The sequence below is a fragment of the Bos indicus x Bos taurus genome, chromosome 7 (assembly GCF_003369695.1).
Source record: "Bos indicus x Bos taurus breed Angus x Brahman F1 hybrid chromosome 7, Bos_hybrid_MaternalHap_v2.0, whole genome shotgun sequence".
Classification (NCBI taxonomy): domain Eukaryota; kingdom Metazoa; phylum Chordata; class Mammalia; order Artiodactyla; family Bovidae; genus Bos; species Bos indicus x Bos taurus.
Window position 1 is genome coordinate 72717592 of NC_040082.1, and position 69175 is coordinate 72786766.

The following is a 69175-nucleotide window of genomic DNA, read 5'->3' on the forward strand; positions in this document are numbered from 1 at the left end:
CAGTTCTTCGGCATCCAGCTTTCTTTATAGTCCAACTCTCACATCCATACGTGACTACTGGAAAAACCATAGCTTTGACTAGATGGGCCTTTGTCGGCAAAATAATGTCTCTGCTTTTGACTATGCTGTCTAGGTTGGTCTTAACTTTCCTTCCAAGGAATAAGCGTCTTATAATTTCATGCTACAGTCACCATCTGCAGTGATTTTGGAGCCCCTCAAAGTAAAGTCTGTCACTATTTCCATTGTTTCCCCATCTATTTGCCATGCAGTGATAGGACCAGATGCCATGATCTTAGTTTTCTGAATGTTGAGTTTTAAGCCAACTTTTTCACTCTCCTGTTTCACTTTCATCAAGAGGTTCTTTAGTTCTTCTTCACTTTCTGCCATAAGGGTGGTGTCATCTGCATATCTGAGGTTATTGATATTTCTCCCAGCAATCTTGATTCCAGCTTGTGCTTCATCCAGTAACTTGTATAAATTAAGCATGTAAGTAATTTTGCTGATGGCTACATTAGGAAGGAGCAGGAAGGAAGGAGGAACTAGTTGGGAAGAGTGCCGGCAGAGGCATTGAAGTCTCCAGGAACCAAGTAAGTACATCCACGGGTGATCACAAAGGGCACATAGTGTGTTCAGTAGTCCTTCTGTCTCTACAAAGCCTGGAGTTGACATTTAAGGCTGGTTTGTTAAAGTAGGGAACTGTACAGCTCTTTTCAGCACCTGAGGCTGCAGCTGGGGTAATGAGGAAGAGGAGTGAGATGAGTGATGGTGGAGTGCTGAGCTTGCACCAGATTGTGCAGGGCCTGAAGTTTCTCTTTTCCACACTACTGATAAATGATTATATTTTCATCATAAGAATGAAACCTACATCAAAGTATTCCTGTGCAAAACTGAGATTGCCCTTCAGTTTAACTTTGCTTCCACTCCCCACCCACTAAGGGAACCCACTGTTAGGGGCGGCTCATCTTTCCTTTCTTTTTTGACCTTCAAATTTCAAATCAGAAAGAAAAAATCCTAAAGATCCGGTGGTGGTTCTTCCCCCGCCGCACCTCCCCCCCCCACCCCCGACCCAAGCCTGTGTTTAAATGTCACAGCACCTATCACTCCGAGAAAATGTCTGACCATTTCCCATCTGTTGGGCTCCTAGATTGTAATCTCCCCATGGCCAGAGCTTGGGTTTTAATATGTTTTGAAGTCTGTTTACTTAGGGTGACTGAGTGGAGGAGTGGTAGGCTGCCTGGATAAGCTGGGTTTGCCTTTCTCAATTTGGTTCATACTTGCTGCTACTGCTAAGTCACTTCAGTCCTGTCTGACTGTTTGTGACCCTCTGGACTATAGCCCGCCAGGGTCCTCTGTCCATGGAATTCTCAAGGCAAGAATATTGAAGAGGGTTGCCATGTCCTTCTCCAGGGGATCTTCCTGACCCAGGGATGGAACCCAGTTCTCCTTAATTGCATACAGATTCTTTACCGTTTGAGCGACCAGGGAAGCAAGGGACATTGAAGGGACCCAGCCTCCAAGTAGAGACCCCGTCACGTCACACAAACTCTGGTGGCCTGAGCTGAAGCCTCCAAATGACAGGAAATGCATAAGAAATGTACGGAAACAACATGGCCTTGTGGGGAAGACCCTGGACCGGCAAGAAGGATGCAATAAAGCGGTGGGTCTTAATGTTACCTCTCCAAGGCTACTGATAACGGGGCTTCATAACACCCGCCGAGCCTTGGAGAAAAAACTTGTGCAGAATGAATCAGGAGGAGCCAGGTTGCGCTGCGACCACCCGCTCGGTGCTCCTGAAATCCGGGCTGCCAGTCTGCGGTGACCCTGTACACGCGATGGTCCCTTGGTTCCATCTGCTTCGCCTCCGGACCCGGCAGGAGCTGCGCCAGTCCTGTGTCCTGGAGACGCGCCGCTGGTGGCCGCGAGCGGGTAGCGCGGCCCCGGGCCCCTGGGGCTGCGCCGCCGTCCTGCTGCCGCCCTCCTGTGGCCGCTGAGAGGCGACCTCCGGCCGTCCTGCGGGCCTCCTCCCTCGGCCGGTGACATCACCGCATTCCCGTCCCGGCTCCTCCCGCCTGCAGCCGCAGTGACAGGCGAGCCGGGCCCGGTGGCGGAGAGGAAGTGTGGGGCCGCCGCGCTGAGCCCGTCCCCGCCGAGGCCGAGCGGCTCCCCCCGGGGTGCTCGGGTGACAGTGCCGCGGCCGCCGGGCGCAGCGCGGGGCACGCGCCGGGCAGAGCCGAGCACCAGACGGACGCTTCGGCAGAGACGCGGGGAAAATGGCTGATGACTTTGGCTTCTTCTCGTCGTCTGAGAGCGGGGCCCCCGAAGCGGCCGAGGAGGACCCGGCGGCTGCCTTCTTGGCCCAGCAGGAGAGTGAGATTGCGGGCATAGAGAATGACGAGGGTTTCGGGGCACCTGCCGGCAGCCAGGGGGGCCTCGCGCAGCCGGGACCCGCCAGTGGGGGTGAGTCAGCGCGGTGGCCTGGGTACTGGGAGTTGGAGGGGGGGATCTGGGGCTCGCACCCGGGGTCCTCGGCCTCCGGGCCCTGCGGTAGAGCGAAGAAGGCCTGCTTTGGCCAGCCAGAAGCAGGCCTGGGGCTGTATGTGTACCTGAGGGGGACCTGGAGAAGGAAATGGGAGGGCGATCTTGTTGCGTTCCCTATGTGAGGCCCCGCCTGGGGCTGAGGATCTGGTGGCTCCCGGCATAGAAATTCGTCATGACATTTCATTCCCAAGCCAGCTCCACCACTGCCTGGCTATGGAATCCAACGCAGCCCAACCTTGAGCTTCCCAGTAGGCTGGCTGCCTCCGGCTGAGCCCTGCAGGTGTGCACAGGACCTCAGACCTCCCTGACCCTTGGACTTAGCTCCCTCCTTCAGTTGGGAAAGCAGGAGGCACTGGGTGCTCTAAGAACTTACAGACTTTCCTGGAGGATCACCTGCCATCCTGCGGTCACTGTTCTAGGCACTTTACTTAACATTTCATCATTTTGTGTGCATTATACACCCATTTCAGAGATGGAAGAACCAAGGCTCAAAATGTACACTACTGAAAGAACTAGTAAGTGGTAGAGCGAGGACTAAACCATTTCTCTCAGACTGAATCCTCTTCCCCTGGCCACATTGCCTTCCATATGCCAGGCTCTGAGTCAGAGACACCAGTATGGGGGCAGGGGCACAGAGGGCTTCAGTCAGATGTGATCCTGCCCTGCTGGGTTTGGAGCTTAGTGGTTTTGCAAAGGTGGTCCAGGGCTATTGGGGTTTGGGGCCTGGTCCTTGCAACAGCGTGTTTATCAACAATGTTCCTGCTTTAGTTCTGCCTGAAAGAACAATTTCTTAAAGTTAAAAACTAGCTATCATTTTCATGGCTGCATCCGAAACAGCCCTTGTTTCCTGTTAATGTTGTCATTTTAGTGGGGGTTTATGGGCCTGTCAGAATAAGTGGTAGCTTACATATTTAAAAAAAAAATGTTTACAGGTAAAGCTCCTTATAGTTATATTTGTATTCAACATTTACTGAGCACCTACTGTGTGCCAGACACAGTGGGGATACAGATATGAATAAGACAGTTCCTGTGGCTTGAGGGGCTCGAAGCATCTCTGTATCCTCTTCGTGTGAGAAACATAACAAGCCCTTTGTCACATGTAAGAAACTGGAAGCCCAGAGAGCCTGAGTGTCTTGCCCAAAGTCACACAGCCATGAGTGACAGATCTGGGACTAGATCCCAGGCCTCTCAACTCTGGGCTCCACATTCTTTCAAATGCTGTGGCAGTCACCCTGGGAAGTGATGGGATGTGGAGGTGGGGGAATCTTTTGCTACCTAACCAAGTCAGCAGTGGATGTCTTCTGAAGGAGCAGCAGCTTCTAGCACTTTGGAACAAACCCTCACACACCCCAGGGAATTCCTAGAAAATATGGGCCTACATCTTGAGACTACCAGCTTCCCCAGTCAGGTTGGCATGGGAGAGGCCTGCTGGGAGAACCCATGTCAGAACCATCTAAGAGAGAAGCAGGGAGAAGTCAGGCAGAGGGCTGCAGATGTGGCTGGGGTTTGAACAGGCTGTGACCTCTCCTAGGACGGTGGGACTCCAGGGATTTATGGCCTGGACGGGAGGTTCACTCTCCGGCAGGGGTGATACAGGTTGGCCCCAGACCGGAGGTGGCAGGGAAAGAAGCAGGGACATGGCCCTCTGAGGTCTCCTGGACTCACAACCACTAAAGCTGCAAATGCTCAACTACCCTGCTGAGTGGAGCACAGGGATCTTAGAGGAGTTACGGGATGCGGCTCAATAGGTGGCCAGATAGGATAGAATTGATCTGACCCTCCTAGGTCTAGATGGTGATGAGTAAGTAATCCCCTGGAGACTGGTGATGAGTGCCAGAAGCCTGAATAAGTTGCAGAAAATGTGCCTTAGGCAGCTGGGAGCTGGACGGAAGCTCCTGCAGCCAGCACCGCTCATCACTTCTGAGTCTTGTCTCTTAAATGATGCCCTTGTGCTGAGTGCCCTGACTTTGGGGACAGGGGGTGCTTTCTGGATGGCTCAGTGGTAAAGAATCCTCCTGCAATGCAGGAGATTCGGGTTCAATCCCTGGGTTGGAAAGATCCCCCGGAGGAGTGCATGGTAACCCACTCCAGGATTCTTGCTTGGAGAATCCCGTGGACAGAGGAGTCTGGCGGGCTACAGTCCATGGGGTTGCACAAAGTCGGACTCGACTGAGCACGTGCATGCATGCATGTACCTCAGGGGAAACTGTTTAGAGTAGGCCTGAGCCTGAGCTTCTTTGAGCCCCTCCTCTGGGCTGGAGGTGTGGCCAGCCTGAGCAATGGATACTTTGTTTCCATTCATCAGCCTTGGGTAGGGCCCAGGAGGTTTACATTTTCACACCCAGATTTCTACCTGCCCCACCTGGCTCTGCCCTTGACTTGCCCAGTCATTTCCTGGGCAAACCCATTTCCCCCTGATGGGACTCAGTAAGCTCCCAGGAATGTTCTGGACCCCGTCTGTCCTTGTCCCAAAAGGGGATTAGCGATCTGAGGGAAGTTACACCCACGGCTTATCCCTGGGACCCATATCTGCCTCACTCCTGTTCTGCCGGCTTTGGACTGTGGGCACGCGATTATTAACGTGCCGTGGGCTGGTCAGAAAGCACTGTGAGGACAGAGACTCGTAATTTCATGTGTGGGTGTGTGTGGATTCCCAAAGAGGCTGAAGCCTCATTTCCAAAGGTCAGTACCCATAGACTGGGTTGCAGAGACCTCCTGAAGGACAGGGTGGGCCCCTGGCCACTCCTGCGGTTAAGGGGTCTGAGACTGGGACTGGTCAGGGTGGCGTGTGGGAGGGGGCACAACTTCCCCTCCAGAAATGCCAAGTGCACACACCGGCATCGTGAATGGACCCCGGTAAGTTCAGACTCTGGTAGAGGAGACGCCCCTGGAGAAGATGCTGCCACTAATTTAGGGACCAGGCCACCCGTGCAGGAGAAACCCCATCTAAATGAGCAGGGAGGACAGCTGATAACTGTTGGCTAAAATCGATCACTGTTTGAAAACAAAATTGATTATAATTTATATCTGCTGGGGATTGTTTCCATGGGGTTAAGGATCCCTCCCTTTAGTCCCCAAGCTGAAAGCACTGTCACTGTGACTCACGGCTCTATCTGGCTGGTGAAGTGTACTTGTCCATCTGGGATGGTCTTATACAGCCTCCTGTGGCTCCTGGCTAAGAGGCATTGCAGTTTCTGAGAGTCCTCAGGCCTTGCAGACAACAGCGGGCCCCCAAAGAGCAATTCAACTTCCACTTAGCCAATACTGACTGTTCACCCATAGGAGCTAGCTGAATGGGATACAGAGCCTGATAAGGGAATGCATGACCCATGGGAGGTCACAGTAATCACGTAAGAGGGTGGGGGGTGCTATACAGTATTTGGGGATACTCCATAGTAGTTGAGAGAGACCTTCCATCAGCGCTCAGGGTAGAAGAGGAAGCAGTGGAGGGCTTCCCAGAGGAGGTGAGTTGTGAACTGGGCTTTGGCAAACGACTGGATCCCCAAGAACATTCTTTGGTGAGGGAAGTAGGAAGAAAGGCATGGAATGTGGCATAGTGTGTTTGGGGAAGGCGGAAACCAGAATAGGGTTTGTGGGAAGGACTGGTGGGAAGTGAGGCAGGAAAAATGGGCAGGGCCAGATTGCAAAGATCCTCATGAGTTATGGTCCGAGGTTCAGTGTATTCATTCAACAAATATTTATTGGGCCCCTGTTATGTGTCAGGCACTGTTCTAGGTGCTGGATCCCAGTGATGGACAAAGCAAAGTCCCCGCCCTCCTGGAGGGCTTTCAAGTGGGGTAGATAAGCAATTAGCACGTACAAAAATAAATCTATCAGGCCTTGGTAGATGATACAGACAAAGTACTGTATAGGGGAGGAGAGGGGTGCAGAGGACAAATGTCAGGGATGGTCAGGGAAGGCCTCTAATAAGGAAGTGTTTGAGCAGAGGCTGAAGGGCTTGAGGGAGCAGGAGAGCCTTCCAGGGAGAGGGAGCGGCACCTGTCAAGTTCCCAAAGAAGGAGCAGACCCTATGGGCTGCCGGTTTGTGTTCATTTTATTTTTAATTAGAAGAGTTACGTAGGTAAGTTTATGCTTTTCATCAGCCATGGCAGTTGGTTTGAAAGAGGTTTGGGAGAGGGTGAAGAGGGAGGCAGAGAGGCCTGTGAGTGGACAAAAGCCATTTAGTCCATCTTTCTTTAGTGCGTTGATTAATTTGCTATTCAACAAATATTTCTGAGCGCCTCCTAAGTCGTAGGTACAGTACCCAGCTCTGGGGAAGACGGTGGGAGGGTTTGGACACAGGTGTGCCCCTCCAGGTGCTCACTGCCACTAGTGGGGCAGACAGACCAAGTAGCTGTGCAGGCGGGCCTGGCGGGGGGCAGAGGGACCCCCAACCTTGAGGGTCCCTGCTGCAGCAGAAGTCACGGGAATTTGTGAAAAATCAGGTGTCAGGGCAAGGGACCAGGAGGAGTCATTGTTGAGGTGAGGGCTGCAGCAAATCCTTCTGGGAGGGGCAGGAGGAGGAAAATCAGGCCAAGTGCTGCCTGGTAGGGGCTGATTCCTGCTCTCCCAGGTGAAGCCGTTGCTCAAGGCACCTCAGGGACAAGCGGAGACGTGCAGTCCCTTCTTCCTGAGTCCTCGAAGACCCGCCCTGAGCCTCCAGCTCCTCTGCTGGCTCACTGGGCATAGGCTCCATAGGAAATCAGGCCATTCCTAACTGCAGCTGAGGGGAAATTAATTTCAGGTAGGTGAGGAGCTATTACTGGCTGGCGACCTTGGGCAATCACATAGCCTCTCTGGGCCTCAGTTTGAGAATCTGTAAAATGGGTTGATAACACACCTTGTGCCTTACAGCACAAGGCTATGGTGAAAACTAGATGTGATAACAGCTATGAGAAGGCTTTGTGAACAGTCAAGGACTGAACCCAGGTTATTTATGTGTACATGATGTCTGTATATGTGGAAGTCAGTACACACACACGGATATATGCAGAGGTTGGCTCAGTCACTAATGTAGGACCCTGCTTATTATAAGCTGAGCAATGAGTAATGCTGTCTTCTTGTTCTCTTTCTATCAGCTTCTGAGGACATGGGGGCCACGGTCAATGGAGATGTGTTTCAGGTAAGCAAGATTCTGTCCTTGCAGCGGGAGGGACTGACAGCCTGGGTCTCAGTAACTTTTTGGCCCCCATCATGGGTAGGAAGAGGGCTTCAAGTTCTGTTCATTGGGATGGGAACATTAAGAAAGTTTTTGACACTTTTTTTTTTTTTTTGGTTGTGTAGGAGAAGGGGATGAAGAATAAGGACCACACAGATAGGGATCGATGGCGTATGGCCTCAGGTTGCCCATGGTAATGTCTAGCTTGCAGAGGGAGAAAGAAAATGGCTTGCAGTGGCATGGACTAAAGGAAACACAGGGCCCTGCATGTGTTTGCCACTGGTGGGAGGCTGAACCCAGTGGTCGTCTCCATGTCTGAGCGTTTTCACTGGGTGGGACCCAGTTAAAAGAGATTTCACTTCTCAGAATTTTCCTAAAGAAATAGCTGGACAGAGACACTCAGATTCTTTATATGATTATAGTAGCAGAAAAACTGGAAATAACCCAAGTGCCCACTCTTGAGGACCTGGGTAGGTAAATTGGAAAACCATGCCGTTGTTACAAAGAGCAGTCAGAGCTTTCTGTATGGACATGAAAAGATGCCCATAATATAATAAATGCAAAAGCAGCTTGCAGAGTAATATGCACAGTATGGTCCTGTTTTGTATTTTAGAAATATGTTTGCATGAAGATCTGAAAGGATGTGTACCAACTGTTAGCAGTGGTTAACCCCAAGGTTGTGGGAGAAGGGAGGGAAAGGAAAAGCTTTCACTTTCACTGAGTTGTTTTAAAATTCTTTGTAATGATCCTATAACACACACACTCTCTCTCTCTCACATTCCCCACCCCCAGCCCCGCCACCGAAAAACACAGCTAGTAAATACCCACTCCAGTATTCTTGGGTTTCCCTAGTGTCTCACACCATAAAGAATCTGCCTGCAATTCGGGAGACCTGGATTCGATCCCTGGGTTGGGAAGATCCCCTGGAGGAGGGCATGGCTACCCACTCCAGTATTCTTTCCTGGAGAATCCCCATGGACAGAGGAGCCTGGTGGGCTATGGGGTCGTAAAGAGTAGGACATGACTGAGCGGCTAAGCACATCAAAGATATTTCTAGTTAAAAATGTCTCTCCACACTCATCTAAGCCCCCTCCATTCCTACATATACAGATCATATTAAAAGTACTTAAAGAATTTGGAACACAAATAGTATCCTCAGGACCCCACAGATGCAACAGTCTTCACCAGATGAACTTTAATTCCCACTGGACTGGGTCAAAGACCCTTAACTGCTGCAGGATCTCCTGAACTCTGCCTTGTGGAGGAGCTGGCCTCCTAAATCCTCAGGGAGAACAAACAATAGTTTCTTATGTAAGAGGGATGGGCTGGTACCTTACACAGGGCAACTGGCCAAGTCTCATTTCTGGAAAATTATTCAACTACCGGCAAGCTAGAAAAGTTAGTCTCTAGGACTTTAAGAGCTTCGTGTCTCCTTGGGCCTGCCTGAGAGCTCCAAATAAGCAGCACTGATGCCTGTCCAGTTCGGCAGAGCATGGAGACTCAGACTGCCCCTGCCCTGCACATACTCCAAAGGACTTGGCTTGACCCGAAAGGTCTGTGCCCTAAAGTGGCCCTGGAGCTGGAGATATACTTGGGACCATAGTACCTAGAACACCAGGAGCAAGATAATTTTCCCTTTCTACATATTAGCACCTGGAGGCCTTCTCCTGTCCTGCCCCCTGGCCTCACTTTGTATTGAACGAATCTGAGAAACCCTAGGCCTCCTCACCAATCTCAGTGGGAATTTTTTTTCTCACTGCTACCAAGAATAACCCCAGGTATGTTTATTTGTGAATCATTTGCGGTAGACCTGGGTTTGATCCCTGGGTTGGGAATATCCCCTGGAGAAGGGAGTGGCTACCCACTCCAGCATTCTGGCCTGGAGAATTCCATGGTCTGTATAGTCCTTGGGGTCACAAAGAGTCGAACACGACTGAGCAACTTTCACTTCACATGTGCGAGCTAGCATCCTTACAGGCAGGGAAGGGGGTCACAGATGAGGCAAGTCACTCAGAAGCTTAGTGGCCAATTTCAGGTTCATCTGTATGTATGCAGTGTATGCTAAGTTGCTTCAGTCGTGTCCGACTCTTTGCGACCCCATGGACTGTAGCCCACCAGTCTCCTCTGTCCATGAAGTTCTCCAGGCAAGAGTACTTGAGTGGGTTGCCACGTCCTTCTCCAGGGGATCTTCCCGACCCAGGATTGAACCCGCATCTCTTCAGTCAGTTCAGTTCAGTCGCTCAGTCATGTCCGACTCTTTGCGACCCCATGAATCACAGCATGCCGGGCCTCCCTGTCCATCACCAACTCCTGGAGTTCACTCAGACTCACGTCCATCGAGTCTCTTACATCTCCTGCTTTGGCAGGCAGGTTCTTTACCACTAGCGCCACCTGGGAAGTCCTCAGGTTCATCTAAATCTCCTCATCTGGTGCCCTTTGCTCCACCCCCTTGTTGCAAGCTGCCCACAGGGGCCAGCTTGCAGGTGGGAAGCCCCTGCAGATTTCTCTTAGGATGGAGCACAGAGCAGGATCTGACTTTCAAGGATCCTGGACAGAACTTTCCTGCTACCTTACTTGATCTTTTCTGGAAGCCTGTGGGCCACTGGGAGCTTCCCTGGTGGCTCAACGGTAATGAATCCGCATGCAGTGCAGGAGCCACAGGAGACATGGGTTCGATCCCTGGGTCAGGAAGATCCCCTGGAGGAGGGCATGACAACTCGCTGCAGTGTTCTTGCCTGGAGTATCTATCCCTGGACAGAGGAGTATATATGGTCGAAAAGAGTCAGATACGACTGAAATGACTTGGCATGAGCCACCGCGGGGTCCAGCTATGAACCTGGACCTAAGGCCTAAGGATAAGCCTACCCAAACCTATTCTAATTCTTTCTGCTGCTGCCAGGGGCAGGAAGGCCCCAGCAGGACTCCCTCCTCCTACACAAGCTCTCTTCCTTCCCCATCCGCGTGGCCATCATCCCCACTGAGCTACTTAGAGGAATCAACAGCTCAGCTCAGCTTAGCTTTAGCTGGTCAATCCCCAGGATCAGCTGTGCCTCATCCTCCTGGCTCCCCATGGTGTCACAGCACGTGCTGGGCCAGCCTGGCCTCCGGAAGCCCTTGTGGTGGTCTCCTGTGTCCAGTGGAGGGGTCCCTTGGGAGAGGGGTGCCACCAGAGAGCTGGGCCAAGACAAGCCTGGCCCTGATTGTAGCCTCCTGCCTTTTGGTCCCGGCCATTCCCAGGTGCCTTCCCTTTTGAGCTTGGGAGGGGCTCCAAACGTTCCTGCAGCCCCGGGTGAGCCCTCGCAGGCTACGGGCTACAGTGGTTGCAGGGCAGTTATCACATTCAGGCCCCACTTCACACCTGGAGTGGGATGTTGTCACTCCCATTTGATAGGTGACGACACCTAAGGAGAACAAGGAGGGGATTTCTTAAAGGTCACACCTCCAGTGAGTGGCAGGAGGGGACTTGAAGCCCAAGTCCCTCTGATGCTGTGTCCCAGGCTCTCCCCATGCCCTCCACATTGCTTTTCAGGCAGCCCCTCATTCCTTCATTTAGTCAGCTCACATTCTGAGTGCCATGCGCTGTGCTCAAGGCCTTGGATGTAGAGGCAAATGCAATGGCTCTTGGTTCTCAAAGAGCTCAAGTGCAGGACAGCAGGGGCTCAGGTGTGGGGCTGGTCTCAAGAGCCAGGAGTCTGAGTTCTTATTATACATCGAAATGGAAGTATCAGTCACTCAGTTGTGTCCGACCCTTTGTGACCCCATGGACTGTAGCCTGCCAGGCTCCTCTGTCCATGGGGATCCTCTAGGCAAAAATACTGGAGTGGGTTGCCATTCCCTTCCACAGGGGATCTTCCCAACCCAGGAATGAACCCAGGTCTCCTGCATTGAAGGCAGATTCTTTACCATTTGAGCCACCAGGGAAGCTATTCTGCATTGGGCACCACCCAAAAGCTTTAATGGATTAACTCATTTCATCTTCCCAACACTCCTATCATGTAGGTTCCATACATTATCCCCACTTTACCCATGAGGAGAAGGAGGACACACAGGGAGGTTTAATAGCTCTAGTTACACAGCCCGGAAGAGCTGGGACCTGAAGCAGGTTCAGCCGCTAGATGCTGCACTGAAGTCAGAGAGTGCAACAGTAACGGATGCTGGAAGTGGGTTCCAGGCTGCCCAGGGAGAGGTGGGTGGTCCTGGCTGGGAGGACAGCATGTGCAAAGGCATAGAGGATAAGATGCTCAGTCTGGGGCTGCTGCAGGGAAGGGTGTGCTGGGGGAGCCGGAAGAGACCACAGGTGCAGGGCCCTGTGCTTCCAGGTGGGAGGCATAGGGGTGTGTGGGGGGTGGGAACAGCTCCCAGCCAGAGCCTATCAGTGGGCCGCGTTGGTGGAGGAGGCAGGCTCAGCTTGACCGGGCTCTCCACTCAGAGCCTGGGGCACAGCCATCTCTGGGCACCATCTGCTAGGGCCACACTGAGTGATGTCTCTGGATGTGGAGTGCAGCTGCTCCAGGCTCCTCCCATCAATCCTCCTAACCTCCCTCCGTCCCCAGCATCTACTCCAGCTGCTTCTACACCCAGACTGAGGCGCTGTGGTGAAGTCTGGATGGAGTCAGACAATCTGGGCTTCATTTCTGTTTTTTCCCAGCTGGACGACCTTGGACTAGTCGCTGCTTTGAGCTGGATTTGTCATTTGTAAAATGGGGATGAGAAGCCCTCCCTTGCTGTCCCCACAGGTCTGTTGAGAAGAGTCCTCTATAGCCTTAGAAGCTTCTTATTCCTGAGCAAGCTACTAAGTGAGCCAAGGAGGGTATGAAGGCAAGTGTGAGAGAGACAGGGAGTGGGCCTTGGGAGTGGGAGGACAGGGCACGGTCTCTAATCTTGGGATGCTAGACATGTTAGGGAGGAAAAAATCACGTGACACAGAAGTGACTTTGGCCCCTGTTGGCTATGTGTGGCCGGGGTGTTACACCCAGGAATTCAGTTTGAATTCTGGCTCTGCCAGTTGCTGGCTAGGTGACCTTGGGACTTTGAAGCTAGACTTTTTCCTACCTGTAAAACAAAGATAATAAAACCCACCTTGAAGGTTTGTGAAGGCCAAAGAGAACCATTTAATTGAAGGTTCTTTGCCAGTTTGTAAGCACTCTAACCTGAGTCTTAATTTTAGGGCAGTCTTGAAGGAGATGGTGGGGCTTCCCAGGTGTCTCAGTGGTGAAGAACCTGCCTGCCAATGCAGGAGACACAGAAGATGCTGGTTCGACCCCTGGGTTGGGAAGATCCCCTGGAATAGGAAATGGCAACCCACTTGAGTATTCTTGCCTGGAAAATTCCATGGATAGAGGAGCCTGTCAGGCTACCGTCCATGGGGTCGCAAAGAGTCGGCCACGACTGAGCACGCACGCACTTCTAAAGGAGATGGTGAGTCCTGAAGGACACCATGGAATGACTTCTAACCCTCCAGCCCACCTCTCTCAACCCATCTCATCCACACGTGGCAGCATGTCTGTACTCACATTTTCCCAAAGGCACCAGCCTCATGTGGTCCTTACGCTGCCAACTCTTGATCTGAAATGTCCTTCCCCTGTCTCTTCCCAGCCTACTCTGCTCCTAGGCTAGAAAGGTCATACCCTCCCTTGTCCCCCCTCTTTTCATGACCCATGTTATGCACGTACCCCAAGTCATGGTCTTCATTTGTGAAGAACTCCCTCTGTCAAGCTCCTGGATGATGGGCCAACTTGGTCATCTCTGTCCCCAAGCATGAACATATGTTAATTCATTCAAGAGATGTTCTTGAGCTCCTCTTACAGCCAGGCCCTCCCTGTCCTAGGTTCTGTACAGAGATAGTCTCTGTCTGCATGGAACTCACTTTACTGGGGAGGGGTGGGGGGCAGATAGTAAAGAAAGTCAGAAAGTGTTAGTTGCTTAGTCATGTCCGACTCTTTGCAACCCAAGGACTGTAGCCCACCAGGCTCCTCTGTCCATGGGATTTCCCAGGCAAGAAATACTGGAGTGGGTCACCATTCCCTTCTCAAAGGGATCTTCCTGACCCAGAGATCAAACCCAGGTCTCCCGAATTGCAGGCAGATTCTTTACTGTCTGAGCCCCTAAGGAAGCTAGTCTTTTAAGATATCATGAGTACCAAGAAGAAATAAAATGTAGCACCTGGATAAACACATAGACACCAAAGTAACTGCACTTGTCTGCAGATGGGACATTCTATAGGATTGGCTAGAGGTCCTGGTAGCCTGGCCTCACGACAGGGTTTTTCCCAGAACTGGACAGGGTGGGGCTCACCCTACATCGGTGATCAACTTGTGTTGTCGAGATTAGGGCCCTGGAAAGGCCCCTTGAGATGTCAAGAGAGACTTTCTGAATTGAAATATAATGTTGGGCAGGAAGGAGGAATAAGGGCAGCGCCCCAGATGCCCCACCCAAGGGTGGGTCTGATCCGAGGAGCCAGGCAGCACTGCCTCGCCCTCAGCCTGCCCTTCTCTCTCCCCAGGGAGATGCAGCTCTTACGTCCATCTGCTTGTTCCTTCACCTTGCTGCCCACAGCCCCTTGGACAGACACCCAGCACTTCCTCTGAACTGGCACATGCTGGTCCCAGGGGGGATCTTCATCCACACGGCCACTGCTTGTTGAGCACCAGCTGTGTGGGCACCATTGGACAGATGCTGTTGGGTGGGGAGAAGACATTAAACAACACTGGGATTAATGACAGTTTGATGAGTGCTTGAGCAACAGAGCAGTGAAAGGAGAGACAGGTTCATAGGGCTGTAAACAAGGTTCTGCCCTGCTGACAGGGATCTCGCAGTCCAGCCAGGAGACACACTTGGGAGAAGGCGAAGGAGCACAGGGAGAGGAAGGGCTGTGAGATCTACTTGGGGGTTTGGAAATACCCCAGAGCTGGTGACTTCTGAGCTAGAAACTCGTGGGATGGAATAAGATTTCATCAGCTGGAGGAAGGAGGGGAGACAATTGAAGGCCGAAAGCACGGAGGAGACAAAGGCGGGGCAGCGTGGATGTGGGATGGGTGGAGACAGGAATGCACGGGGCAGACAGAGTGCCAGAGTGGGAGTGCTGAGAGATGGGCTGGATCATAGAAAAGCTCTGGCTCTTCGAGAACAGAGGGAAGCCCCAGCCTGTCTGGGCTGAGCTCTCAGCCTGCCATGCTTGGAGTCCCCTACCCTGGCAGGCAGCCTGGAGAATTGGGCAGAGCCCTGGCCTGGAAGTCAGAGGAGGCCTGGACTCCGGCCCAGGTTCTGCCCCAGTTTCCGTCCCCTATAAGATGACAATGAATAATAATAATAATTCTAGCTATCATTTACTGAGCCATCACTTCCTGCCGGGCACTCTTGTAAGTTTCTTACAAGTACTGTTGCATCAAATCCTCACACCAGCTCTTAGAGGCAGTTTTAGTATCATCTTCATTTCAGATGAGAACACTGAGGTCAGGCAAAGTTGAGTGGCACACACGTAGTAGGCAGTAGAGATGGGATCTGAACCTGGATGGTCTGGCCCCTGAGTCTGAGTTTCCCATCACTGCACGATCTTAGCTAAGCCCACCCTGCCTATCTCAGGACTGTTCACTCAGCAAATAGTTACAGAGTACCTGCTCTGTGCCAGGCACTGTGCTGGGTGCTGGGGACACAGCAGGGAACAGGACAGGCAAATCCCTGCTGTCACAAATGTGACATTCTGATAGAGGAGACAGACAATGGACAAGTAAATATATTATAAAGTGAGGCCATCAGGGGCTGTGTGTTATTGGGTGAATAAAACTAAGTGCTCAGTCGTGTCTGACTCTGCAACACCATGGACTGTAGCCTGGCAGGCTCCTCTGTCCATGGGATTCTCCAGGCAAGAATACTGGAGTGAGTTGCCATTTCCTCCTCCAGGGGATCTTTCCCACCTAGGGATCCAACCTGACTCTCCTCTGCATTGGCAGACAGATTCTTTACAATTGAGCCATGTGGGAAGCCCACAACTAACAGAGTGGAACTTTAATGATAGAAACACAGGGCACTCTCTGTGTACCAAGAAGTATTTGAAGTTCTTCACACTTTTAAAATTCATTCCATCCTCATATTTACCCTATGGAGTGGGTGCTATTTTGTAGCCTGTTTTATGATGAGGAAAGTCAGGCACAGGGAGGTTGAGTAACTTGCCCGGGGTCACAGAGGGGGAAGGGTGACTGGTGGAGGGCACAGCAAGTGGAAAGGCAGGGTACAGTCACAGGAGACAGTGGGCATGACGTGGTTTGAGATGTGAGCGGTTTAAATAAAACCGATGTGTAGGGTTTTATTGCTTAAAGAAATGACAACACTTTGACCCAGAAGTGGCTAAAGAATAAAGAGAAATTAGTGGCCTCTGTAACTGGAAAGGAGTAGTCAAGGAGAAGAGACAGAGGGGCCGGTGGACAGGCTGGGTACACTGCTGTCTGTCTATGTCCTAGGAGGCCAACGGTCCCGCGGATGGCTATGCTGCGATCGCCCAGGCGGACAGGCTGACGCAGGAACCCGAGAGCATCCGCAAATGGAGAGAGGAGCAGCGGAAACGGCTGCAGGAGCTGGGTGAGGACAGGGCTGAGGCTGTGAGCTGGGCTGGGCCCCCTGCGTCGGGGCTTCCTGCTGGGGTGGTGGTTTGGGACCATCACCATGTCGGGTGGGCAGCCTTAGAGTACCTGGGGCTCCTTAGTGTGGGAACTGGCTGAGGACGGGCTGAGGGGAGAATCCCCCAGGGCCCCTGTGCCTCACCTTCCTCCTGGAAAGCTGCTGCTTATTCACCTGTTGGGGGTTGCAGATGCTGCCTCCAAAGTGATGGAGCAGGAGTGGCGGGAGAAGGCCAAGAAGGACCTGGAGGAATGGAACCAGCGCCAGAGTGAACAAGTTGAGAAGAACAAGATCAACAACCGGTGAGCAGGGCTATCAGGGCGTGAGGGGGTGGTGGGGACATAAGGGGGGGGTGGGGACATGAGAGGAGCCATGGTGTGGGGGACTGTCACAAGGACGGGTGATTTGGTGGCAAGAACACAGAGGAAGGAGAAGCCAGACCCCCAGGGCTGTTTCCTCAGTGGCCTGTGGAGCTCAGCACCCTGAATGCTGCAGAGCTGGTGACTGTAAGCTCTCACCTCCTCCCCATGACAGAGAAAAGCAAGTCTATCGGTCGATGGACGAGGTCCTAGGACCCACTGGAATGTAAGCCAGATGACCCTGGAGCCCAGTGGCCAAGAGCTGGACTGGGGGCCCTGTGGCCATGGTTAGCATCACAGAGAACACAGGCCTGGCTGGGAGGGAAGAACCAAGCCATATGCAGGGTTTTCCTGCCTATCGAAGTGACAACACTTTGACTCAGAAGTGGCTGAAGAGTAGAGGGAAACTCGTGGCCTATGTAACTGGAAAGGCCAGGGGGAAGCAGGCAGGCACAGTGGACTTGGGCTGAAACAAAGTCCATCAGCGCTCACTTTTACTGTCTCTCGGCCCTGCTTTCCTTCCCCGCACTTTCACTCTTGGGCACACACTCCAGGGATGGGGCCCAAGGTGGCCGCCGGCAGCTCCAGGCTCCTGCTCTATTTTCTTGGCAACTCCAGTGAAAGTAAGCCTCTCAGCCCCAGCAGCTTCAGCTGGTCTGGTATGGGGTTATGTGCTGGTCCCAGGCCCAGTGACTGTCCCAGGAGCAGAGACTCTCTGATGGATACAGACTGGGTCTCATTTCTTGGGTTGTGCGTGGGGTCCAGTCCCACACAAACCACAGGGACTGGGTGGGGGCAACTGATGCTTTACAGGACAACCAGGATGCCCATCCTGGAAGAAGAAGCACAGGTGTTGAGCAGGAAAGACAGTGGAGATCCACCAGAGAACCCCTTGCAGAAACAGTCTCTGCCCAGAGAGCGCCCTGAAGCCCCTGCCTTTGAGGCTGTGCCCTTAAAGGCACCAGACCCGCCAGGAAGGGGAAGGCTGGCTCTGGGAAGCCTCCAGCTTCCGTTCAACAAGCTGCTGCCTGCCAGTCCCTGGGCTGGGCCCTGGGGAGGTGGAGATGAGAAAGACCGCATCTATGTCCTCAAAGAGCTCAGCAGTGGGCACCCGCATGCTGGGCTGGTCTTGGGAGCAGGGCCTCTGTAGGAAGGCTGTGGAAGCAAGGGATATGGGCAGGGGAGGGGGCCTCCAGGTCTGGGGACCTTGGCTTTGGAGGACAACTAGGAGACCAGGGCACAGCAAGATGTGAAAGAAAGGCCATTGTCCTTTCTTTCTGTCCAAGAAAGGCTTGGGCAGCAGGGAGAGAGGTGGGAGGTAGGGCCGGAGTGAGGGCCCACGTGTACAGGGCCTCAAATGTGAGGGCTGGGAAGACATGGGCTATGGGAGCCACTGAAGATTTGTGAACAGGAGGAGTAACAGGATAAGGGCTGAGTGTTAGAAAGGGCCCCCTCCTCGGGTGGATGGAGGATCCCCGCTCTCCTCTCTGGGCCGTGGAGAGTTGCTGAGCCTTCCAGAACTGTGCTTCCTAACACGTCTCCAGCTGGAGGTACTAATGCTGATTTCTCTTTCTCTTTAACCCTCTGCCTGTCTGTCCATCTTGCCCTGCTGTTCTCCCCTCACCTAACCCCCTTCCCTCAAGGATCGCTGACAAAGCATTCTACCAGCAGCCAGATGCTGATATCATCGGCTACGTGTACGTGTCTCCTTTGCTCCTTTGCTGGGGTCCCTGTGTGTGGTTGGCAGTTTCTTGAGTCTCTCACTGGTGGGGTATGAATGAGTGTGGCTGGGCCCGAGGCAGTGATCAGAGAAGGAGGTGAGCCTGCAGGGTGGACACAAGCACCAGCCTTCATCTCCATCCCCCCAGCAAAGGTGTACTGAGCATCTTTGAGACAGATTTGCCAAATCCAAGCAGAGACAAGGAAAGAATGCTGTCCATCCCCAGGTGAGAGAGGCAAAGGGCCAAGCAGCCCAACTCCCCCCACCCTGAAATGGCTCTTGGGGATGGGAGGTGGGAGGTGGGGTGAGTCTTTTGTTGAACAAAACAAGCATGGAGTGCCAGATACTGGAGGTATAAAGCATGCACTGCCATCCCCCACCTCCTGCCTTAGTGCGCTGTTCCTCTCAGAGCTCCAGCCTGAATTTGGCTGCGAGCCCCTGGCGAGACCACCATTGGTCTGTCTCATGTTCCTGGTTTGGGGTCTAGCCGGTCCTGTGCCTAATCCAGATTTATTCTCATAGTTAGCTGGCTGGTGTGTTGGGAATTGTGAAGCTGAAGGAGAAAAAAAAAAAGCAGTGATGAGTGTCTGATGACTGCCTCGTGCGTATGTGCCAAATATTTGCTGTTCCTCGCTCTGGGTACGCCCTTGGCAGCCCTCTCATGCTGTCTGGGCTAAACCTCCTCTCACAGAACCTGGGACACACCAAAATAACAGCCTTCCACTCCTTCCTCTGTCCACTCTCCTATTTGTCCAGTACTTATTGGTGCTTACCCAATGCCAGTCTCCGGGTCAAACAGGAATAAGACGCACACAGTCCATCCCCTTAAGTTGCTCATGGTTGGAGGTGTGTTGTGATAAGAGCTGCTCACAAGGACACACAGGGCTTCCACAGAGCCACCCTCTGTGGGGGAAGCTTCAAAGATGCGGGACCGCCCCTGGCCCTTAAAGCATGAGATGGAGTTGGCTGTGTGGCGAGGGTAAGAAGAGAAGGGTGTCCTCGATGGGAAAAGCTGCTGGGGCAAAGGCTATGAGAGGGGAAATATCTAGTGGCCTGCAGTGGCTGGGGTGGGGGTATGGGGGGCGAGGAGAAAATCAGTTTGGAGCCAGTTGAAGAAAGCCTGAATGTGATGTTTAAAAGCTCAGACCTGATCCTGAAGGTAGCGGAGAGCCATGGGAGTTTCAAGCAGGAGAGTGGGGATGGCAGAAGGGCACTGATGCTGGAGAACACCACAGGGGGTTCGTTGCTTCTATTGTGCCTGAAGAGGTGACCCAAGGAGCACCCAAGGGAATCCTGAAGAGAGGAAGAGTCTAGACCAGCGCTTCTCAGACCTGCATGTACCTAGGAATCACCAAGGGCTCTTGTCAAAATGGAGATTCTGACTTAGAAGGACTGAAGTAAGGCCATGATTCTGCATTGCCAACAAGCTCCATGGTGATGCGGTGCTGCTGGACCATGAACCCCACAGCAAAGTTAGAGGGGAGCCTCTTGACCTGGATAGCACAGTTGGTAAAGAATCAACCTGCAATGCAGGAGACCCCCGTTCGATTTATGGGTTGGGAAGATCCCCTGGAGAAGGGAAAGGCTACCACTCCAGTATTCTGGCCTGGACAATTCCGTGGACTGTATAGTCCATGGGGTTGCAAAGAGTTGGACACAACTGAGTGACTTTCACTTCACTTCACTTTTTGAGCTGGAAGATAGAGCTTCAAAGATCGCTCCCCTCAGCCCTGCTGGTCAGCCAGCTCCACTCAGAACCTTACATTTTCCCAAGCCCACACACATGTTGTGTTGCTGGGTTCTCAGACCAGTGAAATGGATCAGCAAAGAGGAGACACTGCTTCTCACTTTATAGATTAGGAAATGAGCACCCATCGGGGAAGCAAGATCACTAGGGAGAGGCTGGGTCGCCTGATCCAGAGCCAGCTCATCCTGGATCCCTCCGGATCACCTGGAGAGTGATCACCCGCCATCAGCTAGTGCCTGGCACTTGGCAGAAATGGTCCTGCTTGCGATGCAAGGGGGACTGTTAAGGAGAGAGGGGCTTTAAGGACACTTGCTGGTCAAACAGAACACAGACCCAGCTCTCCCCACCCCAGAATCCCTTATTGTCTTTCTCTTAATGACTCCCACATTTAGTTTTGTCCACAAAACTACATTTATTATACTTTATTTCCCCATTGTTCCTTCATCAGTGGCTTCTGTAACTATCAGCCAGAACTTCTGATGAAGAAACGACCACTTTCCATCCTAATCTGATTCTAACCAAAAACAAAGACTCCAGTGGAGCATTCCCCAGGCTGATAGAACAGTCATTCTGTGCTAAAAAGAGTTCTGTAGTGAAATACGGGTGATTTGATTTGAAGATCCTCTTTAATTGATTCTTTTACGCATCTTTGACCACAGCCTTTTCTGAAGAACACTCACGAGACAATGAGTCCAGAGAACCCTGAGGCAATGCCGAATCAGAGATTTCAGTTAGGTGGTTAGTAAACGTCCTGTCCAGTTGGGGAAGTGTTGAAAATAGCTGAGGTATTACATTGATTCCTCCAAGGGTCTTTAGGTGTCAGGAGCCCCAGTTTGGGAACTCTTTTTCCTTTTTTTTCAATTGGAGTATGATTGCTCTATATTGTTGTGTTTGTTTCTGCTGTACAAGGAAGTGAATCAGCTAATGGTAGTTCTGGGAAAACTGGAAAGCTGCATGTGAAAGAATGAAATTAGAATACCACCTAATATCATACACAAAAATAAACTCAGTGGATTAAAGACCTAAAGGCAAGACCAGATACTACAAACAGAATACTCTTTGACATAAATCACGGTACTGTTTTTTTTGATCAGTCTCCTAGAGTAATCGAAATGAAAGCAAAAATAAACAAATGGGACCCAGTTTGGGAACTCTTGATGGAGAGATAATGAACAGAGAGTGCTGGGGCAGGGGTAGGCTACTTGAGCTTCGGTGGCAGGGGAAGACCTTTCTCAGGAGGTAAGGCCTGCACTCAGACCTGAAGGACAAGAAACAAGCTGTGAGCGGGTCTGAGGGAAGACTCAAAAAAGCCCTGAGGTAGGACCCAACGAGAGTTCCTCTGGGGGCTAAGCTGTTCCTGGGAGCCTGAGGTCAGAGGTCATGGAGCCGGGGAGGAGATGTCTTGGTAAAGTACCCCTTAGTAGGCTGGGTGAAACAGCCTTGCTCCGTGGGAGCAGAGCATCACTGATTCGGGGAAGAGGTAGACCGCTCTGAAACCTCTGTCCTGTCTCCACCTGCAGGGCATCTGAGGAGGCTTTTGTGAAGGAATCCAAGGAGGAGACCCCGGGCACAGAGTGGGAGAAGGTGGCCCAGCTGTGTGACTTCAACCCCAAGAGCAGCAAGCAGTGCAAAGACGTGTCCCGCCTGCGCTCGGTGCTCATGTCCCTGAAGCAGACACCGCTGTCCCGCTAGGAGTCTGCCAGCAGCATGGCCGCCAAGCAGGGGCCGGGCCGGGCAGAGGAGGAGCAGCTGCTTTGGCCAGGGGGCGGAAATGCCTCCCACAGCTGCTACACAGCCTATTCCGTTCCTCCCCATCTCCCGGGGCCGGGAAGGGGAACCCTCACCCCCTCACCCGTCATTCCCTCACGGCCCAAGGGCCCAGCCCCTCACACCTCCTCTCAGTCCACAAAATTGTGACTGTCCTTCCTGATGTATTTTTTTTTCTTGGCTTAAAGGGTGTGTTGTTAACTCTTTTTACATTTATTTATTATCATTCTCATTTCTCTGGAAGCCACAACTGGTGTCAGGGCTTGGTTTGTGCTTAGAACCTCCCCAGCTTCATGGACTAGAGAGAAGGTAAGGCTGTTTCCCTGGTAACCCAGGAGCTCCCAGCTGGAAGTGAAGGAACCCATCTATGTCTGCTGCCTCCAGCTCCAGGAGGAGACAACCAATCTCTCACAGGATGCATTTGCAACTTCAGTCCTTTCTGATTGAACAAGCCTGTGAGATAAGGATTTGGGAGAAACAGTCAGTGACTATACCTTCTCTCCCTTCAACAGAGGTTGTGCACAGGTTACATTCAAGCCACTGTGATCTGAAGTGTTTAAAAAGACTTAATTGCCAACCTTATTAGTTTCCTAGAACTGCCATAACCACATTGTCTGAGTTAAAACAACAGAATTTATCATCTCACTGTTCTGGAGGTCATTAAGTCTGAAACCATGGTGTCACCATCCCTCTAAAGGCCCTAGAGTAGAAGCTGTGTTCCTTGACTTGTACATACATTATTACAATCCTGAGTTTATCATCACATCCCTTGTTCTCTATACATGTCTGCTTTTGTGTCCAGACTTCCCCTTTGTATAAGTACACCAGTCATACTGGATTAGGGTCCACCCTACTGACCTCATTTTAAATTGATTACCTCTGAAAAGACCCTATTATCAAATAAGATCACTTTCTGAAGTGCTGGGGTTAGGACTTTGAACTAACCTTTTTTTTTTTGGTGGGGGTTGGAGGGGGAGGAACATAGTGGCCATCCTCTCTAGAAGTGCCATAGCCCTCACCACTTCATGTCTGTTCCGTGTGGAGACCAAGGGTCACCACAGTGTACTGCTTTACACTTAGAATCTCTCTTACAGCTGAAAGACCTTGATGGGGGGCAAGAAGCTTTGCTGGTCTTAGTCATACAGATGGTGTTGAAACTGAGGGAGCCATGGATGGAAGGAAACAGAATCTGAGTCAACACTTTAGGGATGATTGCAGATCAGGAACACCTGTTTGAGATTTTAGATGAATGAGAAACTCATGAGGTGCCTCTCTTCTTGAGTTTGCTCAGATCTCCAGCCTCCTTTTCTCCTTAACCATAAAACACTAGGTACTGCCACAAATCATTGGCAAGCTTTGGGATTACCCTGTGAGCTGTTTCTGTTACATCAAGCTGTGGCTCTAAGCCTCAGTTTCCTGTTCTGTAAGATGCATCAAGAACCAAGCTGAGATGGTCTAGATCAGCCTTAAGTGTTCTCAGGAGATGGTACTGGAGTCAGGATCAGAAGTGGAGGGCAGAAGCGTGGCAGGCCTCATAGGAAGGAAGGTTTTCTACTTAAAGTTTGAAAATTGTTGGAAAGATCAGTTCCCACCCCCGAGCCTGGCCCCACATATAACATTGCTGTAGAGACTGTCTTGTTGTTCAGTCGCTAAGTCATGTCAGACTCTCTGCTATCCCATGAATATAGCAAGCCAGGTTTCCCTGTCTTTCATTATCTCCTGGAGTTTGCACAAATTTGATTATTGAATCGGTGATGCTATTCAACCATCTCATCCTCTATCACCCTCTTCTCCTCCTGCCTTCAATCTTTCCCAGCATCAGGGTCTTTACCAATGAGTTGGCTCTTTGCATCAGGTGGCCAAAGTATTGGAGCTTCAGCATCAGTCCTTCCAGTGAATATTCAGGGTTGATTTCCTTTAAGATTCACTGGCTTGATCTCCCTGCTGTCCAAGGGACTCTCAAGACTGCCTACTTTTAATAAATACCTCGGGGTGACTGTTGTCAGGAAAGTTTGAGAATCAGTAGACTACTGGATTTCTAAAAGACCCTGCAGTCTTTAGTCTGTTTTCTCCTAAAACCAAAGACCAAAAACCATGGCGGCGAGACTGGGAATGAATTCACTAAACTACAAGTGAATCAGAGTTTATTAGGTAGAAGTGACCAAGGTGCAACATAAACAGAAGTAGGGAACACGCAAACTGAACCGAACCTGAGATTCCAGGGGGCGGGGCGGGGGGGGGGGGCGGGAATCTGTCGTTTACACAATTCGCCACTTCCACCCGCACTGATACAGGGCTTGTTAGGGGAAATGAAGGAGTTATTTTAGTAGTAGGACCGGTGGTTCCGAAATGCTGTATACACCATATCCGTGAAGCTTTCACGGTGAGGCCACCGGCTCAAGGTCGAGATTTCAGAGTGGATGCAGCCAGACCCACCAAGATGGCAACGATCGTGAAGCCCTGGGCGGCGATCCGGGTACGCATCATGAGCTGGGAGCGCTGGCTCTGTCCCCGGTGGAAGCAGTAGAGACCATAGGTAAGGGCGGCCGCAGTGCCCAGGCAGCCTGAAGAGGCGACAAAGCAGGTGGGAAGTGGCAGGCAGGTCCGGCTCTAGAGGGCCCCTCCCCTCTTTGGTCTTCCCTCTTCAGGGTCAAGATATTCTTAAACAGGAGCTGAGGAGAGCGCGCTGTGGGTTGGGGCCGAGGTGGGAGGGGTGGGCAGAAGGAGGGCCGGGGCAGGGGGGTGGTCCTCGGAGTTAAGAGTCCGCCGCGTCCCAGCGCCCCCAATCCAGTCTAGCTCCTTCTCCAATCACGTTCACCCCTCACCGCCCGGCCTCTTCTCATTCGGGTCACCCAGCTGGGGTCCCGATCCTCCCCTATTTCATTCCCTCTACATCACTGCCCTCTTGGTCTACAGTTCCTAAAGCTCCCACTTGCTTACCTATGGGTACCAATGGGTTCTCGCGGGTCTTGCGAATAAACTTTTCCTTGAAGCTTTCCGAAGTGCTGTATACACTGGGGCTAAAGCCTTCAATGACTGGGGGCTGCGATGGTTCAAAGGGTGCCTCCGGAGTGACACGGCCAGGAGTCTCCATGTTTCAAGCAACAGCAGAAGGCGAAAATTCGGACGCTAAGCCCCGCCTCCTGATGAGGTCCTTAAAGTGGGGCAGGGAAAAGGGCTTTGCTGAACGTTGTACGCAGGCGCGTTCGCTCATGGCATTCTGGGAGTTATAGTAACCAGCCTGTGTCGCTGAGAAGAAGACTACATTTCCCGAAAGCCTGCAAAACCACGTGCTCCACTAGCCGGAAGGAGTCGCTACACGCGGTAGTTGGAGTGAGAAGCAGAGTCTAGTACTCCGTGCTGTGGTCAGTGCAATGCCCAAAGCCAAGGGAAAGACTCGGAGGCAGAAGTTCGGTTATAATGTTAACCGGAAGCGTCTGAACCGGAATGCTCGACGGAAGGCAGCGCCGCGGATCGAATGGTGAGGAGACTGGGGTTTAGAAGGCAGGAGACCTCGGCCAGGACGGCTAGCGAGATGACAGTCCCGCGACCGCCCTCTTTTTTTCCCCGTAGCTCACACATCCGACATGCCTGGGACCAGACCAAATCGGTGCGGCAGAACCTGGCCGAGATGGGTTTGGCTATGGACCCCAACAGGGCAGTGCCCCTTCTTAAGAGAAAGGTACTGACATGGTCCCGGCCTTGCCCTCCGCCGCCACACCATCCTGAGCTGGCTTAATCCTGTCTGTTACCTCCCTCAAGCCCTTCTTGGGTTTGTGACTTCCCTACAGCCAGCTGGGCCAGCCTGACTGCGTTGAGATTACCTTTAGTATCTCCCTTATACTGCCTCCCTTAGCACACATTGGACCTGGGTTGGAGCTTCCGTTTTCCTTCGGCACTCACTTTTTCCTTCTGAAATTAAACTATTTGGATCCCTTGCCATCTCAGTTTTCCAGAATTTATCTTTTTCTGCCCTTAACTTTCCTAATAAGGAGTTTGGAATCCTTACTGTTCCTCACTCCTTTCCTAAGTTATCCAGTCGTCCTTGGCCTGAGGCTTCCCTTAGGCTAGTTTCTCCGGAATAGGTCTTTTTCTGGACCACTTTCAAAAATAGCACCCCCTTTCCCTCAGTAACTTCTTTTCTACTTTAATTCCTTGGCACTTGTAAATACTTTATGGCATGTCATGTGGTATATTTATCTGTTTATTGTCTGTGCCTCTTTCCCCCAACATAATCTGCTTGGGGACAAGAACTCTGTTCCATTCAGTACTAAGCCTCACTCGGTGGTGCTTAGGATGTGACTAGTGGTCTATAGTTAATGAATGGGCTTGCTGATTGGGTTTGTCCCGTTGCCTTCAGGCAAATTTCTTATTATCTCTTTATGCTAGAGGAACAGGGCACTACTGTTTATTGAATAAATGTGAAATTATAGCCAAGCGCTGTCAGCCTGCTCCTTGCATAAGAGAAGGCATCTGACCTCTCTCCCTCATTGAAGTCTTAAGTGCTTTCATGTGCATTGCTCCATTTGATAATCACACAGTGAAGTGAGGCAGGCAAGGAATATTCTGCCCATTTTATAGATAGACGCAGAAAGATAAATTGCTTACTTGAGCATCTTGGGAACCAAAAAGCATCCAGGGCATTAGCTGTTTTGGTCATCTATTCTTGCCTGACCTTGTGGAGGGACCCTTATGGATAAGGCAGTTGTGCTGGGATGGGCAGGAGCCTTTAGAATTTTCCCTCATCCAGGATATTTCTTCTGTCTGCTGTTCTCACGGTCTCTGTTCTCTGCAGGTAAAAGCCATGGAAGTGGATGTAGAAGAGAGGCCTAAGGAGCTTGTGCGGAAGCCTTATGTGCTTAATGGTGGGTGTGGGCCACAATTTCTCTAGGTCAGCATCCTATACAGGGCTGGAGAGGACCCTCAGATATTCTCATGGTACAGATGGAGAAACTGAAGTTCAGAGGGAGGAAGTGAGCCGGTCCAGGGCTCAGCTGGCAGAGGTAGAACTGTGTCCTGGCCGAGACATTTTCAGTCTACTGACTAAGTTCCAATGTGTGAAGGGAGGCCAGAGATGTTCGGGGAGGACGTAACCAGTGCCTGAGAGGATAAAGGAGAAAACAATAAGTCTCAGGCATGAATTCAGCTTCTCATGAGTTTAAGGATGAACAGATATTTTTTTTTTAGAGATTCCACCATATAATTTTTGCAATGAGGATGAGATAGTTGGATAGTATCACCGATTCGATGGACATGAGTTTGAGTAGGCTCCAGGAGTTGGTGATGGACAAGGAAGCCTGGTGTGTTGCAGTCCATGGGGTCTCAAAGAGCCAGACATGACTGAGTGACTAAACTGAATCTTTCCAATGATAAATCAACTTTATGTATTTTAAGGCTATAGAGACTGAATATTAAAACAAGAGGGTAAATTCTGCAAAGTTTGAAGATTTGAATGACCATTTAAAAAATATTATTTATTTATTTTTGGCTATGCCTTCATTGCTGCTCAGGCTGTTCTCTGGTCATGGCAAGCATCACAGGCTTCTTACTGTGGTGGCTTCTCTCGTGGAGCACAGGCTCTAAGAGCACAGTCTTCAGTAGTTGCAGCACGTGGGCTCAGTAGTTGTGGCTTCTGGGCTCTAGAGCACAGGCTCAAGAGTTGTGTCCACGGGCTTCGTGCTCCACTGCATGTGAGATCTTCCCAGATTAGGTATCGAACCCGTGTCTCCTACCTTGGCAGGCCAGTTCTTTACCTCTGAGCCACCAGGAAAGCCCTCTGACCAGACATTTGATATAGAATTCCATGAATTCTTGTCTGTAGTCTATTTTAGTGATTCTTGTAAGAGTTACTGCACAGGATTGTATATATAAAATCATGTGTACTTAGTGTAGTGAAAGCTAATCTTAAGTTTTACTTTTAATTCTTTAATTAAAATTTTTAAAATTACGGTTAAAAAAAATCCCACAAAATTTACCATTAAAAAAATGTAAATTGTGGCAAAAAATAAAAACCCTCAAAATTTACCGTCATAATAATTTTAAAAATATATAGCTCAGTAGTGGTGTGCATGTGTGTTCAGTCACTAAGCCATGTCCAACTCTTCTGACCCCTTGGACTGTAGCTCTCCAGGTACTCTAAGGATAGGTTTTCCCAGGCAGTAATACTGGAGTGGATTGCCATTTCCTTCTCCAGGGGATCTTCCCCATCCAGGGATTGAACCTGCATCTCCTGCACTGCAGGCAGATTCTTTACTGCTGAGCCATCAGAGAAGCCCAGCTATTTTAGGAGTGAGGCCATATTGACTCCAGAGTTTGGTTTTTCCCCTCATGTGGAACAGTGAGGTGCCTTGGGCCCTAGTTCCTACAGCTCAAGTTCTCATTTATTCACACCTTTTCATTTCACATATTAACACTTTTAAGAGGTTCTCAAAGAATTTTAGAGCTGGAATGGAGCCCTGCATTGTGGACAAGCAATGTGTCTTCATCTCTGTCCCTAGTACCTGGCACTAAGCAGGGATTTTTAGTTTGGTGCCTTCCTTTCACCCATCTGAGACCCAAAGAGAGGTGACTTATTGCCATGCTGATGGATGCTTGTGCCATAGGCAGAGCCTGGGACCTGAGGGGCTAATGAGGAAGGTTCTAGTACTGAATTTGGAGAAGAAGAGGGGAAGGTCATCACTTGGCCAGTGTATTAACTCTTGTGGCTTAGGATTGACTGCGCAGCTCAACTTATGCAGGAAGCAAAGCTTCATTCCCTGTCTCTTGGCTTCTCTCAACCCAGACCTGGAGGCAGAAGCCAGCCTTCCGGAAAAGAAAGGAAATACACTGTCACGAGATCTCATTGACTATGTTCGCTACATGGTGGAGAACCATGGGGAAAACTATAAGGTAAGTGGTTCAGGCCTGGCAGGAGGAACCACTTGGGTCCTTGGAGAGGGTACCCTGGACCATTTGGGGTCTGATCTGCTTGGCTAGTGCCTGTTTCCTGAGATTGAGTGGAAACAAAGAGGAAAGATACCCTAGGAAATGGATCCCTTTGACAGAATGCTTATAATTGGGTAGACTGAAGAGCCTGTGGTGTGTATCCCACTCATAAATATATATTGTTTGCTCACATGGTATTTTTAATGAACTGCAGGTGACCCTTGAACAACCTGAGGTTAACCTGTGTATAATTTACAATTGGTCCTCCCAGTCTGCAGTTCCTCAAATCTTGGGATTCAACTGACCATGGACCATGTAGTGCTAAAGTATTTACTCCTGAAAAATACCCATTATAAGTGGACCCATGCACTTCACATCTGTGCTGTTCAAGAGTTAACTGCTGTTCAGGGGTTAACTCCCATTTTAATTATGGGAGGTCTCAACTCCTTTTTTTTTTTTTGGCTTCTCTTAAAAATGGAAAGATCTGGCTATACTGGGACCCTGTGCCCAGGTGGGATCAGTTGGTGATGGACAAAGAATGAGCTACTCAGCGGGTCTCAGCTCCTGCCTAGTCTCTGAGGGTACTTGTACCCATTTTCCCACATACACTATGACTTTTGACACGAGGAATCTGAATCTCAGGGATGGGCAGTACCTTGTCCAATGCAGGGCTAGGGATTTGAACTTGGCCTGTCCAGCCTTCTTCATTCAAGTGGCCCTTTTCTTTCCTTAGGCTATGGCCCGGGATGAGAAGAATTACTATCAAGATACCCCAAAACAGATTCGGAATAAGATCAACGTCTACAAGCGCTTTTACCCAGCAGAGTGGCAAGCCTTCACTGATTCTTTGCAAAAGAATAAAATGGAGGTTGAGTGACTGGTTTATGCCTGCCCCAGGTTGAGGCTTCCTCTTGGACTAGAGAAGCAAGGAGTGGTATGCATCTACAGATGAGGCCAGCCAAACCCCATGGAATCAAAGGGTTACAATGCACGTGCACGCGTACACTCTCTCTCTCTCTCTCTCTCACTTTTCACTTTGGAGAAGATACTGTCTCCCAGAGGCTCCAATTTATATTCTTCTTGGGGCTCTGGGAAAAGCCAGAACCTGCTGTTTTCTGAGCGCGTGGTTTGTTTGAATATAGTCTGTGTACAATAAAATAGTTATTTTTACTTCTCTGACAGTTTTGTATTTGCCCTCCCAGCCAAGCCCTGGGGCTGCCCCCTTCAGTAACCTCCTCAACCAAAGTAAAGAGGCCATTCAGTCCTTTGCACATTCATGTACCCTCCTAGGCACAGCTGCCCTCCCTTTTCTCCCCTGTTCTGGTTCTACTGCTTGCTACCTTGGTTTCCTGAACAGCAGTTCCACTATCACTTCTACAAAAAAGTGAGTCAGTCACAGTCACGTCTGACTGTGACCCATGGACTGTAGTCTGCTAGGCTCCTCTGTCTATGGGATTCTCCAGACAAAATACTGGAGTGGGCAGTCATTCCCTTCTCCAGGTATCTTCCTGACCCAGGGATAGACCCTGGGTCTCCTGCACTGCAGGCAGATTTTTTACCATCTGAGCTGACTAATACTTTTACGGAAGCCTGGGCTGCTTGGGAGAGGCCTCCAGTGGTGGCCCCACCCCAGGCTGGGGGCTGGTGAACTGGTTTTCTGTGGCCCTGGTCTGAAGCCCGTTGTGGCTCGAGTGCCAGCGGATAAGATGCTATATAGCTGCCTCCTGATCTGCCTTCAAGTGACCTGCCTTTGCTGCTTGTCTTTTGAGTCTGAAGTCCCCAAACCTGCTTTCTGAGATGTCTGTTGGACTGAATGCAACTCTGCTGTGTACCACGTCCTGGGCTGCACACTGCATGGCATTCCTTCGGGCCTGGCCTGTGTAATTTGGTGGCATGATTGGTATGTAGCAGGATTATAGTCACAGTGAGGTGGGTGCTGGGCATTTTGATTCATTATTGTCAGGTATCAATAATATAAAAATCTTCTGTTCCTGAGGTTTCTCCTTAAGTCACATAAAACTTGTCTCCCCTCACTGCTCTAGGAAAGGAGTTAAGTGTTTTTACATAAAACATTTCACAAAAACCCCACACAGTTGTGTGGTTTTATCTTCTCACAGGTAAGGAAACAGGCTTGAGAGGCATTAACATGGGGTTTGAAGTTAGTCTGTCCAATGACTACGCCTAGACTTTGGCTTGCTGGCCTTCTCTTCGGCCACTGAAAGCAGCCCACTGTCTCACACCGTTAAGGCGGGCTGGAAACTGGACAGAAACCTGCCTTTTGGACTCGGCTTGCTAGACTCCAGCAGTGACCGTCACCGTGAGCAAAGGCTTTAGGAATGAAAGCTTTAGGAATGCAGAAGTCCTTCAGAGCATTCTGAAATCAGGCCTGTGACCGGGCCAGGCCCTTAACCTTGTTTCTTCACCCAGTTCAGCTGCCATACCACAGGGCTTTGCAGAAGCCTTCCATACCACCTTCCTCTGCTCCCAGGCTGTGTCAGTGTCCTGGAGTCCCCCCAGCCCCGACTTCTGTAGCCAATGCCAGTAACTGTCTTTTAGTCTGGTTGGACATCCCCTACCAGACTGGGCTTGAATCCAGCGACCTTGTGAGGGAACCAGAGCCCAGCCCAAGGGCAGGTGTTGCGGGGGACACTTGTGGAATGGTGCCACCTCCATTCTGACCTCTGGTATGGAGGCAGTCAAAGCTGTTCTCCAATTCGGTAAAGCAATTATTCTTCACTTAAAAAACAAAACAGCATTGCTAAAATTAAAAAAAAAGTTCTCACTTCCATTTTCATGCCTAGCTCTGGCCCTGTCAGCTAGAACTCCTACAAGGAAGGGTTTGGGTATCTCCCCAAAAGTACTGTTAGGCCAAAGCTGATGTACCCACCCACCCCAGTGTGGACTAAAGGGATTGGGATTTGCTGTGGGACGTGTTCTGGGACCACCCTCCATAGCTGTCCCTCCCTGGGACTGCTAAGCACCAAGCACGTTTGTTCCTCAAAATCAGAATTTATATGAAACCACCACCAAATTTTTGGCATTTATTGTACACAGCCACCAACACTCCATTTAATGCAGTTTGTGGGCCTGGGTTCACAGGGCATGGGCTGGGACAGCAAGGCTCCTTTACTTCAGATCTGATGGCAATCTTCCCCTTGTCCCTTTATGGGCCCATCTCCAGGAGGCAGCAGGGAAAGCTGGAGGTTTCCCTCTAAAGAGTTACTAGAGAAGACTTGGAGAAGGTGACAGCAGTCGGCAGGGGTGAGGCAGACTGCTGACTGTGCAGGTCTGAGGTCTGGGGCAGCTGTGAGAGGACGAGGATAGACGCCACAGACGAGTTTCAGCGGCTGGTTTGAGATGCTGGCAGTTGCTACTAACCTAGCCTAAGAACAAAATATTTTCCAAGGGCAAGTGGAAACATTTTTCTGGAGAATCGGCGGTCTCATTCAGACATGCTGGAGCTGTGAAATTTTTCACCAGCACTTCTGAGGAGGGTCCGGAGGCCCGGAGGGACCAACTTCACCTCCTCTCCAGTCCTCACAGCTGGATACCACTGTGTTGGCACGAGCTTACAACGGATGGTTCCAAACACCAGGAGGTGCCAGAGGAGGCTTTTTGGGATAGGCAGCTGGTCCAAGGTGGTGGTCCCAGTAGCCTCAAGAGCCCTCTTGCCTAGACCATCCACGTGTTCAAGCTCTGGGCCAGGCTGACCTCTCTTCAGAAGGACAGCAGCATGTCAGAAGCCATGATTTCATTCAAATAACCTCAAGAGCAGAAGCCCCCAGTGTCAGCGTGCATGATTCACAGGTTCAACCGGCACACAGATGCATGAGCTGCCTTCCCAAGCATGAAGTGGGCACTGTATGGTCTTCATGAGAGTGCGAGAGCTGCCCGGCTGTCCATTCGCTAGTGCCAAGCTCAGGTGGGGCGGAGGGGGAAACATGGTGTCATCCCGGTTAGTCAGGAGCTGCACTTGAGATGAACAGCTTCCCCAAAGCAGCCACCTAGGCTCTTGAGCCAAAGTCACATTCAGGAACAACTACATAAGAGCGCAAGGCAGTCAGCGGTTCTGAAAAAAGGCCCTTCCTCGACTCTGCCCAGCCTGGTCCTGGTAGGAACCAGGACACAAGCACTGTCTGGCTCCCCGCCTGGAGGACAGGCCAGCAGAGGAGTGCTGCCGTCAGCCACAGACACGCGCACACCCACAGGCCGACAGGACGTCCATACGGCCTGTACAGGCACCAACGGCCACCGCCCAGGACCTTCAGTGCTCCTCAGTGGTGTCTCCTCGTGTGCCCCAGGACCTGTTGGCTCTGAGACTGGTCTTTGAAAGCTGCTCAAGTACGTAACTCTATTCTCACCTCCTGATAGTGGGGACTTTAAAAACTGTACTACATAGTGATATGCACTAGACCAAAGGCAGAGCTTAATTAGTAGAAAAGGGCGCCCCTCTCCAAAATGTTGGCTCCAAGGCTAACTTTCAAGTATTAACGCTAGAGGACAAGGTGAAGTTCACAGAACAGAGAAGTAAAGTCTCCTTACTTTCTGCCAGCAAAATGAAGTGTCAGCAGAGTTTCAAAGGCTACTCTAAAACCCAAGTCATTCCCAAAATATTTAAAATAAAATCAGTCAAATCACTTAAGACAGAAAGTTAATCGGAATTTCAAAGAAAAGTGATTCTATTCTGAGACACCTTCCCGGCCCACCCTTCTTGCACCCGCCACAGTATGAAACTGTGGCACGCTGAGTAAATGTCAAATGAAACAAAGGCACATAATCTCTATTCTCAATTAAAAAGCAAACTGAGTTGGTTCCCTCCTCAAAAAAAAGGCCCATTTGTGGCTGTCAACTCTTCAGTGGCCTCTTGACAGACAAAAGGTTCCTTCTGCCTGCACTGAAGAGTCAGTACAGAGACAGTCTTTAAACTGGCTGATCACTGGAAACAGGAGAATCACGGAATGTGTTCTGGAGAGGACACCAGCTATTCTGTCCAGCTTTGCCTTAGCTGCACAATCAGCAGGTCCAGGAAGGCTGTGCGATATACTCAAGGCTACCCATTGGTTGGTCTGCTAATTCTAATTTCTTTGTAAGAGTAACTATGATGAAATTGCCTCTCCCAGAGTCATTTGTTACCTCTACAGAGTTTGTGTCCCTTTGACGTATTAGGCCAAGTATTGGAGTTCAAGTTCATATGGGTCATGGTGAAATTCTATGACATCAAGTACAGCCACAAAGGGTTGGGGGAGGAAGAGCTCTGTCTCCATTGACATGTGTAGCTTACCACACTGTCATTCATGATTCCAGCTATTTTCCTCAAAGATCCAAATTTTCCATGACAGTCATCTAGGGTTTGGATAACAGCACCTAGAAACAGAACCTAAAACTTGGGCCTGTTCCTTTTATAAATAAATAAATAATTAAATGCAGTCTGGAGGCCAACATCCTGCTCCCCTGACAAGTCTTCCCAGGAACACAGGCAAGCTCCTTCCTTCCCCAGACTTATGTAAACATGGGCATTGGCACAGTTAAGTGTAAGAGTAGCAGCTTCTGACTCCAGATTGGGGTGGGTGTAGGTTTCAGTCTCTCTGATTAGGGGGTGAAGACCACTTACTCTCTATTTAAGAGGTTAGCGGGCTCGACCTCAGCCTTGGGAAAGCAGGGAGGTTTCAGGAAGCTTCTTGCCAGGATCTCTAGATTCCTCCTCAAGCTTCCTATCTTTATAGGTTGGTTAGAAAGCCACCACCTAAATCACCTCTCTTTAAAAGGGATGGCCCAGAGAGGCAGGGATTGCACAAGGCCACGAGCCAGCTGGGGTTGGAGCATAAGGCAGGACAGGGAGTCTGAGCTCGTGGCTTATGGCCCAGAACCTGCCCACACGAGAGGGTGCAAAATCACCAGAAGGGATCAGTCTAGGGTTAGGGCGTACTTCGGACACCTACACCAGTCCTCACCCCTTGGGACCAGCAGGGCGGGGAGAACTGAGCCTGCTGGGCAGCTCGCTGTACAGGTCAGAGGATGAGGCTGCCTTCCTTGGTGAAAGTGGGATCCACTTGCTGCTCAGAATTAGCAAGACACTGTCCTCTCCCACCCTTGGCCTCAACTGCCTCCCTGCTTCAGCCTCATGGCTAGCTCACTGGGAGGCCTCTGTGTGGTTCTTGGCCTCACCCAGGCCCTGCTCTTGAGGGTGAGGAGGGAAGAAGGGAAGAGATGTTATGTAGACCGTGCCCCAGGCCCAGGCTGGAGATGAAGAAGCAGGAGGAGCAGAACTGAAGTCTCCAGGGCTGGCTAGTGAGCGGGTGGGCGCCAGCCTAGGAGAGAAGCTCCAGGAGCAGTTTCCAGATGTGCACGGTGCCAGGATTTTCAAAGCTGGTTCCTGCAGGGGCGATGCTGGCTGCCAAGAAGAAAAGTTCCCGCTGGCTATCGACAGCCTGCAGGCCCAGCTCCTGTTGCAGCTCCACCATACTCATGGCTTCGCTCAGGTCCTGGGATGAAACGGAGACGTCAGGCTGGATTGAGAGTGTGTCCCAACTACCCACCCTTGTCATCTGTGAAATAAACTGTTCATCGGCTCCCTGGGGGGAACACTGGAGCCTAAGTTCTCTCTTGCCCAGTTGGTCTAAACTCACTTCCTCATCTCTGACTTTCCTTGGTATCAGCTTCTTTCCACCCCCTCATTCTCACCCATAGCCACTGTGCTAAGAAACAGCACGTCCTCTAAGTCAGGCATTGTGATAGGTACTCATCTCATTTAACTCACTGTCCATACTAAACTGATGGGGAAATCAGCTCAGGGAGGTGGTATCATTTAGCAAAGGAAACAGTGACACGTGGCAGAGCCAGGTTTTAAACCCAGGTTGGTTTGATGACCAAGTTTATGACCTTTACAGAAATCTTAGCTCAGTTTCCTAAATTCAATGGTGGAGAGATCTTATGGTAAGGTCACTTTCAGACAAAGGCCTCACCTCTCCTAGACTCCTAGAAACCTGTTGAGGAAAAAACAGAGACCACTACTCAGCATGGCTGGTGATGGTGCATTTAATTTCAAGCCTGGCCCAAGATTAAAAGGTTTCTTCTTGAAGCAGTTCATAGAATGATGGGACCGTAGGTGCTGTCTTCTGTAAAGTTTAAAATCACTATAAACCATAGTTTATATATAAGATGACACGATTCATTGTCCAAACTGGGTTACTTCTGAGACTCAAAGTGGGAACTAGTATAGCTGTATCAGAGCAACAGGCATAGCTGGGGCCTGTCACAGGCAGACCAGAACATAAGGTTACCCTGTTTATAACTGTGCCAGATATTTCTTGATAGGCAGAGGAAACCTGAGGTCTAAGACAGACAGAATGTCTCCAAGCCAGGCTGGAAACATGTCCCACAGTTCTCAGGGCCATGGGCCCATGCCACCTGAAACACAACAGGACTCTGTACTGCGGCAGAGAATGGCACCGTAAGTATGTGATGCCAAGAGTTACTGGGCCAGGAGACGTATATAGCATAGAGTGAAGAGCAGGAAATCTGAGGAGGATCTGAGCTCAAGACCTGGCTTTGCCACACAGCAGCTGTAACTTTGGGCTAACGTCAAGGCCTATAGTGAGGTCATGATTACAGTGTGCTTAGCATGCTGTGAGCACACAGTAAATGCTAGTTATTAGTATTTAACTTGTTAACTTCTTACCACTTCCCAGCTATAGCTCTCTGATCTAGAGTCAGAGATCATTAGGGACATAGCAGAGTGGAAAAGGTGCAATTAGAGTAAAACTTCCCAATTTACTATTTTCAAGGTGTACAAAATCTCTCTGAGCTTCAGATTCCCTGTATGTAAAATGAAAACAGTATCCCATAGCTTACAGAGTGAATAGAAACATCATATGAAATATTATTCAAAACCACACCTCAGACACAATGGACACAGAGAAATTATTTTTCTCATTCTTCCAGGATGACAAATGACAGGGAGGCAGAGAGGGAGGCCGAGAGGATGAGGGATGAGGAATGAGGACACAGCACAGGTAGCAGAGGGGGCGACAGTATCAGCTGTGTGCTGCAGGTCATGGGTCTAGGCCCGAATCCCTCTCCAGTGCTCCCTGCCCCAGGCATCGTGGATCAAGCCCAGCTGACGGCAGCCAGCCTCCCATGGCCCTCACCTGCTTGTTGGCCACCACCACAACAGGCAGGTCAGGGTCCTTGTCCAGCAGCTTGTGCAGCTCCTGTCGGGCCCACGGCAGCCGCAGCCGGTCAGCCGAGTCCACCATGAACACCAGCACATCCACTTCATTCACAAACTCCTTCCAGTAGAAGCGCAGATTCTGGCTGCCGCCGACTGAGGAGAGGCCAGGGGCCAGCTCAGAGCCTCCCTGGGCCCGGACTCTCTACTTACAGCCCACCCCCACATCACTTCCAGCCTCCCAAGGCTCCACTGGCCAATGGAGCAAGGGAAAGTCCACGGGTTCCTGAGCCAATCGGACCTGGGTGCAGCTCTAGCTCTGACAGCTATATCTCCCTGAGCAGGTCGACACCTCTGAACATCAGTCTCTTCCTCACTCAACTTACCTAACAGGTTGTAGCAAAACCCCAAAGTACTGTACACAATGTACCTTTCACAGGACTGGGGTATAAGATGTCCTCAAAACACAGTACTCTGGTTCTTTGTCCTGGCCTGTCCTGCCTCCTCCCAATCCCTAGCTTCCTCCCAGGTCAGTGGCTGTCGTCAGCAGCCAGGACCCCCTGTGCTGCCTGAGAACAGCCATTCTCCATTCAGTTTTTCTTGTTCAGTCTGGTTGCCCCATTTTCTTTCCTTGGAAAGGCCATACTCAATCCTGCCACCGTGTGGCTGTCCAAGGAGCACCTCCCCCAACCTGGGTTGCATTCCTGTTCCTCTGTGTCCCTCTGCAAAGTCCTCAATGGTCACCCCTGCATCCTAGTGTTTCTGATTAGACTTCTGACACTTATGGACTCTCAGCTCTTTGAGAGTTAGAGCTATGTATCTCTGGATCCCCCCAAAGCCCTCAGCACAATGCCTGGCACATAGCAGGCACTCAACAACTATATACTGAGTACTTACTAGGTGCCAAGCACTGATCTGGGTGCTGGGGACACAGAGGTCAGCAAGGCAGGCAGGGGAGCCCTGCTCTCAAGGAGCTCCCTCTGTAACCAGGACCAACACAGCAGTAACACAAAAACACATTCCACAAGGGAAGGAAATAAAACAGAAAAAGTGAAAGTGGCGGGGTGGGGTGGGGGTAGTGTCTGCTGGTGGCTTTGGATTGGGTGGTCTGAGAAGGTGGCCTAAGGAGGTGGCATGTGAGCTGAATCTGGGATGATGACAAGGAGCTGGTCATGAGAAGAGGCAGAAAAAAGCGTTATAGGCACCGGACAGGGCAAGATCCATGTGTTCAAGAAACAGAAGGCATTCAAGGTGGCTGAGGCGCTGCCAGAGGGGGAGAAGGAGCCACGACCAGCAGGGCTGGCCAGGGCTGGACCACACAGGGCCTGTAAGGCCACAGAGAGGCTGTGGGGAGCCCCAAAAGCATTTTAAGCAACAATGACATGAAGTGATACGGATTTCTGAAAGATGCTGCTGGTCAACATTGAGGACAGAAGTGGAATCAGGAAGACCAGCAAGGAGACTGCTGTAGTACTGATAGGTGACCGTGGATTGGGACAAGCAGGCAAAGATGGAGGTGGGAAGAAACAGACAGATGCAAACTCTATTGGAGGATAAAGCTGACAGAACTAGTTAATAAAATGGATATAGGAGGTGGGGGTGGGGAGGGGAGGGAAAAGTCAAAGATCCACAAGGGGCTCATTCTCAGCCGGGCTCCAGGCCAAGCACTGTAGGTGACCATAGCAAACTGAGTGGTGTGGCAGGGGAAAGGCCCCGGACATGAATGGGAGATCTGGGTTTGAATCCAGGTTGAGTGACCTTATTGAGCCTGGATACTGTCTCTGCCAGACAGAGTGGGCCTCAACTGCAGAACCCCCATCTGAATTTTCTGTGTCCTGGGCACGAGAGATGGAAACACAGAAAGCATGCTAAAAGGCCTGAATCTCAGGTGAATATCAATGTTTGCTACAATCAGGGAAGAAAGATGTAGCCAGGGCAGGCTAGCAGGCAAGGCCCTGAGACCAGAGGAACTGGGCCCATTGAGGCCAACGGCCAGGCCTTGAGTCTGATCCCACCACTTTGGCACTTAACTAAACCCACTGAGTCTTTATGGTCTGAGTAATATGGCGGGCAGAAATCCACTTGTTCCTTTCCACTGAGTCTGTGACTGGACACAGGGGTAAAGTACTGCTGCCCTCTCAATACCCTCTCTCCTAGCCTCTCCTGAGATCCCAGGAAGCCTAACATTGAGGGCAGGAGGCTATTCAGATCCTCCTTTGATCACTCACTCAACAAGTGATCTTCCAGGTACCTGACTGGGGCTGGGCCCTAGGGGCCAGAGCTGGATCAGATTTATCTGTGCCCTAGATGCGCAGTCCGGGACTCAGGGAGGTATGTGGCAAACACAGTAGCAGAAGGGGAGCCCAGAGCAAGAACTCTTAAGCTAGCCTGGGGGTCAGATAAGGCTTCATGGGATATCACCTTTGACCTGAACCTTGAAGGATGAACAGCAGTTCATAAAGGGAAGAAGGGCTTTCCAGACTGGGAGAACAGTGCATACAAGGCACAGATGATAAGAAAGAAAAAAGCAAGCACCCTTCAGAGACCCTGGAGAATTCCATGGGTTGAGAAGGCTGACAGGCTACACAGTCCATGAGGTCCTAAAGAGTTGGACACGACTGAGTGACTATCACTTATTTCAGAAGCAAGCAATGTACAGGGTGCTTAATATCGAGAGCCCAAGCTAGACAGCATTAACAGACTGGCAAGCTGCCTGAGCTTGGATAAATTATTTAACTTTCTGGGCCTCACTGCCTCATGCAAGACATATATAATGAACGTAATAACTCTTTCCAGTTTTATGGAGTTGTTGGCAGGGCTTTTTAAAGTGCTGTCTGTCAAGTGCTTGGCATACAGGAAACTTTAGCTGTGAGTCTATCAGGGTTAGGCACGTGGGCTGCAGAAAGGTCGAGGGACAGGCGGCGACCAAACCAGAGAACAGAGCAGTGTTGGACTCCATCCTGTACCCCAGGGACACATGGGAAAGATTTTCCACAGGGGCGTGTCCTGCTTAGGTAACAAGCCCCAACTTGGGTCCAGCTGAGATGATGGGGGAGACGGGCGCGGGGGGGGGGGGGGGGGGGGTGTCTGCTCACTCTCCAGCAGGTCCACCTCGAAGTTCCTGGTGGGCAGTCGCACGGAGTTGAAGCCCCAGGTGGGGATGTGGCCTTCCAGCGGCGGCTTTCCGGCCAGCACGCGCAGGAATGTGCTTTTCCCGGAGCCGTCCAGCCCCAGCACCAACACCTCGCGCTGCTCCAGCTCCTCCAGCGCCGGCTCCACGTCCTCCTCGTCCTCGGGCTGCGGAGCACGGGTCAGGCTGCGATCGGCACCCTCTGGCCTCACCCTTCCCCCAGGGAAGACCGAAAGCCCAAAGCGCACATCCCCGCCCTCCCGCCATCAAGGGACTGCCAGGCCCGCTCTGGTGCACACAAGCGCTGTCAATAGAGTCCTGAATTCCCAAAAGCCGTTCTTCTAGCCTTCCCTGGGTGACCTCATGCAAATTCCTCCGCTTCCCTTACTCAGCCTCCCTAGACTGACAATCCCTCCTCACTCCATGGAGGCAAGAAGCGCCGAATCCCTGCAACAAACGAAACAGCGGCGGGCCGGCGGGAGGGGCCGGAGGGCATCCCGGGCTGGACGCACAGCGCAGGCGCCAGCTGGGCACCGGCTGCACCCGGCGCTGGCGGGACAGCGCTCCCCGACCGCGCGCTCGCGCCCCGGCCCCCGCGAGTAAGCCGGAGGCCTACAGCGGCGCAGCACAGCACACGCCCCCAAACGCCCAGCGGTTCCAGGGTTCCGGGACTCCCAGTCGCCCGCCACGCGCCCACCAGCGTGACGCCTGCGGCGCCGAGCTCTCAACTCGCAGGGCGGCGGTCACACCCCCTCGGCTGCACGCGCGGAGGCGCCGACCCTCCTCGGGCACTCACGTCCCACTCGTCCCACTGTGGAAGGCCGGCAGGCTCAGCGCCCCACCAGGCCTCGCCTCCGTCCCAGCGTCGCTCACGTCCGCTGCCGAAGTAGGTCTTCCAGAGGATGAAGAGCACCGAACCGAGCACGGCCGCCGCGCCACCCAGCGCCAGCACCAAGGGGCTCAGCGGCCGCGGCGCCATCGGGGCGGGCGAGGAGCGCGAGTGCCGGTTGCACAGGCCGAACCAGCCGGCCTGTAGAAGATGGCCCCGCTGCGACTGCCTCGGCCGCGCCCACCCACCCAACCAACCCAGCCCCGCACTACAAGCCCCACAATGCACCGCCGCTGTCGCGACAGGCGGCGGGAGCTGGGGGCGCGGCCCGGAGCGCGGGGTCCTCCCGCCCACTCCGCTAGGTGCGGTGTAGAGCGAGAGGCTGTGCCGGTGCAGGACAAGACGTGGTTACATTGGCATCTACCGAGCACTTACTGTTAGGGGGTTAGCCCAAGACGTTTTAGGTTACCCCTTAAAACAGTGCCCCTTGTTAGGGAAAACAGGCCCTATTCGCACCTTCTTGTGTGGGTGCAGCCTGCATTCAACCACATGTGGTATGCTTCCTGGGCATCCCTCATGATCTCCGAGAGGAATTGCAATGGGATGGCAGGTTATGGAGTGGCAGGGGCCGGATTGGAACCCAGGTCCCTGACTTTTAGTACTGTCTGCCTTCTGTTGGCTGCTGCCTGGCTCCCAGGGCTTCTGCTCTCTTGGAGTCTCTTGATGAAGCGTCCTGATGAAGCCAGCCGGGGCAGGGAATCAGTGTTTAGACCTGACCACTTTGTCCCGTGACCCCCAGTGACTGCCAAAGTTTCCAGGGTGTAGCACAAGGAGGAAAAGCAGGAGAAACGGGCCCGGACTACTCAAGAGGAGGAACCCCATGAGAAACTCTGGGGTGAATGGGTTTATTTTTATTGTAAATCGCTTCAAGCCATTTCATAGACCAGGGTGCATTCTGGGCTTTTTTCTAGTCACCCACAGGTATGCTCAGATCTCTCCTGTTTCCTCTGCCTCTCCTTTCCATTTCAGACCCACTTCTGGATAATGTGCATTTTCTATTCCTCACTCCCACCAATCCAGAGAAACTATTCTTAACAGGGTCTCTAACAAACTCATTAAATCCCTTGGTAGTGAAATAAGAGGGGAGAAGATGTTGCCAGTGTTGGTGGTTTAGTTGCTAAGTGGTGTCCCACCCTTAGGACCCCATGGACTGTAGTCCATTAGCCATAAGACATGACAAAGACTGGTTAGAACCAGCTAGGTCCAAGATGGTGGAAGAGTCGACTTCCAGTAGACCTTGAGCCTCATCATATGCTCAGCCATACGTTAGCATATGCTAAGCGATATACCCACCAGTACCATGACAGTTCTGAGGCTACCCATAAAAGGCCAAAAAGTGGATAGTGGCTTGATTCCTGGAAATCCCTGCCCCTTCCCTCCCAAAACTGGAATAATCCTTCCACTCATTAGCCTATGAAATTACGAAGCCCATAAAAACTAATACTGATACCATGCAGGGGCCACTGGGGCTCCTGGGCACAAGACTGTTCTGTGTCCCCCACTTCTTTGATTATAGGAAACAGCCTTCATTCAGCCTCCATGACCCTCCCTGAGTTCCAATGGGCAGATTCAAGCAGTTGTTAACTAGAGAAGGGAGGGGTTTCGATACCAGGGAGAAACAGTCAAGAGCAGCCTTATGGCAAGGTCCTGTTTCCCTATCAAAGGATACACACAACCCTATCTTTGAGGTATTTTGCAGATAATGAAACCCCCTCAAGGTGGGAAAATATAAGTAAGATTAACATGGTATGCTGCCTACAAGGATGTAGACCCCAAGACCAGTTGTGTTGCCAAAATCTTGGCTCTATGTGCACCAATGCCAAACAGAAATATGGAGACACAATTATCACAATTATGGAGGAGAAGGAAAGGGTGGCTCCATTACTTTGCTAGGCAAAGGGGGAACACAGTAGGCTAGGGACTCAAGAACTGTACCCCATCCTGGTGAGTAGGAAAAGGTTATATAGTTGGCAGGAGTATGTGATAAGGATCAAGGCAGTAATAGTCTATTCTTTCTTCTGCAAAGTTTCAAAAGGGTGGGTTTGCTGACAAGATTAGGGTGTGTGCAGGGTCTTAGATGGTCTAGTCTCCTAATCTTGAGGAGCCTTTCTGGTCCTTTAATCTTGCATTAGGTGGTTTTGTTGCTTTCTCCTTTATTAGCAACTGTTCTGCTGTTTGGAACTGAGAGAAGGTCATGAAGGCTGGAGTCTTGCCTATAGGATATGGGGGACAAAAGGACCTTCATGCCCAGGAGCCCCACAGGGCCCTGCTCAGCATCAGCTGGCCATGGAGGTTGATGCTGCTGACTCCAACTTACTTCACCATCAACCTATCAGAAGAATGTCCATGCTCTTTGAACAATTACTATAAAACTTTTACTTTCCCTAAGTTGAAACACATAGATTTGAGGGCATTAGCCCACTGTGCCCCCCTTTTCCTGGCAAAGTAATATAGCGTCTCTTTTCTGGTGGTGGTGGTTTAGTCGCTAAGTCGTGTCCGACTCTTGCGATCCCATGGACTGTAGCCTGCCAAGCTCCTCTGTCCGTGGGATTCTCCAGGCAAGAATACTGGAGTGGGTTGCCATTTCCTTCTCCAGGGGATCTTCCCGACCCAGGGATCGAACCCAGGTCTCCTGCATTGCAGGCAGACTCTTTACCAACTGAGCTACAACTTTCCTGGTGGCTCAACAGGTAAAGAATCTTCCTGCAATGTAGGAGACCTGGGTTCGATTCCTGAGTTGGGAAGATCCCCTGGAGAAGGGAATGGCTACCCACTCCAGTATTTTGTCCTGGAGAGTTCCATGGGCTATACAGTTGATGGGGTCACAAAGCGTCGGACACAACTGAGTGATTTTCTCTTTTCTACTTCACCCCAAAATCTCTGTGATTTGATTCAGCACCAGTGTACAGAGAAGTTGAGCTTTTGGTATCAATAGTTCAAGACTCTCCCTCCCCTTCTCCTTCTCTTCCTCTCTTGCCTTCCCAGATGGCCCACACTCTGTCTGTGGGATGTGTTTCTGCCTAAATAAATTCACTTCTTACCTTTCACTTCATCTCCAAATTCTTTCACAAGGAAGCAAGAACCTTAAATTCACTAGCAACAACAAAAATCTTAGTTCTTATCTTGCTTGACTTCCTGGAACCATTTAATAGTGTTAAATCTTAGCAGATGTCTTAGTCTTCTTGGGCTATCATAACAATATACCATAGAGAGGTGAGGTGATAACAGGAATTTATTTCTCACGGTTCTGGAGGCTAGGAAATCCGAGATCAAGGGGTCAGCAGATTCAGTTCCCTGCTAGAGTCCTCTTGGCTTGCTAGCAGCCACCTTCTCACTATGTCCTCACATGGCAGAGAGCAAGTCCTGCTCTCTCTCTCTAATATGGATGCTAATCCCATGATAGGGCCTCACCCTCTTGACCTCATCCAAATTTAATTACCTCCCAAGAGCCCCACCTCCAAATAATATCACTAATATTTCACTGGGGGTTGTTGTTGTTATTCACTCACTAGTCATGTCTGACTTTGTGACCCCATGAACTGCAACACCCCAGTCCTTCCTGTTCTTCACCATCTCCCAGAGTTTGCTCAAACTCATGTCCATTGAGTCGATGATGCCATCCAACCATCTCATCCTTTGTCATCCCCTACTCTTCCTGCCTTCAGTCTTTCCCAGCATCAAGGTCTTTTCCAGTGAGTCAACTCTTCACATCAGATGGCCAAAGTATTGGAACTTCAGCTTCAGCATCAATCCTTCCAATGAATATTCAGGATGGATTTCCTTTAGGATTGACTGGTTGGATCTCCTTGCTATACAAGGGACTCTCAAGCGTCTTCAAAAGTAATTCCTCAGTGCTCAGCCTTCTTTCTAGTCCAGCTCTGGCATCAGTACATGAATAATGGAAAGACCATAGCTTTGACTATACAGACCTTTGTCGGCAAAGTGATGTCTTTGCTTTTTATATGCTGTCTAGGTTTGTCATAGTTTTCCTTCCAAGAAGCAGTCATCTTCTGATTTCATGGCTGCAGTCACCGTCTGCAGTGATTTTGGGGCCCAAGAAGAGAAAATCTGTCACTGCTTCCACTTTTCCCTCCTTCTATTTGCCATGAAGTGATGGGACCGGATGCCATGATCTTAGTTTTTTAAATGTTGGGTTTCAAGCCAACTTTTTGCTCTCCTCTTTCACCTTCATCGAGAGGCTCTTTAGTTCTCTTCGTTTCTGCCATTAGAGTGGTATCATCTGCGTATCTGAGATTGTTATTTCTCCTGGCAATCTTGATTCCAGCTTGTGCTTCATCCAGCCCAGAATTTTGCATGATGTACTCTGTATCAGTTAAATAAACAGGGTGACAATATACAAGCTTGATGTACTCCTTTCCCAATTTGGGACCAGTCTGTTGTTCCATGTCTAGTTCTAATTGTTGCTCTTGACCCACATACAGGTTTCTCAGGAGACAAACAATACCAATGGGTTTGGTATTCCCTTCTCTTTAAGAATTTTCCGTAGTTTGGTGTGATCCACACAGTCAAAGGCTTTAGTGCAGTCAATGAAGAAGAAGTAGATGTTTTTCTAGAATTCCCTTGCTTTCTCTATGACCCAACGGAAGTTGGCAATTGGATCTCTGGTTCCTCTGCTTTTTCTAAACCCAACTTGTACTCTGGAAGTTCTTGATTCAAGTTCTGCTGAAGCCTATCTTGAAGGGTTTTGAGCATAACCTTACTGGCATGGGAAATGAGCACAACTGTCTGGTAATTTGAACATTCTTTAGCACTGTCCATCTTTGGGATTGGGATGAAAACTAACCTTTTCCAGTCCTGTGGCCACTGCTGAGTCCCACATTTGCTGACACATTTGAGTGCAGCACTTTAACAGCATCATGTTTTAGGATTTGAAACAGCTCAGGTGGAACTCCATCCATCTACACTAGCTTTGTTGGTAGTAATGCCTCCTAAGGCCCACTTGACTTCACACCCCAGGATGTCTGGCCCCAGGTGAGTGATCACACTATCACGATTTTCTGGGTCATTAAGACCTTTTTGTATAGTTTTTCTGTGTATTTTTGCCACCTGTTCTCAATATCTTCTGCCTCTGTTAGGTCCTTAAAGTTTCTGTCCTTTATTGTACCCAACCTTGCATGAAATGTTCCTTTGGTACCTCCAATTTTCTTGAAGAGATCTCTTAAGTCTTTCCCATTCTATTGTTTTCCCCTATTTCTTTGCATTGTTCCTTGAAGAAGGCCTTCTTAACTCCCCTTGCTATTCTTTGGAACTCTGCCTTCAGTAGTGTATATCTTTCCCTTTCTCCCTTGCTTTTTGCTTCTTTTTCCTCAGCTATTTGTAAAGCTTCCTCAGACAACCACCTTGCCTCTTCCATTTCTTTTTCTTGGGATGGTTTTGGTCACCACTTGTACAATGTTGTGACCCTCTGTCCATAGTTCTTCAGGCACTCTGTCTACCAGATATAATCTCTTGAATCTATTCATCATCTCCACTGTATAATTATAAGAGATTTGATTTATGTCATACCTGATTGGCCTACTGGATTTCTTCAATTTAAGCCTGAATTTTATAATAAGGAGCTGGTGATCTGAGCAAAAGTCAGCTCCAGGTCTTTTTTTGCCCGCTGTATAGAGCTTCTCCATTTTCACTTGCAGATAATGTAATCGATTTGATTTCAGTACTGACCGTTTGGTGATGTCATGTGTAGAGTCATCTCCTATGTTATTGAAAAAGGGTGTCTGCTATGACTGTGTGTTCTCTTGGCAAACCTCTGTCAGCCTTTGTACATTGGGAGTTCAGTCAGTTCAGTTCAGTCACTCAGTCGTGTCCGACTCTTTGCGACCCCATGAATCGCAGCACGCCAGGCCTCCCTGTCCATCACCATCTCCCAGAGTTCAGTCAAACTCACGTCCATCGAGTCGGTGATGCCATCCAGCCATCTCATCCTCTGTCGTCCCCTCTTCCTCCTGCCCCCAATCCCTCCCAGCATCAGAGTCTTTTCCAATGAGTCAACTCTTTGCATGAGGTGGCCAAAGTACTGGAGTTTCAGCTTTAGCATCATTCCTTCCAAAGAACACCCAGGTCTTATCTCCTTTAGAATGGACTGGTTGGATCTTCTTGCAGTCCAAAGGACTCTCAGGAGTCTCCTCCAACACCACAGTTCAAAAGCATCAATTCTTCGGTGCTCAGCTTTCTTCACAGTCCAACTCTCACATCCATACATGACCACTAGAAAAACCATAGCCTTGACTAGGCAGACCTTTGTTGGCAAAGTAATGTCTCTGCTTTTCAATATGCTGTCTGGGTTGGTCATAACTTTTCTTCCAAGGAATAAGCATCTTTTAATTTCATGGCTGCAGTCACCATCTGCAGTGATTTTGGAGCCCCCCAAAATAAAGGCTGACAGTGTTTCCACTGTTTCCCCATCTATTTCCCATGAAGTGATGGGACCAGATGCCATGATCTTCGTTTTCTGAATGTTGAGCTTTAAGACAACTTTTTCACTCTCCTCTTTCACTTTCATCAGGAGGCTTTTTAGTTCCTCTTCACTTTCTGCCGTAAGAGTGGTGTCATCTGCATATCTGAGGTTATTGATATTTCTCCTGGCAATCTTGATTCCAGCTTGTGCTTCTTCCAGCCCAGCATTTCTCATGATGTACTCCGCATATAAGTTAAATAAGCAGGGTGACAATAATACAGCCTTGACGTATTCCTTTTCCTGGTTGGAACCAGTCTGTTGTTCCATGTCCAGTTCTAACTGTTGCTTCCTGTCCTGCATATAGATTTCTCAAGAGGCAGGTCAGGTGGTCTGGTATTCCCATCTCTTGAAGAATTTTCCACAGTTTACTGTGACTAAGCCAAAGCCTTTGACTGTGTGGATCACATTGGGAGTTAGGGCATCAACAAATCCTTTTTCAGAGGATACATCCATTCAGTCCTTAACACCTGGTTAATAAAGAATGTTTCCTGTCTCCAAGTTTAGAACTAATGGAGAAGTAAGACAAAAAGGATGTTCAAGAGGAGAGAAAAAATGTCATCTTTGTTGTCAATAAATTCTGGATTAGAGAAAGTGGCTTAGATGTGGGGTTAAAATAGACTTGCTAATCCTTTTCCGTGAAACAGATGGATTACCCACCAGATTAATGAATAGCACATCAAACAAGGGCAGGAGAATATTAAGAATATTAACAGCCAAGATGGCAGAGGCACCAAAGAGAAGGGATAGGCACTGATAGGAGAGTAGAAACTCTCTAGGAACCTTACAGGGCCAGTCTCTTCCCCAGCAGAGGGAGAGCATCATGACCCACCTACAGATGGGCAGGGCAGAAGAGCCCAAAAGCATCTGGATTGAGCATACCTACTGCTTTCTCCCAAACCCCTTCCAAACAAATGACTCCTCTGGGGAGAAGTGAATAAGGCTTAGCAGGGGAACCTAAGAGTATGTCTCCAGTCCTGTGTTTCAAACTGTAGTTTAAGGCCATTAGTGAATTGTGAAATCAATTTATGGCAGAGTGGATATAGCCAAAGGGCAAATAAGTAAGTATGAGGATCACGTTGAGAAAATTTCCTAAAAAGCATGGAGAAGATATAGGTATTTTTAACATGATAGATATTAAAAATTTAGATATAGAAATATAGATGTTTTAAAAATATAGATTTAAAACTTTTGTATTAAGTGTGTGTGTGTGTGTTTGTGCTGAGGTACCAAATCTATATCTATATATATTAAAAATAGACGTCTATATCTTCTTCATGCTTTTTAGGAAATTTTCTCAATGTGGTCCTCATACTTGCTTATTTGGTCTTTGGCTGTATCTGCTCTACTATTTACTCCACTCTTTGAAGTCTTTATTTCATCTAAGATATTTTTCACGTCTTGCGGGGAGCTGCCGGTGAGAACGGGGTCCTTTGTCCGAAGGACACAGCTCTGGGAGCTGCCTCAGTCCTTGAGGGTTTGCTTGCAAACATAGCTCTCTGTCCCGCCACCCCAGAGATTAGGTGCTTATTTACTGCCGGCACCTGGAGTTCTGTGCAAACTTCTCACGCACAGAGAAATGTTATCTGGTGTAAGAAATAATAACAGGGTGCCATTCCCATGCTCTCAAGATTTCTTGTGACTATTTGTAAGATGTATAGGCCAACCAAGAAAAAATGTCAACTGTCTTGTCTTCCTCACGCTTTTCTGTATAAATATAAGATGCTGAATAAAGTTGGGGTCAGACTGCGTCCCTTCGTGGAGACGTGTCTGAACCTCTCGACCCCATCTTTGTTGTAGTCTCTTGCTTTAGTTTCTTACTTAGCCCCACCGTGCACGTTCTCGGGACCTGATCGACTTTGCCGGCTGGCACCAGCAATGTCTGATTCTATAGTTGGTTCTTCTGTGTGATTCTTGTTCCTCCTTCATATTTCCCCAATCCACTCTTTTCTTTCTCATTTATTTATTTTTAAACATTTTATTGGAGTAGAGTTGATTTACAATGTGTTAGTTTCAGGTGTACAGCAGAGTGAATCAGTTATACATATACATAATAATATATCCACTCTTTCTCTAGATTCTTTTCCCATTGCAGAGTATTGAGTAGCGTTCCCTGTGCTATACAGTAGGTTCTCATTAGTTACCTATTTTATATATAGTAGCACGTGTATGTCAGTCCCAGTCTCCCAATTTATCCCTCCTCCCTTTACCCCCTGGTGACCATAAGTTTGTTTTCTACATCTGTAACTCTGTTTTTGTTTTAGCGATAAGTTCATTTGTACCTTTTTCTTTTTAGATTTCAGATGTAAGTGACATCATAGGATATTTGTCTTTCTGTGTCTGACTTACTTCAGTCTCTAGGTCCATCTGTGTTGCTGCTAATGGAATTGTTTTGTCCTTTATAATGCCTTTTAGATTAGAATACTACTTAAAATGTGTATTTTCATTTCCTGTCCTGCCTAGTCGGTTAACTCTGCTGTTTGTGGATAAGGTTTCCCTGTGTATTGTCTTTCTTTGGCTGGGTGTGTGTCCCTCAGCTGTGTCTCTTATCTGGCCTGTGGCTTCTGTTTCTTTGGGGCCAGAACTGAGAGCCTGAGGGAAGCAGCAAAGCCCAAGTGTAGCTTGAACTTATTTTGGTGAGTTGAGGAGATGCTGGTGTAGTCTGGTCTATTTGGTCCTGAGCATCTCCGGAGAACTTCCCCGTACATCTCTCTGTCCAGATAAGACTCTTCCTAGAAAAGCTGCCACTCACGGCTGCTGTAGGGTACTGGGAGGGGAGAAAGTGTGGTGGAGAGAGGCTAAGGCACAGGCCAGCCGCTGCCCTGCAGTTGTTTTTGACACGCGTACCCCCCAACCTCCTGAAGCTTGAAGCCACCCACAACCAGCCAGTACCTTCTCAGCCTGCAGTCATGATATGGTGATAGCTATGGGGCTGGTCAAGGTCTGTCCCAGGCAAGGTGGGGAAAACAAAGGTATATCTATCTGAAAACTCTGATAGGGCTCTGGGTTCTGCTCCTGGGCTACCATCATCCACACCCTAGCCTGGCCCTCTTCAGGTAACCACAGAGTTAGTTTCTCAGATCTGCCAACTTCCCTGCGACTCTCAGGTATCCTCCTGACCTAGGACTGGATTCCGCTATCTACCAACTTGTCAACTTACTTCCACCTCCTAAAAGAAAACAAGCCTGGAGAGAGGAAGTGATAAAGGATGCAACTGGGGTTTGCACCGGGTCTGTGTGATTTCAAACCCATGCTTTAAATATCCTAGATCCTCCCTTATAGTTGCTGGAACCTAGGTTCACTCATTTTATCAGACTTTTCTTCTGAAAAAGAAGCGAAACTCACAGTTTGAAGTCTCTTGTGTGTCGGAAGAGAGAAGAGTAGCAGGGTTAAAAGTTATTAGAGCATAACAGAGTTATGTAAAGAGCAGTTAACAAAACGACTTCATAGGAGGGGAGGCAGCTGACTGAGAAATGCTGAGTGTGATGAGAATTCAGGAGGGCTTCTACTGTCTAGGGGACAAAGATTGTTAAAGGGGAATCTCACAGTAATTTTCTTGGTGCTCTTAACCAAAAGGGCAGCGGCTGTAATGGCTCTAATGCCAAGGAGAGTATTCCATGCCATAGGATCCAGTTACTGGCTATAATACCCTGAGGGTCAATGGTGGTCCCATGTTTTTGGGTGAATATCCCCAGGGCATCCTCCTTTTTATATTACAAAAAGAGAAAAGGGAATCTGGTAATTGCAATGTCCAAGAGCAGGTGGGTTCATCAGATTCTCCTTTAAGGCCTTGGAAACTATGGTGTCTGATTCTTCTCATAAAATTGGATCCAGGTTGTTATTGTTTAGAAAGATATTACAGAGGTTTGGCCTTAAGAAATTGGTTATCCAATTTTGGCAATAACCAACTAGCCCAAGAAAACCTCCCAGCTGGCATTTGGTTTGGGGAAACTTGGGACACCATGAAGTCTATCTGGACCTGAGTGTAGCCCTTGTTTGGTATCAGATGTCCTAAATATCGAACCTGGGTTTGGACAAACTACAATTTTTCTTTGGTGACCTTCAGTCCCTTTGAGGTTAAAATCTTTAGCGGGACTTCCCTGGTGGCACAGTGGATAAGAATCCACCTGCTAATGCAGAGGACGATCCAGGTCTAGGTAGATTCCACATGCAGAGGAGTAACTAAGCCTGTGAGCCACAACTACTGAAGCCCGCGTGCCTAGAGCTGTGCTCCGCAACAAGAGAAGCCACCATAATAAGTCCTTGCACAGACTGCAGTGAAGAATAGCCCCGCTCGCCGCCACCAGAGGAGGCCCAGGAACAGCAGCAAAGATCCAGTGCAGCCAAAAATAAATAAATAAAAACAAAAAACAAACAAAAAAAACAAAAAATTAGAAGTAAATACATAAAAGCTTTCACAAGTAGATGCTTTATTTCTGTGAGAAAGCTTGAGAAAGAGAAAAAAGAAGCAAATCATCTATACATTTCAACAAGGTAGAACATTTAGGGAACTTTATACCATCCAGATCAGCCTTTAGGATTTGCAAGAAATAAGGACTCAGTAAACTGTTTTTCTTCCCAAGTGAAAGCAAGGAGGTAGTGTTAGCTAGCTTCATCAACTTGAGTACTAAAGAATGCGCCGCATAAATCAATTACAGTAAAAAATTTACATCTGGTGGGGATGGATGTTATTAACATAAGGGGGTTAGGAACAATAGGGTGTTTGTTGCTCTGAGGTCCTGCACAAACCTCCACCCTTGACCGTTAGGTTTTCCCACTGATAAAATGGGAGTGTTACAGGGCTAATGCAAGGGCTAATGAGGCTTTGAGCCTTGCAACTGTTATGGGCCTTAAGCCTTGAAGAATTTCTTACAGGGTATTAATTAGTTCTGGGGAGAGGTTTTGAGGGGTCTATATGGATCTTGAAGGGAAGTGTACTGTGGATTTTGCAAACATTAGTTGGAGACTTTGCATAAAGAGGATGGTAGCTGATTCAATAGAGACAAATGATCAATGTTTCTAGAATAAGCTCTAATTCTATCAGAAATGGAACAGATAAAAGATATCAAAGGGTTATTTACTTCACCTGGTGGGTGACTTTGATGACTACTCTCAAATTCTAGAATTATTTCCATTTTGGGGGAGAAAGAAATTCTGGCATGATACTTCCGTAAGAAGTCTAGGCCTAATAAATGGATGAGTGGAGGAGCTATGAAGAAAAGGATGTACATCTTTCAAAGGACTTAGACAAAAAAAAGGGTAGTTTAAAGGACAGGAAGCTGTTGATGTTCATTAGAGATCCCCACTATTTGAACTGTATTAGTCCTCCAAGGCAGGGGCTGCTTTATGGTAGTGGGGTTGGGCACAGAAAGTGTGGCTCCTATGTCAACTGAACTAGAAGAGATCCATCCCAAGTCTGGAGGAATGTTTCTCCATGCTGGGAGAGGGAGGGTTGGGAAGAGCCCTTGTACTTCCTTGGAGCCCCATCATTAACAGTTGGGAGAAAGTTGGAAAGGCTGTTTAGAGGGCTGATATTGTCTGCCATGTTTGAGTCTGTAAAAAGTGAAACTCGCTCAGTTGTATGCAGTCTGGGAATCGAATCAGGGTCTACTGCATTGCAGGTGGATTCCTTCCCATCTGTCTGTAACAACCTCTTTCTCAGTGTCCTGGCTCTTTGTAATAATAGCAGAAACTACTGGGTTGGGAAGATCCCCTGAGAAAGGAAAGGCTACCCACTCCAGTACTGGGCTTCCCTGGTGGTCAGACAGTAAAGAATTTGCCTGCAACGCAGGAAGACCTGGGTTCGATCCCTAGGCTGTCCCCTAGAGAAGGGAATGTCTACCCACTCCAGTATTCTTTCCTGGAGAATTCCATGGACAGAGGAGCCTGGCAGGACAGAGGACCCCATGCGTCCATGGGGTCACAAAGAGTCGGAAATGACTGAGTGACTAACATACTTTTTCACAGGGGTATTAATTTTATTTAGGGGACTTCATTTGTGGGGTTGAAGATTAGGAATTTTGGTGGTCTTCCTTCTAGGTGACTCAGGTAGAGTGTGAGGGCTGGTTTGCCAGATTACCTCAATCTGGAGGGGACACAGTTTCCTACTTCATCTTGGTCCTTTTATTAGAAGGGAAGGGACCTGGTTCAGCCCACTAATACAGAGTTAAAAGTTACCCATGGGGCATCAACAGCTGAAAGAAGATGAGAAATGCTTCAAAAAAATAATCTGAAGTTGATTATAGTAGTCATGAATAGGTTCATCAGATTTTTGTGGGCAAGTTTGAATTTTGTCTCAATTGATATGCTTTGAAAAAGCCCTAGAAATTGCTTGATGAAGTCACCTAGCAGTTGTCCAAAAGTGAAAAGTGCAAGTGAAAGTCACTTAGTGGTGTCCGATTCTTGGCAACCCCATGGACTATACAATCCATGGAATTCTCTAGGCCAGAATACTGGAGTGGGAAGGTTGTCCAAGCCTAATCATATAATAAATTAGTGGACTCCCAGTTGTCATTCTAGAGACCATTCATGATTTTTCCAGTTTTTTATCCAGGTTTCCATCCAGTGCTGGAGCCTGGCCTTCACTGACAAGCATATGAACTAGCTAATATAGGTCAGAGAAACCAGGTAAGTAAGTTTGAATGACTGTATTAAATTCCTCAGCAAATCTGTAAGGTTTTTCAGTTACTCGGGAAAATCATTAACTGAACTATGAAAAATTGAACTATGTTCAATTAACCAGTTCAAGTAAAATTGAACTATATTCAGTTAACTAGTTCAAGTAAAATTGAACTGTGGCTTGAAGTTCAATTTAAGTCCAGGGAATATAAGAAATTAAGTGTTTAACCGCTGGATCCTCAAGAGGTTTAATTTTAAAGAGATAGGTTTTGATAGGTTCAAAGGAAAAGCAGGTATAGAGAGTTTCAGAGAAAAGAGAAAGGCTGGTGAGAGATTTAGCGTGGGGGACTTGCGAGTACAGAGGAGGTATGAGTTACTCATACGAGGGAAGGAGGAAGACGGCGCTGGAATGGAACCAATGGAGAGAGAGCACATGGTGCCAGAAGCAGAATGGGAGACGAACCAAGGAAGAAGAATCCCAGGCTTTGGGAAACATTCTGTTTTTCTTTGTTTGCCTCAGTTAATCTCAAAATCTTATTTTGCAGAGAGGTAATTTCAGACTCCTGATAACATTGGGAACCCTCAAAATAGACCTACTACTCAGTTCTGGAAATTTTTTGAGCTATTGTAGTCCAATATGGTTTTAAGGAAATTAAGTCTGAGGATTTCAAAAGTTCCTCTAAATGGTCATTGATACTCTAAATTGCCTTTGGTCAGGTTGGTCCATTTTTGAAATGTGGATGAAGAATTATCCAGTTTTTATTTATTTTTATTACTTTAAAAAATATTGTAGTTAATTAATTTATTATTTGCTTGGCTGCACTGGGTCATAGTTGCAGCATGCATGCATGATCTTCAGTTGTGGCATACAAACTCTTCGTTGTGGCATGTGGGAATGAGTTTCCCAACCCGGGATCAAACCTAGGCCCCCTGCATTGGGAGTGCAGAGTCTTAGCCACTGAACCACCAGGGAAATCCCAAGGATGATTCAGTTTTTAAATATAAAATCATCCAGAGTCCCTATAGTGAGGATACCCTCACAATATTCAGGTAACTGATAGCTGAGAATAACTCACAGGTTTTTCTGTAAAGGGACAATTTCAAAACAGCTCGAACAACTCAGTTCAAACAACTTGCAAGATGATATCATCCAATTCTAAGGAAATACCTTGGTCCCAGAGAAGCCAGGCTAGAGACATTCTGAGTTTCCAGAGAAGTGCCCCCGTTCCTAAAGAATATGCTGACAGTGGAACTGGCAGTTTCAGTGAAGCAGCTTCTGTTCCCAAAGGAAAGGGCCCACAGCCTCTCAGCCAGCTTCAACTGAAACACTGTGATCTCAAAAGTCAGACCAAAGGGCCAAGCAAGGACTCACATACAGAAACAAGACCTTAACTGCAAAGATGAAAGCTTTAAGTAGACCCCCACTCCAAAGCCTGAAGAGTGTCAAAGGCAAAGAGGTTGTCAGCTTGATCCAGGAGAAAGATATACCTTTCAAGTCCAGGGTTGGTGAGAAAGACAGCAAGTGGCAGTGGGCTCAATTGTGGGTGCTGCCCCTGTTTGCTCCCCAGTCTCAGAGTCAGCATGGGTCATCTCTGGCCCCTCTATGGGCCACCAAAATGTTGACTTAAAGCAAATAGACTGCCAGATATTTCTCCAGCCAAGGTGGGCTTATTCAGGATCAGCAGAGAATTGCAATTTGGGGTCTGTGGGAATTTACTGGGGGAAGCCATGTACAAGTCTTTGCATTGCAAGGGAAGAAGAACTCTTTTATAAAGGGGAAAAGGAAGCTGGGATGGCTACAGTAAACAAAGAGTCCATGGCTTTTCATTGGGTAAGTCTTTGTCAGGAAGGAAGAGGAATCTTTCTTCTTCCCTTTGGGCTCTGCTATCATCATCAACAGAGTGTGAGTCTCCTGTGTTTGGTCTCCTGACTATTTATTTGAGATTTCTGTTTATTAATTTTTTACACTGGAAATAAATGCCCAGAAGGTTCCCTCTTCTACTTAACTTTGACCTCATTACTGGCTATCAGATCAGATCAGTTGCTCAGTCGTGTCAGACTCTTTGCGACCCCATGAATCGCAGCACGCCAGGCCTCCCTGTCCATCACCATCTCCCAGAGTTCAGTCAAACTCACGTCCATCGAGTCTGTGATGCCATCCAGCCATCTCATCCTCTGTCGTCCCCTCTTCTTCCTGCCCCCAATCCCTCCCAGCATCAGAGTCTTTTCCAATGAGTCAACTCTTCACATGAGGTGGCCAAAGTACTGGAGTTTCGGCTTTAGCATTATTCCTTCCAAAGAACACCCAGGTCTTATCTCCTTTAGAATGGACTGGTTGGATCTCCTTGCAGTCCAAGGGACTCTCAGGAGTCTCCTCCAACACCACAGTTTAAAAGCATCAATTCTTCGGTGCTCAGCTTTCTTCACAGTCCAACTCTCACATCCATACATGACCACTGGAAAAACCATAGCCTTGACTAGACAGACCTTTGTTGGCAAAGTAATGTCTCTGCTTTTGAATATGCTATCTAGGTTGGTCATAATTACTGGCTATACTGACCCCTATGTCCTCAAGTCCTGGTTGGGAGCCATTATTTGTGCAAAGAAAATTCGTCTTGGAGTCAGCAAGACTTGATTAAGCAAAGCATAGTGGTATCAGAAAGATCTGGGCTTAGTTTCTGGACCCATGGGGCTTCCCTGGTGGTCCAGAGGTTAAGACTCTGCTCTTCCACTGCAGAGGGTGTGGGTTTGATCCCTGCTTGGGGAACTAAGATCCAACACGGTGCATGGTGTGCCTAAAAAGTAGAAAACAAAGCAAAAAAAAAAAAAGACCTCAATTTCTAGACCCTCGATGGCCTTCCTCATGCCACATAACCTCCCTGAACCTGTTTCTTCAACTGCAAAATGAGGATAGTAATTGTGGCAGACAATGTTGGTGGCCTACCCAACAGCCATTCCTCTGTTTTTCTTGCTAACAGAATTCCAACTCTATTCTTGGTATGTGACCAGCCTCAAGAGGAGTCATGATTTAAAACTAGACTGGAGCCTTCCAATTCCTGTTGATCAGTGTCAGTTAGGGGTGAGCACCTGGCTCAGTTCTGGCCCAGGGGACGCAGGTAGAAGACTGCTAGCCTTCTAGGAAGTAGTATCCTTTTCCCTTCCCACAGAGAGTGCTGTCATGTGAGGAAGGTATGCTTTGTGAGCTGGGGCAACCACAGTGCAAACATCAGCTCCAAGCCTGCAAATGAAACCCTTGCTGAGGGAAGGCATGAGTGGGAAGGAAAACCCAAGTCTCTGAGGACATCATGGAGCTTCCAAACCAATTCTAGGTCTAATTTCCTAGACTCTTTGGTGAGTAAACAACAAATACCTTTCGGCCATTGTTAGTTGAGTTTTCCTCTTGATTGCAGCCAAACGTGTTGTAACCAATATAATGATGCTTCTGGATGAGGCAGTGTATGTAAGTCTATTCTTGTGCATGATGTAGGCACTCAAATGATGTTAACTTCCTCACCATCTTTGATGCTTCATCCTGCCCATCCTACTGAGAGTCAATTCCTAGGCAGATTGATAAGAAGTCCAGGTATCCCCAAGGAGAGAGGGGTCTGGGGTTCTTGAGGAGGAGATAGGGGTCTGGAATTCTCAAGGAGAGGAAAGGACAAACTTTTTTTTTTCTTTTTCTCTACATTCCTTAGTCTTAGTCACATAAAAACTTTTTTCTTCAGGCCTGGAACTGATGATTACACAACAAACAAGTAAGCCTGGAACTGATGATTACACAACAAACAACTCAGTTTAAACTCTGTACTAGGGATTATACAACAACAATGGATCCTGCTTGAGGACAGCTTCTTCCTGAAAACCTTCTGACTAATCCGATATCTTAGAATGTATACTATGGGAGTGGGTCTGGTAAAATTTTACAGCCTTGAGACATTCTTTTGATTTATTCTAATAATTAATTTAAAAGTGTATAACTCCCTTGCTAACACTAGCAACGGGGGCATTCTTCGTCCCCCGTTGATGTCTATGTCAGAAGTTTTCTCTGTCCCTTTCATACTCTAATAAAACTGTGCTATACAAAAGCTCTCGAGTGATCAAGCCAGGTCCCTGGTCTTGAAGCAGAATCTTCTTCAGAGATCACAAATCCGACCCTGTTCTCTGTAAGCTATCACTACTGAACCCCAAGCCCTGGTGAATCCAGGAAAGTACTTTCTGTTCCAGCTTCCAGACTGACCGTGCTCCTGAAGACACGCCACTAGGCAGACTGGTTACTCCTGGTGACCTGGGTGCTCACCTGGGTGCTCCCTGCTTTCCAGTCCGTCTCCCTCCTCCTCTCTGAAATGGCAATTTCAAATCTTGATGTTCCTCTCTCTGCCCTTCACCTCCCCTCCCCTTCTTGGCTCACAGACAGAAGAAACAACTCATCTTCTACCTCACAGAGAACAAAAGAGCCAGCAGAGGGGGGCTTGCCAATCTTCTCCAACAACCCCCGTGAAAACTTCCTCCTCTCTCAGGCTGGCCCCTCACATGTCACATACTCTGCCTACTGCAGGCTGTTTTTTAGGTCGCCCCTGGCCTTTGTATGTTCTTTAGGACATTCCACTACAGACTGTACCAAACATATTCAAATGTGTTTACTTCCCATCTAAAACACACACACACACATACATACATGTTTGCTGTAAAACTTTAAAATAATTTAAGAAAGTTTTTCTTTAAAAATTACTTAGCTACAAATAACTTTTCTAATTTGTGATTGACTGTGTGTGTGTGTTTTTTTTTTTTGAGCACTAAGATGCTCATCAGGTTTCCCTCGGTGGCTCAGGTGGTAAAGAATCTGTCTGCCAATGCAGGAGACACAGATTTGATCCCTGGGTAGGGAAGATACCCGGGAGAAGGGAATGGCAACCCACTCCAGTATTCTTGCCTGGAGAATCCCCATGGACAGAGGAGCCTGATGGGCTACAGTCTATAGGGTCACAAAAGAGTCGGACATGACTTAGCAACTAAACAAAGATGGTCTTTGGGAGCATTTTTCAAGATGAGAAAAATCTAACTCCCAAATTGTTTTTAAATACAATGCCATCTTTATGAAAGTTAAATATTATCAAAAGGAAGTTGACATAACATTTAATTAAACATATTTTGATTCTGCAGTTAAAAAATTTTTTTTGAGCCAATCCTTTAACTTTTAGTGCTCAAAGATTTTTTTTTTTTGGTGAGTCCCTGAAAAGCCTGCAGGCTCTAGGTAATGGATCAAGTGCCGGGTGCCCCTTCCTGGGTCTCAACCCCTTACTCGCCTGCATCTTTCACATTTTCTTCTTTGCTGTTTCTTCCCAAATGCATTTAAATGTGTTCAAACTGCCATCAAGATAAACCCCAACCAACTCTAATAAAATCTGGCCTAAAAAGTCACGCCTGGCAAATCCCATGGACCGAGGAGCCTTGTAGGTTGCAGTCCATGGGGTTGCTAGGAGTCGGACACGACTGAGCGACTTCACTTTCACATTTCACTTTCATGCTGTCACGCGAGTGTATGTTCCTCGGTTCTTTGTCTCGTCACAACAAAGATTTGGAGCAACGGACATTAAAGCCCTCGGCGCATCACAGCTCTCGGGTCTTGGACAAACTGTGCTACAGCTCTTAGGCAAATCAGTGTTACAGCTCTATTTTATTTAGAAGATAGCAGGAGAGAGAGAGAGAGAGAAAGTGAGAGAGAGAGAGAGAAAGAAAGAAAAGAGCACACGCACTCGGAAGAGAGAGAGTCCGTGAGAAAGCGCTTTGGCTCCTCCTTTTATATGTTTTTTTCCTCCACCTGGGCCTGCCCTATGCAAATTGGGCTTAGCCAGGAGTGCTGTTTGTTCTGTTTGTTCTGCCTGAAGTCTTCACTCTGGTCCTCGGACCTTCCTTGTCTTTTAGCCACCGCCATTTTGGACTCCTTTTCCCTATTCTACCTACCTAACAATGCGCTGGAGAAGGAAATGGCAACCCACTCCAGGGTTCTTGTCTGGAAAATCCCAGGGACAGGGGAGCCTGGTGGGCTGCCGTCTCTGGGGTTGCACAGAGTAGGACACGACTGAAGCGACTTAGCAGCAGCAGCAGCAGCAACACAGTCACACCAGGGCCCACTGCAACTAACCTTTCTAACTCTACCTTACCTCCCCACTCAAGCTGACTACAGAGTTGCTTACACTATATCCACTTCCAGATGGCCCCTCACCCCCATTGCTCTCAGGGTAAAGACCAAATCCATACCTTCATCTATAATCCTTGAGCTGGTGGGGACTCTGCCAAGCTCAAGGACTCTGCAAATTGTTTCCCACCCCCCCCCAGTTCTACCTCCTCTGAGTTTCTCAGACACGAGCTTTCTCCTGCTTTCAGAAATCTTTGCCCTTGCTTTGGTGCCCCATGTGTAGCACCCTCTTCCACTCACTTCCTCACCTCTGTAGCTCACAGTCCTCTGGGCACCCTCCCCTGGTGTTTCAAAGTCAGACTCCCTGTTGCTATTGCTTCATGATGTTTGACTCTTAATTATGTATAATCCTTCATTCATTGTTTCTTTCCTCATATTGGCTCTGTGCTGTGTGCTCAGTCGTGTCCGATTCTTTGTGACCCTATGGACCCACCAGGCTTTTCTGTCCACAGGACTCTTCAGGCAAGAATACTGGAGTGGGTTGCCATGCCCTCCTCCAGGGGATCTTCCCAACCCAGGGACTGAATGAAGGTCTTTCGCATTGCAGGCAGATTCTTTACTGTCTGAGCTGCCAGGGAAGCCTAAGAATACTGGAGTGGGTAACCAACCTATTCCTTCTCCAGGGGATCTTCCTGATCCAGGAATTGAATCGAGGTCTCCTGCATTGCAGGTGGCTTCTTTACCAGCTGAGCTACTAGGGAAGCCCATTAGTTTGGTAGGGCTGCCCTAATAAAGTATCACAGACTAGGTGGCTTCAACAACAGAAATTGCTTTTCTCACAGTTCTGGAGACTAGAAGTGCAAGCTCAAGATGCTGGCAGGTGTGATTTCTTTTGCGGCCTCTCTCCTTGGCTTGCAGACTGTCTCATTTTCACTGTGACCTCACATGGCCTTTACCCTGTGCTTCTGTAACCCTAGGGCCTCTTAAAAGGACACCAGCCTTATTTGAACCTAATCACCCCTTTACAGACCTTACCTATAAATACTGTTAGTTCTGAGGCACTGGGGTTTGGGATTTCATCAGATGAATTTTGGGCAGACACCATTCAGCCTATAACAGCCAGGTACTGTATCTTTCTCTCCAGTGTATCCAGAGTACCATGCATAGCAGCTGAAACAAGAACACATTTCTATCTAGCCAACTGCCCAGGACTAGCTGTGTGACAGTTCCTGGGTTCCTTCTGCTCTCTTCACCTTAGTTGCATTATCTATGATATCAGGTGGCTGAAGAGGGTTTCGAAGGACAGTCTGACAGTTGACCAAGCATCCTTCATTTCTTCAGTGGAATCTTTCCCCACTCACCACTAGAGGGCAGTGTTATTTCTTATTGCTTCTTCCTTGGGACAGTGCCTTCAACTGTCTTGCACAAGCAACCTCAAAGTGAAGATGCTGAGGTCAAGGACAGCCAGCCTCCCAACTATCAGCTGGGCGTTCAGCCCGGGGCTTGAATTTCAACTCTGCCACTTCCTGGCTGAGGTATCTTTTCCGAAGTCCCTTCGAGAGTGTTAGTTTCCTCTGCTGCTGAATGGGCAATGAAAATGGACAAATTCCTGGGCACTGCGAGGTGGCATGCCTCATCCATGATATTATAGGGGGCAGGTTTCCATATAGAGTTTCCAGGATAGAGACCCTAGAAATGAGAATGCCCCACTTGCTGCCATCCCAGGGGCCAAGTTTCAGTCTGCTGATGGGTGGTGAAAATGCTGGCAAGTCTATCTGGGGTTGGACCTATCTGAGTGCTTGGACTGCCCAGAGAGAGCAGATGTCCAGAGGGAGGCAGGTGGGCAGAGTCTGGTCCCACCCTCTGCCCTTCTGTGAAGTAGAAATGCAGGACGATTTGGGGGCATCCTGGCTGGGTATAAGAGAGATTCTGGTTAATTTCAATTTCTGGGGTTCCGAGTTTATTACAGTATGAAATGCCCAAGGAGGTGCAAAAGAAAGTTCTGAGTCGAAAGTATTTAGAAAATTAGTTTCTTGCTAAGTGTATGTTGTAAACATACGTAAAAAGGCAACCAGATTCCCTGATGAGCCACACAGAGAGACCCTCGACTGTTCTCTGCCCCCAGATGAGAACCAGTAGTCAGACCTCGAAGACCAGCTTCCCAACAATGCTGCCACCCTTGGGGAAATGAAGTGGCCATGACAGAATTTAAAAATAGGCTTAGCTGAGAACCACAACTGGAGTCAGAAAAAAGAACAGAAAAGGCAGTGGAGGGGAACATCTGTTGCCACAAGAAATCCACCCCAGGAGCTGAGAAAAATGGCCTTGAGATCAAACAGCTCTGAAAGTACCCTTCTTGGGCCTCATGGAACAGCATTACCTAACAAGAAGGGAAGGAGGTGTTATGCCTGCTTAGGGACCAAGGATGCAGAAGGTCATAATTTCACAGCCTTGTCTAGCTTGAGTAGTTATGGCAAGCAGATTCTTTACCACTGAGCCACCAGGGAAGCCCAGTTTTAGGTATATGGAGAAGGAAATGGCAACCCAGTCCGGTAATCTTGCCTGGAGAACCCCATACAGAGGAGCCGTGCAGGCTACAGTCCATGAGATTGCAAAGAGTCAGACAAGACTTGGCGACTTAACCACCAGTGCTTTTTCTTATGGATAAGGTGATGGCACCCCACTCCAGTACTCTTGCCTGGAAACTCCCATGGATGGAGGAGCCTGGTGGGCTGCAGTCCATGGGGTCGTGAAGAGTCGGACACAACTGAGCGACTTCACTTTCACTTTTCACTTTCATGCATTGGAGAAGGAAATGGCAACCCACTCCAGTATTCTTGCCTGGAAAATCCCAGGGATGGGGGAACCTGGTGGGCTGCCGTCTATAGGTCACACAGAGTCGGACACGACTGATGTGACTTAGCAGCAACAGCAGCAGCAGCTTTTTCTTAAGAAAAAAAAAAGGGAATGTAATGTATTAGGAAAAATTCCATTAAGAATGGTTACATTTTTAAGTAAAATTTTTGTAGAAGGAAGTTTTTAATAGCTTTCAATCAGCTGTTCCTTAAAACTGGCTTAGGTTGGATATTACATTACCCAGCATGCTGGAAGAATGGAACCTTACTCTCCGTGACAAGCCTGACTGCCCTGGTAAGGGTACATGTTGCCTGAATTTCCCAGGACACATTGCCTTATAATGTTCTGAAGTATTGCTGGGTCATTTTTAGGGTGCTGCTTCTTCAGAGTAAAGGGAGTTTATTTAGGAAGATTGCCAAACCAAAATCTATTCTGAATGCACAGGCCTGTTGGTGGTGGTGGTTGGTGGTTTAGTTGCTAAGTCGTGTCTGACTCTTGCCACCCTGTGGACTGTAGCCTGCCAGGCTCCTCTGTCCATGGAATTCTCCAGGCAAGAATACTGGAGTGGGTTGCCATTTCCTTCTCCAGGGGATCCTCCTGACCCAGAAATCAAACCTGAGTCTCCTGCATTGCCGACAGATTCTTTACCAACTGAGCTGCAAAGGGAACGCTAACTGTCCTGTTAGCGTCGTTCTTCTTTGCGGAGTCATGGAGAAGTATGACAAAAGCGGCAGGCTTACCTGCAACAACGCGGACCTGTGGACTGCCTGGGCTGCTTCTCCTCCTGCCCCAAGCGTAACTCCAACAAGCGTGGCCCGAGTGCCGCTCCAGCAGCGCCATCGTCACCGAGTCTGGGGAGGTCATCAGCGTGCTGCCATTTGATGTCCCCGACTAGGAGCTGCCCTTGGGGCGGATCGGTTTTTTCTTTTTTGCATTGAAACCAGCCTCTTTCTCCTAGGTGAATTTTAGGGCTGGGAGAAAACGTTTTAAAAAACATACTTAAGACTTGTGTTCTCCGAAGCCATAGACCCACACAGAATGCGCCAGTCTTCTCTAACCTTCCTGTTGTGATGTCTGAAATTCCTCCCCGCCCCCCGATAACTCAAGAGCGTGCCCATGGATGGATCTCAGTACCAGCACCTCCATCGCTACCCTGCTCTGAGATTAAAAATCTCTTTCCTCTTTGCTGGTACCTTAGGAGATGGAGTTTGAGGATTTTCAGAATTCTGTATCTGGGAGCTTGTTTTGACATAGAAGAACATAGATTCAGACATTTCTAATAGCTAGTTACCCTTAGAATCTCACATATCACCAGTTTTAAATCAGAATTGCTATTTGGATTGATTTGGCACTGTATACCCATAGTTTCATTTATTATCATTATTATTTTAATAATTTAAAAATGAAACTTGGTAATACTTGGCAACATTTTTATTAAAAATTTGTATTTTACTTGTAACATGGAAATATTGAGACTTGAATATCCTAAAGGTCATTGGTTTACATTGTTTTTTCATTTCAGGATCAGTATTTCAGAATTTTTTTTTCCAAAAGGAGGAAACTTGAATTATTCTGTGGAAGCATGTTTTGTGTGTTGACTAACAGAGTGTATGGATACCCAACTGAGTAGATACATGATGTGGTTTTTTTTTTCGATTCTGATTCGTTGTTGGAGCTTTATAGAAACTTGTACTCAGCTTACTTTGCATTTGTTTTTATGAGTCCTGTTTAACTCAGTGGTTCTCATCCTTCAGTGTACATCAGAATCACCTGGGAGGCTGGTAACATGCTAGATTTTTCTGCCCCACCCCCAGAGTTTCTCATTTGTTAGGTCTGGGGCAGAGCTCAAGAATTTGCATTCCCCAGGTGGGGTTGATGCTGCTGTGTGGAGACTGGAAACATAGTTTCCAGAGTTTATTTTTCCTGTTTAATCATTTTCAAAAGTACTTATTACTGTACAATCCACATGCCAGGGAAGGTTCATGATAATTCTGGACTTGTTACTTAACAGTATGTTTTGGGACTAAAGTAACAAAAATCCTGCAAGTTTGCTGTGAGGCCAGTATTCCTACGTGTGCAGCAGGAGAACTGACTTTGTTTTTCACAGAATTTCCTGGATTTTCTAGACTCAACTTTGTACTCTGTCCTCCCAATTCACTACCTTTAACCATCACAGTCCTGGGAGGAAGAAATCAAATCACCCTAGTCAGGTCCTTTGAAATGCCTATCAGGAACATACAGCCCTGAGACCAGTCCAACGAAATGGGGGCCTTTTTTTTTTGGTTTATATTATGTTTTGTTTTGAGAATAATTGTTATTTTGTAAATGACTGACCAAGTGAATTGTTTCCTTATTTATTTATTTTAGAATCATGTAATTTTAAAGTCGAAAAGGAAACTTACGGGTTGTCTTTAACTAGGGATTTGTCAATAGGTAATAACCAAGAGGCTGTTCTGTGCCAGGCATGGGGAGGGAGCTGTGAGTAGAACTCAGCTGGTCCTGTCCTCAGAGTCTATAGACTGAAAACAGTCTTCCTTTTTTTTTTTTAACAATTGAGGAAATTTAGACTCAGATTACAATGACTCAGTTAAGGACTAACAGAAGCCCTGGCAACCCCAGGGTTTTGAACCTTAAGACTAGGTCAGTTGTTGTCATGACACCACATAGGTCCCTAATGGACCTGATTGTAAAGCTCATCCAGGTGCTTCTAATGATGTGCATTCCTTAGCCCCACCCTGTACTTTGGGAATCAGAATCTCTAGGGAGGAGGCCCGGGAATCCATACTTTAAAACCAGCACCCCCAAGTAAGTCTCAAGATCAGGTAAGTTTGAGAAAACTGCCTTATTATATATATTTTTTAAATTTAAAAATATTTTTATTAACATACATGTATTTGGTCACTTCAAATCTAGAACACTTAGAATCAGCATGAACATGGTAAACTACTTTTCAGTGATAAACTTTTGAAATGGGGGAATAGATACTGAAGTGGTTCATATTCACCTCACCGTTCAATCTATATCTGTATCTTGTCCAGTGAAAACTCATTTTCATATTAAAAAATAATTGGGCAAATGAACATTAAACTGCCCTTCCTTTTTGTCTCCTCTTGTTCTACTGTCTTAAACATTAGTTGAGAGGATCTGGTTTAAAACATGTGTTGGCAAATTACATTGGTAAGTTTTCCAAGTAAAGCAAAAAATAAATAAATGCACATATTTATTAAGCAGACATCTCATACTGCTGTTAAAGAAGCCTAGTAAAACCTTTGGTGAAGTCCTTTTTTTTTTTTTTTTTTGTGAATCAGTTTATTTCATCTTGATCTAATGCTAATTCAATGCATTTTTTTAAAGCCTCTTGCACTAAATGATTATTGCAAAAATAAATTGATGTGAATTGTCAGAAACTTATTTTGTAAGTGTCTAGTTCTATCCCAGAGTGTACAAATCTCTTCAGTTCTCTGAACTGAATTCAGATTAACAGGGAATAGAGCTGTACCATTTGATTACATTAAGGAAATTGTCATGTCAGTGTAATAGGATTTTTTCTCTTTCTGCCTGGTGATCTTTCAGTGTTGACTGTGTGTCTTCATGAATATGTATAGAAACTGTAAGGAAAGTGGTTCCACATGTTGATTAAAATATTAACCAAGGGATTTAAAGTCACTCAGTACTCCTTTACACAATAAATCCAATGCAAATAGAATGTCATAGATCATTGATTTGCAGAATAGTTTACCTGTATCTAATTTGTAAGAGAATCCATACAGCGTCTGAGACAATCCATCCACACCCAACCCCAACCCCCAAATCCAGTATCCTGGATCTCGTACAGGTATGAACGTTGGGATGTGAACTCAGAAAAATCCTGTAAGCTCTCCTTTATGTATTTATTTGCTTGTCCTGGAAAATGAACAATGCCAACTTGGACATTTTGTAGCTATCATGGATTGTAGTTCTATTATGCACTGGAAATGTAAACACTTATGTGGGCAGGACTGCAGTGTGTGGCCATGCAAACAATCGGCTGCTTTGTCCAGGGGTGCCTTTCATGTGGACGACACTGCCACCACTCCCCTGGGAGCGCAGTAAAGCGGCTCTTCTATTATAGCAGGTGCCCTTGATGTGTGACTTTCTTGATTGTCTAGTATTTATGGACATTTGGTATGTTCTCAGCATTGAGTGCTTTCTGTTAGCATATATCCTGTATAAAATAGGATTCCCTAGTGGCTCAGATGGTAAAGAGTCTGCCTGCAATGTGGGAGACCCGGGTTTGATCCCCGGGTTAGGAAGATCCCCTGGAGGAGGAAATGGTAACCCACTCCAGTATTCTTGCCTGGAGAATCCCATGGACAGAGGAGCCTGGCGGGTTACAGTCCATGGGGTTGCAAAGAGCCGGACGTGACTTTCACTTTTCACTTTGTATAAAATAATTAAACATCTCTACATCTTGCTTTTCCCCCTTCTACTGTTTTTTTTTCCTTCATTCTCTGTGGTGTCTCTAATGACATACTACAATTTCCAGGTTAGTTTGAACAGTACTCCAAATATATTATGTTGCCAAACCAGTTTTCATACTTTCTTTTTCATAATCTATGCTTTAATCCTAGATATGGGAAATTCTTTTTCATATTCACAGATTTACTAAAATTTTGCTTTTTCCATAATAATTTTTTTTCACTCTGTGGAAGGAATATGACTGTTTTATCTTCACTGTTCATGTCTAACAAATAGCTTATTTTGTGTTTATAGTTTGTAGTTTTGGCAACATTTCCCTCCTCACTCTCTATGGTTCTTTTAAAATTGGCCAATGCTTAAATCAGTTATAGTAAATTCAAAGAGATCAGGGACTGATTTTAATTGTTTTTTCTTTGATAGTGAGTTCAATGGCCCTGAGTGCTTAATAGATATGCTACTTAGTGACCATTCATTTGTTCGTTCAACAAGTACCTATCTGCCAGTTACTTTATTACAGATGGTGACTGCAGCCATGAAATTAAAAGACGCTTACTCCTTGGAAGGAAAGTTATGACCAACCTAGATAGCATATTCAAAAGCAGAGACATTACTTTGCCAACAAAGGTCTGTCTAGTCAAGGCTATGGTTTTTCCTGTGGTCATGAATGGATGTGAGAGTTGGACTGTGAAGAAAGCTGAGCGTCAAAGAATTGATGTTTTTGAACTGTGGTGTTGGAGAAGACTCTTGAGAGTCCCTTGGACTACAAGGAGATCCAACCAGTCCATTCTGAAGGAGATCTCTGAGTGAACTCCGGGAGTTGGTGATGGACGGGGAGGCCTGGCATGCTGCGATTCATGGGGTCGCAAAGAGTTGGACACGACTTAGCGACTGAACTGAACTGAAGGATGAAATGAATAAGAAAAAAATTTCTTAAACCTGGGATATATGAAGTAGAAAGAAAACCCAGTCTACTTAAACTGTGTCATTTCTTGGATCCAAGGTCCCTATTCAGTCTGCCTACCTCTCAATTTTTCAGAGTCATCCTTTGTTTTATTTATCATGTCCATTCTTTTAACCTGTACTTACTGAGAGAAACAGAAAAAGTCCTTCTACTCATCTCTCTGGAAGTGGAAGTCCCTTGTGGTCTTCGATATGGAGGTAATGTTCATCTCACAAAAGGAATTGTGGATTCCTATCCATTTTTTCTTCTCCGGAAGGCTTTGTTTCAGATGACTGTGGTTTCCTTAAATATTTGCTGGAACTTACCAGTGAAGCCATTGGATCTGAGGTTGGCTGTTTGGTTGGTTTTGATAAGAAGGTATTTAATAATATATGCATTTATAAAAGCAGTTATATTCTATTTTATTCTATCTTAATGCCAATTTTGGAGAGTTTTATTTTTCTAGGATTTATCTGTTTAATCCATATTTTCAAATTTGTGAACATAAGTTAGTTCAAAATAAACTCTAATTATCATTTTCAGTATAAAATATTTCCCAGATTTTAGTTATAGACTGTTCAAAGGATAGTAGAAACCAATATCCTTTTAATAAACTCTGTTCCCCTCTAAGTTAGCCAAAGTAGGATTTTCTTGCTTATAAACAAACTATCCTAACTAAC

At 48.2% G+C, this 69175-nt stretch overlaps 4 protein-coding genes across 7 annotated transcripts; 2 read left to right on the top strand and 2 right to left on the bottom strand.

Annotated features, from left to right (window-relative positions):
• The first annotated feature begins 2051 nt into the window (after nt 1–2051).
• On the top strand, nt 2052–22112 carry CLTB (clathrin light chain B). Of its 3 annotated transcripts, XM_027546926.1 has the most exons (7): nt 2052–2457; nt 7617–7660; nt 16153–16270; nt 16500–16611; nt 18312–18365; nt 18537–18614; nt 21656–22112. In XM_027546926.1, exons 1-7 carry the CDS (start codon nt 2271–2273, stop codon nt 21825–21827), a joined length of 765 nt encoding a protein of 254 aa, XP_027402727.1. In that variant the 5' UTR covers nt 2052–2270; the 3' UTR covers nt 21828–22112. The 3 variants fall into 3 exon arrangements, with proteins under 3 accessions (XP_027402727.1, XP_027402728.1, XP_027402729.1); XM_027546927.1 differs by lacking the exon at nt 18537–18614; XM_027546928.1 differs by lacking the exons at nt 18312–18365; nt 18537–18614.
• A 1917-nt stretch (nt 22113–24029) lies between these two features.
• HIGD2A (HIG1 hypoxia inducible domain family member 2A) lies at nt 24030–25063 on the bottom strand. Its single transcript, XM_027546932.1, has 2 exons — nt 24843–25063; nt 24030–24466 (listed from the first exon to the last, which is right to left on the bottom strand). The coding sequence occupies exons 1-2, from the start codon at nt 24994–24996 to the stop codon at nt 24300–24302; spliced, it is 321 nt and encodes a 106-aa protein (XP_027402733.1). The 5' UTR covers nt 24997–25063; the 3' UTR covers nt 24030–24299.
• A 116-nt stretch (nt 25064–25179) lies between these two features.
• Nucleotides 25180–30000, top strand: NOP16 (NOP16 nucleolar protein). Its single transcript, XM_027546931.1, has 5 exons — nt 25180–25383; nt 25476–25584; nt 26698–26767; nt 28684–28790; nt 29560–30000. Exons 1-5 carry the CDS (start codon nt 25277–25279, stop codon nt 29701–29703), a joined length of 537 nt encoding a protein of 178 aa, XP_027402732.1. The 5' UTR covers nt 25180–25276; the 3' UTR covers nt 29704–30000.
• On the bottom strand, nt 26782–41215 carry ARL10 (ADP ribosylation factor like GTPase 10). Of its 2 annotated transcripts, none has more exons than XM_027546930.1 (4): nt 40920–41202; nt 40089–40290; nt 36974–37149; nt 26782–27002 (listed from the first exon to the last, which is right to left on the bottom strand). In XM_027546930.1, the coding sequence occupies exons 1-4, from the start codon at nt 41100–41102 to the stop codon at nt 26946–26948; spliced, it is 618 nt and encodes a 205-aa protein (XP_027402731.1). In that variant the 5' UTR covers nt 41103–41202; the 3' UTR covers nt 26782–26945. The 2 variants fall into 2 exon arrangements, with proteins under 2 accessions (XP_027402731.1, XP_027402730.1); XM_027546929.1 differs by lacking the exon at nt 26782–27002 and adding an exon at nt 31853–35308 and having other exon boundaries at nt 40920–41215.
• Nucleotides 41216–69175: the final 27960 nt, after the last annotated feature.

Bases quoted from the DNA above. Each gene is read 5' to 3' on its own strand.
- ARL10 (XM_027546929.1), bottom strand. From the start codon at position 41,102: ATGGCGCCGCGGCCGCTGAGCCCCTTGGTGCTGGCGCTGGGTGGCGCG. The intron at 37,150-40,088 runs GTGAGCAGACAC...GCCTCTCCTCAG, and splicing joins CGAGGTGGACCTGCTGGAGA to TCGGCGGCAGCCAGAATCTG. The intron at 35,309-36,973 runs GTGAGGGCCATG...GTTTCATCCCAG, and splicing joins TGGTGGTGGCCAACAAGCAG to GACCTGAGCGAAGCCATGAG.
- HIGD2A (XM_027546932.1), bottom strand. From the start codon at position 24,996: ATGGAGACTCCTGGCCGTGTCACTCCGGAGGCACCCTTTGAACCATCG. The intron at 24,467-24,842 runs GTAAGCAAGTGG...TCGCCTCTTCAG, and splicing joins GAACCCATTGGTACCCATAG to GCTGCCTGGGCACTGCGGCC.
- NOP16 (XM_027546931.1), top strand. From the start codon at position 25,277: ATGCCCAAAGCCAAGGGAAAGACTCGGAGGCAGAAGTTCGGTTATAAT. The intron at 26,768-28,683 runs GTGGGTGTGGGC...CTCTCAACCCAG, and splicing joins GAAGCCTTATGTGCTTAATG to ACCTGGAGGCAGAAGCCAGC. The intron at 28,791-29,559 runs GTAAGTGGTTCA...TTCTTTCCTTAG, and splicing joins ACCATGGGGAAAACTATAAG to GCTATGGCCCGGGATGAGAA.
- CLTB (XM_027546926.1), top strand. From the start codon at position 2,271: ATGGCTGATGACTTTGGCTTCTTCTCGTCGTCTGAGAGCGGGGCCCCC. The intron at 16,271-16,499 runs GTGAGGACAGGG...TGGGGGTTGCAG, and splicing joins GAAACGGCTGCAGGAGCTGG to ATGCTGCCTCCAAAGTGATG. The intron at 18,615-21,655 runs GTGAGAGAGGCA...CTCCACCTGCAG, and splicing joins AGAATGCTGTCCATCCCCAG to GGCATCTGAGGAGGCTTTTG.